At 45.8% G+C, this 72,089-nt stretch overlaps 2 protein-coding genes across 2 annotated transcripts; one reads left to right on the top strand and one right to left on the bottom strand.

Annotated features, from left to right (window-relative positions):
- Window positions 1-32,155: 32,155 nt before the first annotated feature.
- LOC100278319 (uncharacterized) lies at window positions 32,156-36,602 on the top strand. Its single transcript, NM_001361331.1, has 9 exons — window positions 32,156-32,293; window positions 32,423-32,585; window positions 33,332-33,560; window positions 33,956-34,722; window positions 34,852-35,073; window positions 35,159-35,230; window positions 35,319-35,600; window positions 35,685-36,044; window positions 36,137-36,602. Exons 1-9 carry the CDS (start codon window positions 32,259-32,261, stop codon window positions 36,428-36,430), a joined length of 2,424 nt encoding a protein of 807 aa, NP_001348260.1. The 5' UTR covers window positions 32,156-32,258; the 3' UTR covers window positions 36,431-36,602.
- Window positions 36,603-37,798: 1,196 nt separating this feature from the next.
- On the bottom strand, window positions 37,799-43,758 carry LOC100501489 (uncharacterized). Its single transcript, NM_001361332.1, has 12 exons — window positions 43,421-43,758; window positions 43,090-43,305; window positions 41,917-43,005; window positions 41,355-41,477; window positions 40,457-40,638; window positions 40,142-40,373; window positions 39,802-40,014; window positions 39,595-39,723; window positions 38,993-39,061; window positions 38,370-38,492; window positions 38,242-38,292; window positions 37,799-38,151 (listed from the first exon to the last, which is right to left on the bottom strand). Exons 1-12 carry the CDS (start codon window positions 43,658-43,660, stop codon window positions 37,999-38,001), a joined length of 2,820 nt encoding a protein of 939 aa, NP_001348261.1. The 5' UTR covers window positions 43,661-43,758; the 3' UTR covers window positions 37,799-37,998.
- Window positions 43,759-72,089: the final 28,331 nt, after the last annotated feature.

The raw sequence follows: 72,089 nt of genomic DNA, 5'->3' as shown, positions 1-72,089 counted from the left end.
CGTCGGGGAGGAGAGATCCTAGGAGTTGTCTAGGCTCGGGCAGGCCGACCTAGACTCCTCTAATCGACGTAGAGTCGAGGAGAGGCGGAGAATTTGGGGATCGAGAGGCTAAACTAGAACTAGACTAGAACTACTCCTAATTGTACAGGAAATAAATGCGAAATAGAAGTTGTATTGATTCGATTGATGATTACAAATCGACCGTAGACCTCTCTATTTATAGAGGAGGGGGACTGGACCCTTTACACAACTGATTTCGAGCTAATTCCGCGAATATAGCTAACAACCGTAGCACAAAACTCGGAACCCTAAACTGCTCTGCGCATGCGCGGACCGTCCGGCCCACAGGCGCGGACTGTCCGGACCATGGACCGTCCGGCCTCAGGGCCGGACTGTCCGCCAGCTCAAAATGGCGCTCAACAACTGCTATATGTTATTGACAATATGGTGTACTTGTTGCGGGATGCACAGGACTATGCAGAGAAGAACAAAATGTTTTTCATTGAGACGTCAGCCAAGACAGCTGATAATATAAACCAACTGTTTGAGGTATGCTTTGAATACATAAACTGTTTGTTTTACATAACATGTAAGATGAGAAACAAATCTAGCTGCAACCATTAATGCTATTCTTGTTTAAAAAGACCAGGCAGAGCAAACAAAGTGTTTGGCCACGCTCTGGCTCCGGCTCTGCAGCAGCTATGGCAGCGGAGTCGCACCAAACAGGCAATGGAAGGAGGAGCGCTTCTACGCGAGAGAAGCCCTTGATAAAGTCTATGACTATGGGCCTGTTTGGCACAGCTGCTGCTTGTTGAAAAAGCAGCTTATCTGATAAGCTGGTGAAAAGCAGCTTCTGCTTGTTGGCTGCTTTTAGTGTATTCTGAGAAGCAGCTGAACTAATAAGCTGCTGGAGAAACTAGCTGTTTGGCAGAACTTCTGCTTAAATTTGTGAAAAAGCTGAAAATAAGTTGTGCCAAACAGGGCCTATGTCAGCCCAGACCAAGCTGGCCGCAGCAGTCAGACCAGGCGAAGATGCCCTGCTCCTGTCTTGTTCCTCCGGCAGAAGGTGCAGTTCTAGATGAAGTCCCGGATGGGCCTGACTGCATTTGGCGTGTAGAACAAACTACGTGCTGCGCACTGCTGTTTCTTTAATGCCTTCATGAGAGCCATGTCCAAGACATGTGGCCACGACACAGAGATGGCACAAAAATGTGCCCATCATGCACTACCGGAATCAACCTCTTCGCCGAGTGCCGGAAGCACTCGGCGAAGCCTTAAAAACACTCGGCAAAGGCTTTGCCGAGTGTAACACTCGGCAAAGAAGGCTCGGCAAACAGTGCATCGGCAAAGACTTCTTTGCCGAGTACTTTTTCTCGGGCACTCGGCAAAGATCTTTGCCGAGTGTCAGGGTGCACTCGGCAAAGAAAAGTGACCGTTACGGCGCCGGTTGACGGAGACGGCGGCTTTGCCGAGTGTCAACGGTGACACTCGGCAACGAAGATATCTTTGCCGAGTGTCCTCCTGGCAGCACTCGGCAAAGCCGCCTTCTTTGCCGAGTGCCAGTTGGGACACTCGGCAAAGAGCCCGCCAGGGAGGGTCCCTATGTCAGGCTCTTTGCCGAGTGCCAGCGACATAACACTCGGCAAAGAACCTAAGCCGGTGCCCAGGTCTGTGCTCTTTGCCGAGTGTTATGACCCAGACACTCGGCAAAGAGCCTCTTTGCCGAGTGTTACACTCGGCAAAGTGACCAGTATGTACCTTTTTTATTTATTTTTTGTTTTCCATCCACACAAACAGAAGATATCACATATATATCACATATATACATCACAGATATCATCACAGACATAAATAGCCAACACAAACATAAAACCGTGACCACAAACATAAATATCCATCACAAACATAAGTGTTGAACACAAACATAAGTCTCAAACGTCGCAAGCTCTCACATAAGTATCAAACAGAAACATAAGTATTATACATAAGTTCTGAAGTCTAAAACAATGACTCATGGAGGTGGGCGGTTTGGCCGGGGTTGCGTTGGGCTGAACCCTTCTGGAGGGTTGTTGGATGCCGCCCCAGATTGGCCCTGCACAGAGAAGAGATAGCATGTGTTATACCAGATGCATTACAAACATCTAACTACAATTTTGATACTCACTGGAGTGTGGAAGAGAGTAGGGTCAACTGGGGGGAACAATGGAGGTGGCGGAGCGATGCCCTGTGCGGCGCCAAGGCTCTGCATGTACTGGAACATCTCCGCCATCCTCTGATCAGCCGTCGCCCGCTCCGCCATTATCCTCGCCTCCATCTCTTCTAGTTGGGTCTGTAATATTACAAGCCAACGTTATAGTAACTCAAAGACTAGGTATATAACTAAAGGAAGGACGAGTTACAGAAGCACTAACCTCGAGTTGCTGTATGCGATGCTGTGAGCTGTCGTGCCGAGGTCGAATGGCTGGGCTCGAGCCCGTGCTCCTTGCTCTCACCTGAGACAGAGTGGGAGTGGAGGACGAGTCGATTGCCCCGTCGGCAATCCAGTACCGCCCATGTCTCTTGCCTCCTCCGACCCTCATGAGCACCTCGGGGTCGATAGGCTCGGTGCTCGGATCATAGTCTGGGCCATGGACCTCCTGCGCCATGGCGGTGTAGTCATGGAGGCGGCTGTAGACGGCGGGGTTGGTGTAGGCCTCGGGCCCGTCATCCGGGTTGTAGGTGACGTCGGACGTCGCCTTACCCTTATGGGCCATAGCATAGGCCGAGAAGGTGGAACAAGGCCTTCCACCATGTGATGCCGACTGCAACGAAAACCAACGAGATAGTGAGAAATAATATCTAACTTAGTGCTATATATCTAAATAAAAAAGGTGGCGTACCCATGCTTCGGCATATTGGCCCAGGCTCCGGCTGCCTTGGTGGTGCGAGGGGCCTTGCATCTGCAAACGCCGTTCCTGGCTAGTTGTGTGCACCTCGTCCCACTCAGCCGAACACCACCTATCCACCATCTGCTCCCAGCACAGAGGATGTGCGGCGCACCAATGTGGAATCACCTGCAAAGTAAACACATAAAGTGCATATCAGAAGATAAAATAAAATTCATGCATGGAGTACTGGTACCAAACATGCATGACTTTACCTGCAGGTACTGCTCCCTGGTCAACGACATGGTTCGGGCTTGAGGTTTGGTCACCTTCTCCCCAAGGACGGAGCCGTGGTAGGTGATGATGGCCTGGATGCGGGCCTCATAGTGCATGTCCACGACGAGCTTCTTACAGCACGTGGTGGCCACCACATCCGCCCTAGCCTCGTATCCAGCATCGCATCTGAAGAAATCCTGCATACAAAAACGATGTATCCATACATTATTTCAAGAATTTGCAACGAATGCGACATATTTTATATTATACTAAGACTTACCCACAGCTCTTGCTTCACCCGCTCCGCCTTGTTATTGAATTCCCTGCCGTCCCGGTCTACTGCATCGGGGGCGACGGCGTAGTGGTCGAAGGTGAAGGCTGGGCCCGTCACTCCGGCGTACTCCACAAGTCCAGGGAAGTGTTCCCTGCACAGCAGGCCGAGGATGTTGTTGGGGGGGGGGGGCGACGATGACCCCCAGCATAATCCAAAACCGTCCAAGACCTGTCCAAGTGATAAATAAAAAGTATTAGTTTATATTATGATTTTGAACACATAATATGAACAAGAATGAAGAACATAAAGTTACATACCTCTCCCCTTCCGGCCGAATCAACGGCCGTCTGTCCCGAAGTATGGGACGCGGCGGGAGACTCGTGGGGCCTCGCAGGTAGATGCTCCTCGAACTAGAGCCGCCTGAACCTGAGGCGTCCTGCTGCTGGTCGTCGTCGTCCTGCTGCTGGTCGTCGTCGTCCTGAGGCGCCGCCTGCTGCTGCGCTGCCTGCTCTGCCTCGTGCTGCTGCGCTGCCTGCTCTGCATCGTCCGCCGTCCTACTCCTCCTCCCCCTCCTCCTCCTCAGGAAACCGCCCACCATATTTGTTCAACAACCTGCAATTAAGAGTAAACAAATAAGCACATATAAAAAGATGTATTTAAAAACAGGTGCGAAATAAAAAGTCATATAGCATTACATCGATTAAAAATAATCTTCATATGTGTCGGGGTTAGCCGGATCATAACTCTCATCATCACTATCAAGCATTTCAATCTCAACACCATCGGAAGACACAACCTCATCATTGCCTTCAAGGATTACTAAGTCATTATCATTTTGCACCTCATCATCCTCCTCATCAACAACCATTTCAATATCTACGTCCATTCCGATAGCTTCAGTTAAGTCTATCTCAAATCGCCCTTGTAGCCCATCTTCTTGGAAGAACTCTCCATCATATGTGTCCGGGTCTAAGTTGTAATCTTCATCGTTAGGAACAGGTAACCTCCCATGCGGCGATACCTTATACACAACATCCCAACCCTTAAGATGTTCTTTCGTTTGACACGCATATGGGAGATAATACACTTGTGTGGCCTGTTGGGCCACGATATAGACATCGTCTCCTGCTAAGGTGGAATCTTGTCGAATTTCGACTATCCCAAGATTAGAATGTGTCCGTCTCGTCACTTGAGGGTCAAACCAATGACATTTGAATATCACTGGAGTAAGAGGTTTGGAACCATAAAAATTGAGCTCATATATTTCTTCAATTCGTCCAAAATAATCGACATTGTCAAGGCCCGGCGTAAAGACTCCAGAACACGTTGTTTTCCGATTGGGCCGACTTTGGTCATAGTGTGTTGTGCGAAAACGGTATCCATTGACGTCATACCCAGAATATTTCTTGACCCTATAAGCAAAGTCGTTGGCTACTTGTCTCAACTCGGCACTCATAGACGGATCTCTTTGGCCCTGCAAGTATTCGCAAGTTAAAAGACGCTAAATTGAGTTCAAAGACGTATCTCTTTTACAAACTAAGCACGTACCTTACGTTTGAACCAGGAAATGAAATCGGACAACCCATTTCTCGCACCCTTTCTAAGAAGAGCGTCATATTCCTGTGGAGTGGGGTCCCTTGATCGACGCCAGAATTCATGAAGAAATTGTTCCATGTATGGCGTCACCTCTTCAAGGTTGGTCAATACGTATAGCATGATATGTCGCCACTCTTCATGTGTCAGGGTCTTCGTGGTCGAGCCACTTGCGCTTCCGAGTTGGCCTCGAAATATGCTAAGGTTCGATTCATTGTCGCCATCATTGTAACGAGGGGGTGGATTATGCACGCTCGGCAGTTTGTCACCATAATAAGTTGTTGTGAAGTTTGAGACCTCCTCTAGAATGTATGCCTCTGCAATGGAAGCCTCGATTTTGCATTTATTTCTACATTTCTTTCGAATAGTCTTTAGACATCTCTCGATTGGATAGCACCAACGTCCCTGCACGGGGCCCCCCATTCGTGCCTCATAGGGGAGATGAAGAATCAAATGCTGCATTGGATTGAAGAAGCCGGGTGGAAATATCTTCTCAAGCTTACACAGTAACACGGGGGGCCAATCTTTCCAAGTCTGCAACCACGGTCCGAGATAACTCTTTTGCACAAAGCTGACGGAAGAAATAGCTCAACTCTGAAAGCGTTAGCCAGACATGCTCAGGGACATAGCCTCGAACCATCGCAGGAAGAATCCGTTCAATCCATATGTGGAAGTCATGACTCTTCATCCCTAAGACTCGCATAGTAGATAAGTTCACCCCCCCTACTCAGGTTAGCTGCATACCCATCAGGGAACATCAACATCTTGATCCACTGAAGTACTTCCTTCCTCTGGGCCCTGCTTAGGACGAAATCGGCCTTAGGCCTTCTCCATGTCTTTCCGCCACTTGGCGGCTTCATCTCTAGTTTTGGTCTATCACATAACGCTGCCAGATCCACTCTTGCCTTCACATTATCCTTTGACTTATCAGGAATGTCCATAATTGTTGCCCACAGTGCCTCGGCAACATTTTTTTCAGTGTGCATCACGTCAATGTTGTGTGGAAGGAGCAGGTCGTCATAATAGGGGAGCCGAGTCAAGCCAGACTTATGTGTCCACATATGCTGCTCACCATATCCCACAAAACCACCTTCTGTATTGGCCACGAGCCCATCTATCTGTTGACGAATTTCGGCACCAGTCATCGTTGCAGGTGGGCGGTCTGTCACTACGACACCTTTCGTAAAGTTCTTGATGTCTAGGCGGAATGGATGGTCAGCAGGAAGAAATTGTCGATGTTTATCGAAGGACGAATATTTGCCACCCTTTTTCAGCCAAATGAACCTGAGAGCTTCCTTGCAAACTGGGCATGGGAACTTACCGTGAACACACCAGGCACAGAATAGCCCATAGGCCGGTAAGTCATGCATGGAGTACTGGTACCAAACATGCATTCTGAAGTTTGTCTTCGTAGCTCGGTCAAACGTCCATACCCCTTCCTCCCAGGCACGTACCAATTCATCGATCAAAGGCTCCATGTACACGCCCATTTTGTTCCCCGGGTGTCCGGGAATTATCAACGACACGAATATATTCTGCCTTTGAAAGCACACACCAGGGGGGAGATTGATTGGGATAACAAACACGGGCCAACATGTGTACGGGGCAGCGCTCATTCCATAGGGATTGAACCCATCTGTGGCCAACGCAACACGTACATTACGGGCCTCTTCGGCTTTCTCACGGTGAATGTCATCAAAGTGTTTCCATGCTTCACCATCTGATGCGTGCACCATCTTGTCAGGATTGTATCGTTTTCCATTTTTGTGCCAAGTCATCTGTTTCGCGGATTCCTCTGTCATGTACAGACGCTGGATCCTCGGTACGAACGGAAGGTGTCGTAGGATTGTCAAGGGGATGTTGAGCTGCCTCTTTTGTCCATCACCAGAATCTACCTCCATAAACCTAGACGAATTACACTTGGGACAGTACTTTGCCTCCGCGTATTCTTTCCTAAATAGCACGCAGCCCTTCGGACAAGCATGAATCTGCTCATACGTCATCTTGAGTGCACGAAGTAGTTTCTGTGCCTCGTACATGCTCTTTGGCAGAACGTGATCATCCGGAAGCAGACTCCCAATAACCGTCAACAAGCCATCGAATGTGTCTCTACTCATGCTGTACTGCGACTTGAACGCCATTACACGCCCAATGGCATCCAGTTGAGAAACCTTTGTTTGGCCGTGAAGGGGCTTCTGTGCCGCGTCGAACATGTCGTAGAACGCCTTTGCAGTCGGCTCTGGCTCTTCATCCATACATCCTCCCGTGTACTGTGCCTCCTGATAGTCGTTCAACATATCCGCTACCCCCGCATCCGCGTCATAATCCTCGACACGTTGTCTCAGCACCTCCTCTCTCGTACGATGCGCTTCACCATGAAATATCCACCGAGTATAGCCCGACGTAAATCCATTCTTCCAAATATGTTCTACCATGGTCTTCTTTGGTTTTCTTTTCCGGTTATCACATTTGCTGCACGGGCATGGGACTAGACTCGCTCCTTTAGCAGCTTCGCCATATGCCCGTTCCACGAAATCATCGGTCTTTCTAATCCATTCAGTGGTGACATCGTTCCTTCCTCTACGGCCCGTGTACATCCACTCACGGTCCTCCATCCCCTAACAGAAGCCTAGCAACAGAAAATTTCGGCAGCACCTCCCCTGCACGGGGAGGTTTCGAAATCCTGCAAATAAAACTATCAGCACGATGGCTGTCTTCCACGCATAATTCAACGGCACGATGGCCAGCAATCACACATATATATATATTCAATCTATGCATGTTTTAGAGTTTGGCATTCTTTTTTTAATCTACTAGAAAAAAGGTTATCCACACAATGGAAATTCTAAGTACAGAATGGTTAGATATAATATAGCTCTAACTATCCATCACATTATCAATCACATGCTCAACAAAAATAAAGAATGATTTACCAAACGGCGGCGTGGTGCCGGGCGCGACGGCGGTTGAGGGCGAGGTGTGGGGACGACGGTTGAGGCCGGGTCGTGGCGGTAGCGGTGACGGGGCGCAGCGGTGGCGGTGACGGGGCGCAGCGACGGTGTCGGAGGGTGGGCGGGCGAGGGAGAGGGAGAGGGGCGCGGCGGCGTCGGCGGGCGGGCGGCTTTGGCGAGGCGAGGGGCGGCGTCGGCGGCGCACGGCGAGGCGAGGGGCGAGGGGCGGCGCACGGCGGACGAGGGGCGGCGAGGGGCGAGGGGCGGCGCACGGCGCACGGCGAGGGGCGGCGAGGGGCGAGGGGCGGCGAGGGGCGGTGCACGGCGCACGGCGGACGAGGGGCGGCGTCGGCGGCGCACGGCGAGGCGAGGGGCGGCGAGGGGCGGCGCACGGCGGGCGAGGGGCGGCGCACGGCGGACGAGGCGGCGGCGCACGGCGAGCACCGGTGACAGAGACGAGTGAGAGGAGAGGAAGGAGAAAGGAGAAGTCGCGCGGGGCGTTTATTTCTCCTCTTTGCCGAGTGCCCGCGATCTGGCACTCGGCAAAGATTTTTTTTAATTTTAAAATATGTTTTGCCGAGTGCCAGATCGCCGGCACTCAGCAAAGGCGGCTTTGCCGAGTGTCCACTGACAGGCACTCGGCAAAGATTTTTTCTATGTTCTTTGCCGAGTGTCAACCAACTGACACTCGGCAAAGCTATCTTTACCGAGTGTCATAATTTAACACTCGGCAAAGTACATTTAAATTTTTTAAATTTTGGCAACCAAACTTTTTGTGGTATGTTCCTACACTATGTAGACCTACATGTACCATTTTGAGACAATTAGAAAAGTTTTTTCTATAGCTAGTAGATTTAGTTCGTTTATTTGAATTTCTTCGGAAAATTCACAGTTGAACTGCAGGTCACTCGAAACTTGGAAAACCGTGCATGAAAAAATGATATTCATGTTACTTAGCATAAGTTACGACCGATTGCAGAAGCGTACCGGAAACTTCGAGCAACATGCTCACTAAACATGGCCGTGAACTTGGCATCCACATGTTTAAAAATTGTATAAAACACAAACAAAGTCAGAAAATCATGAAACTTGTCCACGTGTCATGATATCATATGTATAGGCTGTGATAAAAATTTTAGAATGTTTGGAGAAAGTTGTGAGACACTATGTGTAGAAACCTAAGAGATCCACATGAAATAACTCTTAGATTTCATGTGGATCTCTTAGGTTTCTACACATAGTGTCTCAAAACTTTCTCCAAACATTCTAAAATTTTTATCACAGCCTGTACATATGATATCATGACACGTGGACAAGTTTCATGATTTTCTGACTTTGTTTGTGTTTTATACAATTTTTAAACATGTGGATGCCAAGTTCACGGCCATGTTTAGTGAGCATGTTGCTCGAAGTTTCCGGTACGCTTCTGCAATCGGTCGTAACTTATGCTAAGTAACATGAATATCATTTTTTCATGCACGGTTTTACAAGTTTCGAGTGACCTGCAGTTCAAATTTGAATTTTCCGAAGAAATTCAAATAAACGAACTAAATCTACTAACTATGGAAACTATGTTATAATTGTCCACAAATGATACATGTAGGTCTACATAGTGTAGGAACATACCACAAAAAGTTTGGGAGACAAAATAAAAAAAATAAAAATACACTTTGCCGAGTGTCTGGCGATGACACTCGGCAAAGTCGGCTTTGCCGAGTGTCTATTACGTGGCACTCGGTAAAGGTGCATCTTTGCCGAGTGCCAGCCGTTGGCTCTCGGCAAAGACTGACGGCCGTCAGCTCTGGGACGGCCGCTGACGGCCCTTTGCCGAGAGCCCCGTTTGCCGAGTGTGTGACACTCGGCAAACTTGTCTTTGCCGAGTGCCTACCTGTGTCGAGTGTTCAGCACTCGGTAAAGGGGCTCTTTGCCGAGAGCCTAACTTTACCGAGGGCGGCACTCGGCAAAGCCTTCTTTGCCGAGTGCCCGACAAAAAGCACTCGGCAAAGAATACAACACTCGGCAAAGCCTCGGATTCCGGTAGTGATGCAGGACTAGGCCATCTGCGTAGCCTGAGAAACTCTACTTCTGTTCGTTTCATCCCTCTCAATCCCTCCAATCCACTTGGACTTTAATCAGCAACAGTTGGAACCATACCCATACCCAAACATCACCCCCCTGCGTAGCCTGAGAAACAACACTTGGACTTTGAAGCAGCCGTGGTCTAGTCTAGGTATGTGCGGTAGTCGGTGCGCTTCTGCTGCAGGTGGAAGTTCTGCACGAACAATACCTCGGCGATCTCGGCATCGCTGAAAAACATGAGGCCGTCGGTGCTGTTACTTGCTGGGTGCCGCGCCGTGTGCTGTCGGCTTCGTCTGGCATGGGGTGACTGCAGTTGACGAGCACCATGGAGGACTAGTTCTTGCGCAGGTACACCATCTGCACAACACCGTCCATCCATCTTGGCAGGGGCAAAGCTACGTAGGCAACAGTGGGTGTGGGTGCATATGCACCCACGAAAATTTATAAAACTAGTGAAATAGACTAAATTTTCAGCATATATATACCACCTACAAGATACTGCATCTTGGTGCCCTTCATGGTCGTGTAGCCGTGGTGCAGGCACGACACCGTGCCAGCTAGAGCAGACCCAGGGTCGGAGGCTCTCATATAAATGAGCTCTAGTGTTGATGCCTTTTCGGAGCGTCAAATACTCAAGAAGAACCGGCGGTGGTGCTCTCTGGTCAGGCGCGGACGGTCCGCGACCTGGCGCAGGGGCTAGGGTTTCCTGCCTGACGGCCGGACGGTCCGCGCCCTGGGGCCGGACGGTCCGCGCGTGCGCAGGGGCGGCGGAAGATCGCCGGCGGCGCCTGGAGCTCGCTCCCGGGAGGGACCCCGTCAGGGAGGAGAGATCCTAGGGATTGTCTAGGCTCGGGCCGGCCAACCTAGACTCCTCTAATCGACGTAGAGTCGAAGAGAGGCGAAGAATTTGGGGATCGAGAGGCTAAACTAGAACTAGACTAGAACTACTCCTACTTGTACTCGAAATAAATGCGAATAGAAGTTGTATTGATTCGATTGTTGATTACAAATCGGCCGTAGACCTCTCTATTTATAGAGGAGGGGGGCTGGACCCTTTACACAACTGATTCCGAGCTAATCCCGCGAATATAGCTAACAATCGTAGCACAAAACTCGGAACCCTAAACTGCTCTGCGCATGCGCGGACCGTCCGGCCCACAGGCGCGGACTGTCCGGACCGCGGACCGTCCGGCCTCAGGGCCGGACCGTCCGGCGGCTCAAAAGTGTGCTCAACATATGCCCCCTGCCTTTTGGTGGAGCTGAGCAAACCAAAAGCAACTAACTCGATGTGATTACATCGGTTCTCTTAGGCATCTTGCCACATACTAGGATGGTACTGTTTGAGGAAACGCCCATTCAAAGCCTTAGGCAAATCCTTGCCTTGTAATGTTTGTAGCAAATAGGCGTTGCCAGACATTACCTGTCTTACTTTATAAGGACCCTCCCAGCTTGGCGACCATTTCCCAAACTTCCGGTCTTTATTCCTTAGAGGCAGAATGGTCTTCCACACCAAGTCCCCTACTTGAAATGATTTTGTTTTGACCTTCTTGTTGTAGGCCCTGGCTACCATGATCTTGTCCTTTTCTATTGCTTCCAAAGCTATCATCCTCTTGTCGGTCACCTCATCAATATTATCCATCATTGAATTATAATAATCAGTAACAGTTAGATCATTTTGTCTGGCAAACCTGACAGCATTCAAACTTATTTCCACAGGCAACACTGCTTCCTGCCCATAGACAAGCTCAAAAGGAGATACTTTAGTAGCCCTATGTCTAGATATTCTATGAGCCCATAAAGCTTCAGATAAAATCTTATGCCAATGTTTAGGATTATCAGATATCTTCTTTTTTATCAAATTAATCAATGTCCTATTACTAGACTCGGCCTGTCCATTGGCTTGAGCATAATATGGAGATGAATTAAGTAGCTTAATCTTGTATGATTCGGCAAATTCACGTACCTCCTTTGACATAAAAGAAGTACCTTGATATGTAGTCAAGGTCTGGGGAATGCCGAATCTATGAATAATATGCTCAGTTATGAACTCAATTACCTCCTTGTGCGTCATGTTCTTCAGAGCAACGGCTTCAGTCCATTTGGTAAAGTAGTCAGTGGCAACTAACACAAACTAATGCCCCTTTGATGATGAAGGATGAATTTCTCCAATAAAGTCTAATCCCCATCCTCTGAACGGCCAAGGCTTGATGATAGGATGTAATTCGGCTGCAGGGACCAACTGTAGGTCGCCGAATTTTTGACACACTTGGCAACCCTTGTAGTACTTGAAACAATCAGTTATCATATTAGGCCAATAAAAACCAGACCTTCGCAACAACCACTTCATCTTTGGAGCTCATTGATGGGTACCACAAATTCCTTCATGTACTTCGGCCATGGCTAATATAGCATCATCTGGGCCCAAGCACTTAAGCAGGACGTCATTGACTGTTCGGCAGTAAAGTTCATCACTCATCAAAACATACTTGAAAGTTGTTCGCCGAATGTTCTTATCTGTCCTGATATTGGGATTTCGTAAATAATTAAGTATAGGTGTCCTCCAATCACTTGCATCGGCTTCATTGGCAGCCGAATCGATTAAGAGAACATTTTTGGTAACCCCGGACGGTCCGGCGTCATCACGCGGACGGTCCGCGACCTGGGAATTTGGCTCTGCACTGGTTATCAGATTTTCAGTTTCGTGAAATTTCCCTCTCTTTATCTGATAACCTGATGCATCTTGTGCCAAATCGTTAGCTCTATGATTCTCAACTCTAGAGATATGCCGAATACTGAATTCGTCAAAAGAACGGATTATGCTCCAACATTTCTCTAGGTAACTATTTAGAGTACCATCAAAACATTGATATTCTTCTAACACTTGTTGGACAACCAGCTGAGAATCACCAAATACCTTCACATGTTTTACTCCTATGCCATTTAAAAGTTCTAAGCCGAATAGGAGGGCCTCATATTCAGCTTGATTATTAGTGCAATAAGTTTTCAATCGGCTAGAGAAGTCAAAGGAGACATTACTTGGTGAAACAAGCACAATGCCAATTCCTTGCCCTTCACTGCAAACCGATCCATCAAAATATAAAGTCCAAGGAGTAATAGTGAGGTATGACATGTCTAGTTCATGTATATCATTAACCCGATGTTCTACAATGAAATCTGCTACGACTTGGCCTTTCATAGATTTCAATGGTTCATAGGCCAAGTCATATTCTATGAGTGCATAAGCCCACTTACCAATCCTACCACTCATAATTGGGTTATGCAACATGTATTTGATCACATCGGCTTGACCAGAAACAGTGCAATGACTAGACAGTAAATAACATCTACATTTGGTACATGCATAAAACAAGCATAAGCATAACTTTTCAATAAAAGTGTACCTTGTTTCAGCATCCACCAACCTTCGGCTTAGATATGTCACCACATGCTCCTTTCCTTTAGCTTCTTGTGTCAGAACAGCCCCAATAACCTTATCTTCAGCTGCAATGTACAATCTGAATGGTGCTCCTACTTATGGTGCTTTTAACACGGGAGCCGAAGACAAGTATTTTTTTAATAAGATCAAATGCTTACTGCTGCTCTGCCCCCCAAGTGAATTCAGCATCATGCTTAAGCCGAAGGATAGGGGTGAAGGCATCAATCCTCGCGGCTAGGTTAGAAATAAACCTTCGTAAATAATTCACCTTGCCGAGAAACCTCTGCACTTCGACCTTACAAGTCGGAGGCCCCACATTCCGAATAGACTTGATTCGGTCAGGGTCTATTTCTATACCATGTTCATGAATGACAAATCCTAAAAACTTACCAGCCGACACTCCAAAAGCACATTTACGTGGGTTCATTTTCAAACCATACCGACGCATTTTATCAAAGGCTTTGCGCAAATCAGCTATATGAGAACTAAACTCAGCCGATTTGACTACAATATCATCAATGTAGACTTCCACAGTGTTTCCTAACAACTCATGGAAGATCAGATTCATAGCCCTCTGATAAGTAACACCAGCATTTTTAAGACCGAATGTCATGATAACCCATTCAAATAAACCAATGAAGCCTGGACATATAAAGGCCGTTTTAGACGCATCCTCTTCAGCCATGAAAATCTGATTATATCCGGCATTACCATCAAGAAAGCTAATAATTCTATTTCCTGATGCATTATTGATTAATGTGTCGGCTATGGGCATGGGATATTCATCTTTAGGAGTTGCTCTATTTAAATTGCGAAAATCAATGCATACCCTAAGCTTACCTGACTCCTTCTTCTCTACCGGCACAATATTGGAGACCCACTCTGTGTATCTGCAAGGTCTAATAAAATTAGCTTCTAGCAGCCGGTGGATTTCGTCCTTGATTCGTGGGAGAAGATCTGGACGAAATGTTCTAGCTTTTTGCTTGAAAGGTCTGAAACCAGACTTAATAGGCAGCCGATGTTCGACAATCTCTCGGCTTAGTCCAGGCATTTCAGTGTAATTCCAAGCAAAACAATCTGAATATTCCTTCAATAGACCGATCATCTCATTTCTAGAATCGGTCTCCAGGGTCTTGTTTACAAAAGTTGGCCTTGGAGTTTTACCATCTCCTATGTCAATCTCCTCCAAAGGATCGGCCGATGTAAACCCCTGTCCTAGTTTATCAAGATCTCTGAATTCCTCTATCATGTCCCTCACAGAGGAATCAGATGATCTTTGTGTGATGGCGGACTTTCCGGTCTCGGGGACCGGATCATCCGTAATACTATCTTTTCGCTGTGATAGATGTTCGGTCTTAAAGTCCGAACTGTTTTGTGAAAGACCGGACCATCCGGCTTTGAGAGCCGAATTGTCCGTGATCAACGACTCATGAACTTTGTGTGTATTCATCATTTAAACTTTATTTAGGATTTAGCCGATTCTCCATCGGCTCTAGCATTACAGGAATGAAACCTTTCTTATCTATACTTATGAACTGATAATCAGAAAAATCTACTCCTGTGAGACATGTAGCAGTCTCATAAGTCCAGAGTACAGGGGCATCGGCCACAGCGATGCAGGCCGATACATCAGCATGTACTTGTTCTATGTCATCGCCTACCCATTGTATTAGCATTTGATGTAATGTAGAAGGTATACATTGATTGGCGTGAATCCAATCTTTGCCTAGAATTAAACTGTAATTTCCTTCTACATCAGCGACGAAGAATGCAGCAGCAAGGGTCTTAGTCCCGATGGTTAATTCAACGGACGTGACTCCCCTGGCTTTGATCGAACTATCAGTTCCAACACCGCTGAGGGTCATGTTGGTCTTGACAAGTTCGTCATCTTGTTTACCTAATTTTCTGTATAATGAATAAGGCATTAGATTTACAGCCGCCCCTCCGTCTACCAACATCTTAGCAATCGGTATCCCATCAATGTGACCGCGCACGAAGAGCGGCTTTAAATGATTTACCGATTCCTTTGGTTTAGTAAAGGCGGCTTCTTTAGGACCAAAATCAAACTGGGCAACAACAGGTTCATCGTCGCCGATGATAGTACAATCGGCAGAAAATGTAATAATATTTACATCCATACCTGGGCATTCTTGAGAAGCCTCGTAGTCGACCAGGTCTTCTCCCAGCAGGTCGTCCTCTTCCATTGATGTTGTCGTGTCGTTGGAGGCCTCCTGGTGAACGGCGGACGGTCCGCACGCGGGGCTGGACGGTCCGCGCCTGGTGCAGGTTGTCCAGAGGCTTCCTGGTGAACGGCGGACGGTCCGTGCGCGGGGGCCGGACGGTCCGCACCTGGTGCAGGTTGACTTTCTATTTCTGTGGCCGTTTGTTTTTTCTCAACGGCCTTCGGTCTCCATTTCTTTTGCGGTGGCGGGTATAGTGGATGTGTGTCATTAAATGTCTTTTCCGCCTCCTTCTCCTGGCTCTCCTTTGCTCTTAGGCGCTGTAATTTTCTCTTTTGGGATCGTGTCAATCCCGCTGGGCACCATCGAGGCATAGAGTATTTTGGATCGGCTGTTTTGATGGTAGCCGTATCCTTTTCGGTTGTGTTGGCCGATTCGCCGAAAATCATCGGCCCTTTATTGTCTCCCCGTATGACAACATCTGCGGTGCCTATTTTGATGATGTCCTTTTTTGTTGTTCTTTGAGTTGCTACAGGCATATGCCCCCCTGCCGGATTGGTCGGCCTAGGAGGCCGAGTAGTCCGGCAATCTTGTTGGGTCTGTGCCTGGTGACCGGATTCAGCAGCGCTCAATCGGTCTTGCACTGGCGGCGCCAACCTATCAAAAACGGATGTTTGGGGTGCCCCCCAGGCGGGGTACTGTGGCATTCCAAATGGATATGGTGGCATGCCCCACATTTGATTTGGGACATATGGTGGAGGTAAGTATGTGTATGGATATGGCATAGATGGATAAGGAGGTGGAGGGGTCCATGTCGGCATGTTAGGTCTCAATTGTACAATAGGACCTTTCATTTCTTCCGATTGGTGAGGTGGTCCAATCGGCCTGACCTGACGTTGCTCATGAATGGGTGAGCGGGGTCGCTTCGGTGGCCGGTCACTGGGGTCGGCCTTCTTTTTCACATATTTAGACAACAATTGATCGAAAGTCGGGCCAGGCTTGATCAGCCGACCAGCTGCTTTAAATGTATTTGTTTTCCACGTACCTATCTCTGGTCGTCGTGGTTTGAAGGTACGTGGTCGCTGCGAGTCCTGAGCATGGCCGGACCGTCCGCCAGAGTCCTCCGGACCGTCCGGAGAAGCGTCGGACCGTCCGCGTCGGGACGACGGACTGTCCGTGATGCGCAGCACGGGTTCCCGCAACTGTCTCCCTGTCTGCGCTTGCCCCCCAGTGCTAGAGGCTGTGATGGTCACCTTTAGGGTCTCCCCTCCATCGGGAGTCTTCTCGGCCACCACTTTCCTGCAAGAAACTTTACAATCCTCATCGGCCTTTTTAGCATTGTCGATGATTGTTTCCTTGCCTTTGCCTTTATCGGCTGTATTTGGCCGAACCAGGACTTTCTTGCCCTCGAAGTCAATCATATTCATCGGAAAGGGCTCTGTATCCACCTGCATTTCCTGAAATTTCAATCGTCCTTCGTTAATGGCCGATTGAATCTGTCGCCGAAATACATTACAATCATTAGTGGCATGAGAAAATGAGTTACGCCACTTGCAGTACGCACGACGTTTTAGCTCGTCGGCGGATGGAACAGTGTGATTTATTTTAATATTGCCATTTTTAAGTAACTCATCAAATATTTTATCATATTTACCAACATTAAATGTAAACTTTACCTCCTCTTGCCGTTTCTTTTGAACCGGCTGTAAGGAAGCACAAGCCGAAGATTTGGCCTGCTTTGGCCAAACCATTTCAACAGCGTACACTTCTGCTGATTCGTCATCTGAGCTACTTTGGTCGCATTCTACTATGTGTACATTGTGACGCATTGTTTTAGCAGTTTCTTTGCTCCGGCTTTCGCAAACCAAAGCTCTCTGGTGTAACTGTGCTAGTGTAAAAAATTGGATGCCTTCTAATCTTTCTTTTAAATAATATCGCAGACCATTAAAGACTAATCCTACTAGTTGTTTCTCTGCTAAATGAATTTGAAAGCATCGGTTTCTTGTATCCCGGAATCTCCGGATGTAATCATTAACCGATTCATCTTTTGTCTGTCGCAACGACACTAAATCTACCAAATCCAACTCATAGTCACCGGAGAAAAAATGATCATGAATTTTTTGTTCTAGATCCCCCATGATGAAATGGAATTAGGAGGTAAAGTGGCATACCATGCAAACGCGGTTCCTATTAGCGATAATGAAAATAAACGTACGCGAAATGCCTCTGTGTCGGCCAATTCTCCCAATTGTGCTAAGAACTGGCCTATATGTCCGCGTGTGTTTTTTCCCTTGATCACCCGAAAATTTTGCGAATTCGGGTATCCTAGTTCCCTGTGGGTATGGGTGGTGATCAAATCGGCTGTCATAAGGTTTCCGATATGATTGCTCCTCAGGGACCATGCTTACTCCGAGCTTATCTCGGAACGCCCCGGCTATTTCTTCCCTTACTATATCAATGGCAGCCGGTGCGAGACCACCGGCTCTCTGGTCAAACATAGGTGGGGTTGGCTGGATATTAGCATGTTGTCTTTCCCCCCATTGGTTTGAGTTACGTGGTGCATTTTCATTTGCCCTATATGGGTCATAGGTTTGATCGTTTCTTTTCGGCCTCCTGGGTGGGGCCGGAAAGCTTTCCTGGGCTCTGGATCTTGAATTAATGGGTTGATGCATTGTATAGTGCGATGGGAAGTGCTGCTGGGACGGGTGAGGATTCCGGTAACAATCCTCCTCAAAAAGGTCATGTGCGGACTGTCCGGACATTGGCCCGGACCGTCCGTGATTATGTGCGGATCGTCCGTTGTTGTACGCGGACGGTCCGACTGGGTAGTTTAGATTCTGTGTCGTGTGTGGTGGTTCGGGCGCATATCTAGGTAACTCATTAAAAATCGGCCCGACTATTGTTGGTCCGGACGGTCCGCGCTCACGTGCGGACGGTCCGGGCATGTGCAGATCGGCTGATTTGCTGTCGATTTGCGGTTGTTCAGGGTATGTGTCCATCGGCATCCCATAAAGGGGTTGTGACTGGTCGTGACAACCTGTAGCCGATGTGTTACGCGTGTTACCTCCTAACTCAACCTCGCGCGAAGGAAAATTTGTGATACTAGATTTATCAAATGCACGTACTAGTCTCTTAAGATCGCTTTGCATACCCCCTATGATGTTCTGCATTTGTTCACGCTGATCTTCTACATAATTTCTAAGAGATTGCAGATCGTTGGTATTACTTACATTGGGGATATCTGGCGTGGGTTGGAGCGAAGCCGGATCCGTCGCCCGATGTCGGACGACCTTGTTGTTCTTGTCCACTTTGAAGTTGGCCAAGAACTTTGTTTTCGCCTCCTGGATCATCCGCTCCTTGTGCTCCTCGAACTGGAGCTGCTCGTCAGCCGGCAAGGTTTCCCAAGTCGGCTCTATGATGTTGCTTGGAGAAATATCAGAGCTATCCCTTGAACCGGCCATTGAGGGCCGATTTGATGAGCTTAGATATGTATTTCCCCAGCGGAGTCGCCAAAAAGTATGTTGACGCCTTTTCGGAGCGTCAAATACTCAAGAAGAACCGGCGGCGGTGCTCTCTGGTCAGGCGCGGACGGTCCGCGGCCTGGGGCCGGACGGTCCGCGACCTGGTGCAGGGGCTAGGGTTTCCTGCCTGACGGCCGGACGGTCCGCGCCCTGGGGCCGGACGGTCCGCGCGTGCGCAGGGGCGGCGGAAGATCGCCGGCGGCGCCTGGATCTCGCTCCTGGGAGGGACCCCGTCGGGGAGGAGAGATCCTAGGGATTGTCTAGGCTCGGGCCGGCCGACCTAGACTCCTCCAATCGGCGTAGAGTCGAAGAGAGGCAAAGAATTTGGGGATCGAGAGGCTAAACTAGAACTAGACTAGAACTACTCCTACTTGTACTGGAAATAAATGCGAATAGAAGTTGTATTGATTCGATTGTTGATTACAAATCGGCCGTAGACCTCTCTATTTATAGAGGAGGGGGGCTGGACCCTTTACACAACTGATTCCGAGCTAATCCCGCGAATATAGCTAACAATCGTAGCACAAAACTCGGAACCCTAAACTGCTCTGCGCATGCGCGGACCGTCCGGCCCACAGGCACGGACTGTCCGGCTCAAAAGTGTGCTCAACATCTAGAAAAACGATAAATCGAGACAAGCTTGATTTAAACCCGCAATCTGGTGACTCAATGAGATAACTCTTATCACTGCACTAGGTGTCCAGGTCTACCCTTGATTCAGTGGTGACATAAGCTAGATCATCATGATATGCAGATTCATTTATGATCCCAAAAATAATACTACATCTGTTTTTTACCAGCCACATCATTATTCTCTTATGTTTTATTTTTCAGTTTCCAATTCAAATCTGAATCTGTAGCTAGTTTATCGTTACCAGTACGCGTCTGTGGTGAACATCCGTTTTAACATGACCATGTTCCTGTAACAGGAAATTGCAAAGAGGTTGCCTAGGCAAACGGCAAACACTAGTGTGTATTGAAGAGTTACACAAATACAAGCTCGTACCATGTAATGCATGCCAACCCATATATACGGGTATATACTGAATGGAAGACCTCTCATGTAAAGATTTCTACATCTGTGTGAATGGAAGACCTTCGGTATTGAATGTCGCAACTCGCAACTATTGGTCATCTGATGACGAGGTGTTTTAGGCAATAGTGTAGCTGCGCAGGTTACAAGCTAAATTTCATGTAAACTCCTGAGTAGATGTGTGCTTGACATCCTTTGTCTTTCACTAGTAGAAAAGAGCTCAAAGTCTGCGGCACGTTCAACTTTTCACTGGCGGTTTCCGTTATCAAACGTCAGTGAAAGAAACAGGTGGACCCGGTTTTAAAAACCGCCAGTGGAAACCAATTTCCACTGGTGGTTGTCTTAACGCAACCGCCAGTGGAAATAGGATGTTTCCACTGGCGGTTGTGTAACACCAACCGCCAGTGAAAATTGATTTCCACTGGCGGTTGTCTTAACTTAACCGCCAGTGGAAACATCCTATTTCCACTGGCGGTTGTGTTAAGACAACCGCCAGTGGAAATCAATTTTCACTGGCGGTTTCTTAAGCCAACCGCCAGTGAACTGTCTGTTATAAATACCCCTCTTCTTCCCCCGACAGTGAACTGTATGCTCGCAGCCAACTTCCATTGAGGCGATTTTGGAGGTCCAGATTTCACAGAATACATGGGGAGAGGTTTTGATCTTCATTTTTTGGAAGAAGATTGCTAAGAAAGGTTGGTTTATGTTGCTAATGTCAATTTTTATTCATTTTTGCTCAATTTTAGCCACATTTTGGATCTAGGGTTTCACCATTTGAGAGAGAAAGTGTATAGCTAGGTTATTTTCTCTATTCCCTTAAATAAAGTTGTTTAATATGGTTAGATTTTGTCTATCCTCTCTCCTTTTTCATGGTTAGTTCTCAAATCCAGTTTATCCATGACATATTAAGTTGTTTAATGAATGGTTCATGTGTTGTGTGGAGAGAGAAGAAGATAGGTTTGGTAATTAAGATTGTTTTTATTAGTTGCTATGAAAGGTTGGTTTAATTATGTTTTAATTGCCAATTATTGTTCATCTTTGCTCAATTTTGGAACTAGGCCTTCACCATGTGTTAGAGAAAAGAGTATGGCTAGGAAAGTTTGGTTTTATGTTCCTCTTGCCAATTTTTGTTCATTTTCCTCAAATTTAGCCACATTTTGGATATAGGGTTTCACCCCTTCATCCTTCCCGACAAGAACTATAGCTCGCAGCCCAACTTCCAGTTGTGTTAGGATAACCGCCAGTGAAAAAAGGTTTCCACTGGCTGTTTCTTAAGCAACCCGCCAGTGAAATTAGTACTATAGCTAGGTTATTTTCTCTATTCCCTCAAATTAGTACATTTTGGATCTAGGGTTTCACCATTTGAGAGAAAGTGTATAGTTAGGTTATTTTCTCTATTTGGTTCTTGTGTGTTTATGTTACTTTTTTACAGGTGGTGATGGAGAGGACATTCTGGATGTATAACTTATCAAGGCTAGATCCATCATACATATCCGAGGTCCATAGGTTTATTGATGTCGCTACAAACCATGCTTGGAGAACAAAGACAAAACACATATATTGTCCATGCATGGACTGCAAAAATGCTACTGTATTTAATGACACAGAACAAATCATATCTCATCTGGTATGCCGAGGATTTATGAAGGATTACACAATTTGGACAAAGCATGGAGAGGGTAGCTCTTCGCCTTATACGACTGGAAACCCTGAGAACATCGACGACAGATTTCAGTTCGTTCACGAGACACACCAACCTCTTCCACAGAGCGAACATGTAGTGCAAAATGTTACTAATCATGGTTACGCTGGAGGAAATGAACATGATAGACCTCATGTTCTGCCAAGTGTTACGGATGAGGAAGATGCAGAGTTGCTAGAGGCAATGTTGCGTCGTCATACAGATCAATCGATGTTCTTAATGAAAGGTATGGAGTCCCTGAAGAAGGCAGCAGAAGAGCCTTTGTACGACGAGTCTAAGGGCTGTACCAAAGAGTTCACGACGCTCCGGTCTGTGCTAAAGCTGTTGATGTTAAAAGCTAGATATGGTGTGTCTGATGCTGGCTTCGATGCGTTCTTGAGTATTATCGCAGACATGCTTCCAAAGGAGAACAAAGTGCCTGCTAACACGTACTATGCAAAGAAACTAATCAGTCCGCTCACTATGGGTGTGGAGAAGATCCACGCGTGTAGAAATCATTGTATCCTTTATCGAGGTGATGATTATAAAGACTTGGAGAGCTGCACAAAGTGCGGTGCAAGTAGGTACAAGACGAATAAAGACTATCGAGAGGAAGAGTGTGTTGCATCCGTGTCTAAAGGGAAGAAGCGAAAGAAAGCCCAAAAAAGACTTCAGAATCCACGAGCAAAGAAAAAGAAGTAGACTATTATGCGCTCAAAAAGATTCCTGCTTTGGTGATGTGGTACCTCCCCGTCGTCGATCGATTGAGGTGTTTGTTCGCTAATCCTGAGGATGCCAGACTTATGAGCTGGCATGCTTCTGATGAGCACAAAAACGATGGGAAGCTTCGACATCCAGCCGATGGGAAGCAGTGGCAAGATTTCAATGACAACCACCGAGACTTTGCCGATGAACCAAGAAATGTTAGGTTCGCACTGAGTACTGATGGAATGAACCCATTTGCTGAGAGGAGCAGCAAGCATAGCACATGGCCGGTGATCCTCACCATATACAACCTTCCTCCATGGTTGATGCAGAAACGGAAGTACATTTTGCTAACCATCCTTATTTCTGGACCTACACAACCTGGAGTTGACATGGATGTATTTTTGGAGCCCTTAATGGAGGATATGAAAATATTGTGGGAAACGGGTGTTCAAATGTTGGATGAGTATCGTAAAGGTTCATTCACGCTGAGAGCAATTCTTTTTGTTACGATCAACGATTACCCTGCTCTCTTCACATTATCAGGCCAGTTTAAGGGAAAGGTTGGTTGCACAGTATGCATTGATGGAACTGCTTACGTATCCCTTGCTGCATCTAAGAAGATAGTTTACATGAGGCACAAACACTTTTTATTGGAAGGACACAGGTACCGCATGCGAAAGATGGATAAGTACTTCGACAATAATGGTGAACTACATTCTACTGCTCCATCGGGTAACAATAGAGGTCATAGAGTTTTTGAAATAGTCAGGAATATCAAGTTTGTTTTCGGGAAGAAGACAAAAGACGGAAAAACAAGGAAGGATGCCAAACCAGCTCCGGGGGCTATATTCAAGAAGAAGTCTATATTCTTCGAGTACTTGCCTTACTGGAAAGAGTTAGATGTGCGGCATGCGATCGATGGTATGCACGTTCAGAAGAACGTGTTTGAAAGCATAATGGGCACCTTGCTAGACATAAAGGGCAAAACAAAAGAATGGCTCAATTCACGCATGGACTTGGTAGATTTAGGCATAAAAAAGGAACTACATCTCGTTCTTCAAGAAAATGGGAAGTACCATCTCCCAGCAGCAAGCTACAATCTCAATGTAGATGAGAAACATGCGATGTGTGTTTGGCTCAAGAATTTGAAAGTCCCATCCGAATTCTGCTCTAGCATACGGAGTATTGTGTCAATGAAAGACCTGACAATCACCAACTACAACTCACATGATTGCCATGTCATGCTGACTACATTCCTACCTATTGCCATCAGGGCTATAAATCCTTTGTTTTTAAAGATGGCAATCACACGGTTGTGCTACTTTTTCAACAGGATTTCACAAAAGGTAATTGGCCGTGATGAGTTGGCATCTCTTCAGGAATTCGCAGTGGAGACAATATCACAGTTTGAGATGTGTTTCTCTCCATCGTTCTTTGATATTATGGTGCACCTTGTGGTGCACTTGGTGCCACAAATAGAGGCATTGGGTCCTATGTACTTGCATGAAATGTGGACGTATGAGCGTTTCATGTCAATACTGAATGGCTATGTATCAACCCGTGCTCGTCCCGAGGCATCCATGATAGAGGGGTACTGTACCGAAGAGGCCATTGAGTCCGGAGGTCCATTCTGCAATAGTGTCCTAAAAGACCAGGTTGCAATAGGTCTGCCTCCGTCACGACACGAGGGTAGACTGTATGGAAGCGGGAGGATGGGACGGAAATCTTTCATCCCACCGGATTACGATATAGTACTTGAGGCACATCAGAGCATCCTACAACAGCTAACGATAATGGAGCCATTTATCCAACAACACATCAACGAGCTTCACGAGCAAAATCCTGGGCATACGGATGATTGGGTAATGAAGCAACATAAGCAGCGGTTCAACACATGGCTAATGGTGAAGGACATTCCACGTGGAGAAACAATAGAAGAACAAACCATCAAGGGCTTGGCATCTGGACCATCACGCTAGGTCACAACATGGCAAACCTATGACATTAGTGGATTCACATTTTGTACCAAGTCCAAGGACAAAAAGAGCATGTCACAAAACAGTGGTGTTCGATGCGAGGCCATAGATGATGAAACTGGTGAGATTATTACATATTTTGGCTTTATTGAGGACATATGGGAACTAGACTATGGTACATTTCAGATCTCGGTTTTCCGATGTCAATGGGTTGAAGACAAACATGTCACGGTAGACAACTATGGGGTCAGAGTTCTTGATCTAAGTAAGGTAGGTTACAAAGATGACCCATGGATCCTTGCTAATCGTGCTGCACAGGTCTTCTATACTGAACAGATCATTTCTAACAATGAGAAGAAAAGCACCGACAAACCGAAGCATGTAGTTTTTCCTGGAAAACAACAAGCTATAGGAGTTGATGGTGTATCTGATTTAGAGGATTTTAACAAGTTCAACGACATGTCTCTTTTCATAGACCATCCAACCAAGATAAGGAACGTTGAGCGAAGCATCCCACGCAATTCGTTGCCCTGGGTACGCCACGATGGACAAGGCAGAACAATAGCTTCCTAGATTATATACTTGTCATGTAATTGATTATTGTTAGGACTTGTCATGTAATTGATTATTGTTAGGACTTTGCACATCCAGAATGCCCGTTCTTGCACTGATTTTACACAGAGCAGAACATCATGCTGGAGCCTACCGATCAATATATATCAGGCAGAACACTACCTTGGCCTTCTTTAGAGTGCGGCCGGCAGAGGAAGTCGTGGTCTTTTTCCCAGTCATGGTTTATCACCTAGAAAGGTAAATAAAAGCAGAGAAGATTATTCGACTAATATATATCAGGCAGTAAGAAACAACCATCTCCAACGGTGACGAGAGACGCAAAGCCAAGAGACAACATAGGATTTAATTTATACAGTGGGAGTGAAGACGAAGATACGCGAAGCAAGGAGACTACATAGGATTTAAACACTGCAATTGAATGCTCTCACTGAGTGGAGGAGCCGAGGAGGCCGCGCAGGCCTGCCCGTCAGCCGTTTCCGACTACATAGGATTTAAACACTGCAATTGAATGCTCTCACTGAATGCAATTGAATGCAATTGAATGCAATTGAATGCTCTCACTGAGATAGAGGAGAGAGAGAGAGATAGAGGAGAGAGAGGAGAGAGTATACTTAATATATAAAAGCTATACTAATTAAATATATAAAAAGTATACTAAACAATATATAAAAAAACTATGTTAAATAATAATAAAAAACAATTTCTACTGGCGGTTGTCATAGAGAACCGCCAGTAGAAATGGCTTCTACAGTCTGTGGAAGCCATTTCTACTGGCGGTTGACAACGAGGACCGCCAGTAGAAATTATTTCTACTGGCGGTTGTCATAGAGAACCGCCAGTAGAAATAATTTCTACTGGCGGTCCTCGTTGTCAACCGCCAGTAGAAATGGCGCCTATATAAAGGGTGGCGCGCGGGAGCCGAAAAATTTACAAGTCCCCTGGCGCCAGTTCACTTCAAAGACGCCGTCAGGCTGCTGGATTTCGACCCCGAGGGTTTCGCCGGCGATCGTCGTCCCCGCGCCCGTCCCCACGCCGCCATCCCCGCCCCGCGCCCCCGCACCGCCGTCAGGTATTTTCTTTCTCTCTCTATTTCTCCTCTGCCATATACCGCCGTCTACGTACCGCGCCGGCAGCCGCCGCCGCCGCGTTTAGTAAACCCTAGGGCACGCGCCGTCGCCGAGAGGGAGGAAGAGAGAGGAAGGAGAGGGAGAGGGAAGAGAGAGGAGGGAGAGGGAGAGGGAAGAGAGAGGCCAGAGGGCACGCGCCGCCGCCGCCGAGAGGGAGGAAGAGAGAGGAAGAGGGAGAGGGAAGAGAGAGGAAGGAGAGGGAGAGGGAAGAGAGAGGAGGGAGAGGGAGAGGGAAGAGAGAGGAAGGAGAGGGAGAGGGAGATTGGAAGCTATCGTGGTTTTCGAGTTTCGTTAGTGAGAATTTTTAGATTGTGGGTCATGATTAGTGTCATGGTGTCTGATGAATTGAACTTGATATGTCATGGTGATATGAACTCATGTATCATAGTTGTTTGATGAACTACGGTTATGCGTTGTGATTTTGCTTGTGTACTTGAACATCGATGGTGATGAACTATGGTTATGAGCTATGGTTGTTCATATGTGTTCATATGTGTTCAAATGTATGTGTTTAATATATGTGTGTTCAATATATATATATATATATGTGTTCATATGTGTTCAAACGTATCCGATTCGATCCGAATTCGATCTGAACTCGATAATTTCCGTACGACTCTCCCTCTCTCCCTCTCTATACGTCCTATGTGACTCTCCCTCTCTCCCTCTCCTCGTCCTATACGACTCTCCCTCTCTCCCTCTCTATACGTAACTCGATAATATCCATACGATTCTCCCCCTCTCCCTCTCTATACGTCCTATGCGACTCTCCCTCTCTCCCTCTCTCCCCGTCCTATACGACTCTCCCTCTCTCCCTCTCTATACGTAACTCGATAATATACGTAACTCGATAATATCCGTAACACAATACTATACGACTATACGATACTATATGGTTAGGGTTAGGGTTATGGTTAAGGGTTAGGGTTAGGGTTAAGGGTTATAGTTAGGGTTAGGGTTAGGGTTTAGGGTTAGGGTTAGGGTTATGGTTAAGGGTTAGGGTTAGGGTTAAGGGTTATAGTTAGGGTTAGGGTTAGGGTTTAGGGTTAGGGTATTTGTTAATATGAATTTAATTATTGCTTACGTTAATATGTGTTAATATGTATTTAATTATTGCTTATGTATTTGTATATATATAGCTCAATGAGTTCTCCGATCAAGGACCAAGGATTAGTGCCCGACCACATGGACAAGAGTGTTGCTCAAGAACAATCCAGCAGTGAAGGATATGAAACGCCTAGCGACCCTTTTCCTACCATTAGCATAGATAGGGCCGCTCTCCGTGAGTTGGAACGTGACCCTACTTATGATCCACGAGAAGCTGAGGTAAAAGTACGCATCTTTAGCTTCGTATGTGTACCCTACTGATTTCACATGCATGATCTCTTGTGCATTTTATTACATGAATAGGAGGTCCTTTCTGAATTTCGTGCGATACTCGAAGAAGCCGTGGCACGACACGAAGACGTACCGGAGGCGACCCAAGACGCACCGGAACAGACCAAGACAACAACCGAGACGTCAAGGAAAAGGAAGCAGAGCGATCGAAAAAGAGGTGACAGGGGGCTGAACAAGTTTCCCGACAAAACATACAAAATCTCAGACGTGAGCCCGAAAGGTCAGCCCCTAGCTCCAGAAGAGGCATTACCTAAGTTCCGGAATGCACTTGGGTTTTTAGTTAGAGATAATCTTGACATAACAATACGACAATGGAGAGATGTGTCAGATGATGTCAAGAATCAAATATGGAATAAGCTATTAATGAGGTTCGTTCTGCCTCGCGGTTCAGAAGAACTCGTGAAGGAATACACGATGAAGCAGCTTGCAATCAATTTCCGGAACTGGAGGTCTGAAATGAACACAAAGTTTGCAAAGAAAGGTCTGGACCCGACCAAAAATATAAAATCTCAGCAGGTCAGTGGGCAGTATTTCTAGAGCAGAGGAGCAGCCCTGATTTCATATCTCTAAGTGAGGCAAATTCAGAACTATCAAAGAAGAACAAGTACCGCCACCACCTAGGCACAGGTGGTTACAAGCGTCAGGTTCCTAAATGGACACAAGAAGACGCCGAGAAGAAGGCCGCAGGGTTGCCGACGCTGTCCGAGCAACTAGGTGAAAGGGCGGTAAATTGGCTCCGTGCTAGAAAACCAAGGGAAACCGAGACCGGTGTATCTTTTGATGATCCCATTGTCGAAGAAGCGGCAAAAAACATATATACAATGGCAGCTAAGCAGAGGGAAGGAACTTTTAAGCCACAAAGGGAAAGAGACATCCTAACGGCTGGTCTCGGTAACCCTGAGCATCCTGGTCGTGTACGAGGAATCTCGTCTAAGGAAGGATGGAAGGAAGGATTCGGACCACAGTGGGAAGGTCTGTACAAGAAACGTGATCGATACAAGGAAGAGATGGCGGATTATTTTAAGCAGGAGGCCAAGAAAGAGTTCAAAGCCATGATGTCTGAAATGCTATCGAATCCTCCTCCAGAATTGATGCAACAGTTGGCGAGTGCGATGTCTGTTCAACAGATGACCACTCCACAGATACAAACAATTCCAGCAGCTCAACCGCCGGCTTCCACCGATTGTACGACATTACCAAGCTCTGTTGCTTCAACGGGAAATAAGGTCCGTTATCCAGTTGATGACATCACAAGGCCTGCGGCGTGCACACTGGTTATAAGATATGGTATTAACAATAAACGTACAAAGAAAGTAGCCACAGGCCTTGCGATCCCAGGACGCAAGTTCCATGGAAACGATATTCCAGAGGATTATTGCAAAGTAGAAGTGACGACGGTTGCCCAAGGATCCGAGGACGACATGTTAGACATCCCTGGGCCTGAAGGTATCGAGAAACTTGGACAAGCTATCAAGAATTTTATCCTTTGGCCTCGAAGGGATGTCGAATTGATTGATTGGTCGAATTCGTCGCAGGCCCAACCGTCTCCTCCTTCTCAAATTGCTGTTCCTATTGTACATCCTTCACCTCCTCAAACTTCACATGCTGCTCCTCATCCTTTTTCTGACCCACCGTCTCCGCCACAAGCATCACCATTCAGGGCTCCACCACCTTCTCCTCCCCATCCTCTTGGTGACCCACTGTCTACGCCATCAAAGAAATCTAAACTTCCTATATCAAAATTGGTGTCCCCGTATCAGAAAAAGAAGAGTAAAGCTACTACTGCTGGCACAGTTCGGTTTTTGAAAGGGATTGGACGGAGCCTCACGTCACAAACTGTTGATTTGGCCGAGCACGAGGAGTCTGCAAAAAAGGCTGAGGCATTGGCCGCAAAGATAAAGAAGCCAACTAAGGCAGATTAAAAAAACGTGCCTAAAAAATATGTGTCGGGCAGACCTCTGCTACCTCTTGAGAAACTAAGAAAGGTCCCGGCTGGTGTTAAAAGGTTGCATGACTGGTACATGCGGGCATCATCGGTTGGCATCGACACCATTAGTGTGCATATACCAGACCATGCTTTTATTGGTTCGGACCAAAAGGTCGTTGTTACATTCGAGGGCATGTGGTTAATGATGAACCTTCAGAGACTCGACGTGCAACTTGTAACGATGTTTGCATTGTAAGTGTCGCTCATACTTCCACATATGTGTGTTATTATTAGTGAGCTGTATAAAATTTCAATATCTGACATGCACGTGTGACTTGCAGAATGCAACATGATCAACAGGAGATCCTTTACGGTACCAAGCCCAATGCTAGTGCCAGTAAAAGGGTTGGGTATCTCAACCCAATACTTATATCCGAGGAAAGCCACACTTTTAGAATAGGGAAAGACAACGATGAATTACGGGGAAAGACGGACGAAGAAGTTGAGAAGCGTATAAAGGATATGAAGAAGGATTTTGAAGCTCGATACGCCACCTACATAGGACATGCAATGCTTCAATTTCAAGACAGGGAAGCCATAATGGCCCCGTACAACTTTAAGTAAGTGTGATTTTGCATAAATAAAATTAATAATTTCAATACACATGCATCACAAATTTGATTCGTACAGGGACCACTGGATATGCTTCCTCATTTATCCTAAGGTTGGAAAGATGTTGGTGCTCGACTCCTTGAACTTCGACCCTTCGACATATGCAGAATTCCTCAGCACCTTAGAGCTGTAAGCCTTTTCTATGCATGCATACTTTTATCGATTAAAATTTGAGAATAACATGGTGATTATATTTGAGATCACAGGGCTTATAGATTCTATAAGATGAGAGGTGGAAAGTACGACCTGTCGAAAAAAGGCGTGCCACTAGACATCCATCATCACTGGCCGGTAAGTATGTGATTTTATGAATACATATCATACACAATGTTGAAACTAAATAACCAATCTCCCGTTATGTAGTGCCACAAGCAACCACAAGGATCGGTCCTATGTGGATTCTATGCGTGCGAGTTCATGAGAGTGAACGGACGATACATCATGAACCCTGACAAGGTATTATTAGTAATAGTCAAGTATGTATTTATGTCATTAAAGATGCAAATGTGTTATTATTGAGTATAAATAGATGATGTTTATAAAATTCCTTTACAGCAATTTCAACGAGGAAACCCGGAGAACTTGACCGAAGCTGCATTGCATGGCATAGTCGAGGACCTCTGCACATTCATATTGAAAGAGGTCATTCCCGCAGAAGGAAAATATCACGATGCTTCCGGGACATTAGCTTTGCCAGAGTTCAGAATACTAACAGAAATTAGTAGATTATCTCTTAGCCGAGATAGTTATTAGAACTTAGGTGAAAACTTTTGATGTATAGAATGCATGAAGCATATATGGTTGTAAACAGAATACTTTGATGTATATAAATGTATGATAGAATTTAATTCCATGTTGCTTTCAATATCAATATATATATATATATATATATATATGTTTGTGTGTGTGTAAATAAATATATCTATAATTCAGTATTGTTTGAAATTTTGAAAAAAGGCGGGAAAACATTTTCACTGACGGTTCCTTAAGAAAACCGCCAGTGAAAATGCCCTTTTCACTTGCGGTTCCAAAATAACCGCCAGTGGAAATGCTGATTTCCACTGGCCCCTAGCACTGACGGAACTGAGCACAGTCACTGGGTTTCTTTCAGTGGTAGGTAGGATCACCAAGATACACCAAACTTAGAGTCTGTTTGGTTGGGCTGTAGCTGTGAAAAAAGTTGCTGTGGGCTGTGAGCTGTGGAAAAAGCTGCTGTAGGCTGTAAGCTGTTAAAAAGCTAAAAACCGTTTAGTGGAAAACACTAAAAGTCATTAAAAGTTCTTCGATATATGTTTTCACAGTTCTATCCGAAAAGCCACTAAAAGCAGATCCAGGGGTGCTTTCAGATTTGCACTGCAAGAAAGTCAGCTTTTAGAAAAAGCTGCTTCTTGTATTCAGTCCTTTGGTTGGCTTTTAGCTTTTAGGAGGCAAAAGCCAAAGCCAAAAGTCAAACCAAACACACCCTTAGCAACGAAGGGTACCTGCAACAAGTTGCAAAACCCACCATCAACAAACAACAACACAATAATAACACATGCTCCCGGAACTGCAATGTGGGCCCGTCCGCCCCGTAACCATGGGCCGCAGTCTTCAAGTCGGCCACGGGCCACGGCCCGACTGTCATGCGGGACCACGGACGCTCTGACCCCGCACGTCATTGAGAAAAGAGGAGCCCCTCAATCGGTACGGATAAAGATTTCGATAGAAAATAAATGGTTATTTAAATATAGTTATTTTCATTTTCATTTGTTTAGATAAAGATGCAAAACAATGCATATCGAAAAGTTATCGAAGAGGGAAAAGATTGAGAATTTTTCAAGATAACAATTTTGAGAAACACTATAAATTTAGAAAGACTGCTATGACCCCTCGACCCTCGTCTTCATCTTCCCACTTCAGCCCCCAAACCCGAACACTCGCAATCGCAAGTCGCAAATATCTGTCGCCGTCTCGCCAACAGCACCAACCGCCTCCTAGAACTCGACCGCCATGGCGAGCCAAGGCGAGCCGTCTTCCTCCGATCCGTGAGTACCCGTTCCGATCCGTTCGCGCGCACCTAAGGCTCAGATCTGTTGGCGGTGGTGCGAGAAGAGGGTTTTGGGGGGATTTTATTGGTGATATTTTTTTTTTACACTGGTGGTGTTTGGGGGCAGGAAGGGGAAGAAGGATTACTCGACGGCGATCCTGGAGAGGAAGAAGTCGCCGAACCGGCTGGTGGTCGACGAGGCCACCAATGATGACAACTCCGTCGTCGCTCTGCACCCGGACACCATGGAGAGGCTCCAGCTCTTTCGCGGTGACACGGTCCTGCTCAAGGTATGCGTGACCTCTTTACCTCGCCAGCTAACTCTTATGTATAGATTGGATTACGGGGGTCTCGGTTGTGGTGATTGTTTTCTGTGCAGATTACAAATCCGTTGTATGATGGTCTGGCCTTTGCCGCTGTTAATTTGTAGTCTAGTGTTAGCTTTGAGGAATCTATAAATGCTTGGTTGTTGAGATATTTATAAATATTGGTCAGTTATGTTTTGAAATTTTGACCTTGCTGTGGTTGTCTAGCATTGATTGAAGGGTAGATTTGTGCTGACTGATGAGAATCACATCACATGGCTTTGGTAATAGTTTGTTTGTCGTTGGTTTTAGTCATGTGTTCGTAGCTACTCTGAGAATTTAACAGGGTAGGGTTTCCGACCCTGTAGGGCTGTATTTGTGTGATAGTGCATAAATCTGCACTTATGCAGCTAAGCTAGGTATGCCACTGTACTTTTGGACATGTTATATTGTTGGTAGTTTTCATTGTTCGGAAATCTGAAGTTCTGAACATGTAACATAAATTATTTTGGTTCTGCTGCCATGCTGCTGTACACGTACTGCATAATGAGGCGGGCTTCTATGATGCTGCGAGGTTAATTGAATTGCTTGTTATTTACTTGCACATTATGATTGGTATTCTTTAATTTCTCCTGTACAATTGTACATTGAACTTGGGACTGTTATGAGATAATATGTTGTCACTACTTTTTTTGTCTGCTGACGCTCTAGATAACTTCATTTCGTTGCAGGGTAAGAAGAGAAAGGACACTATCTGCATTGTGCTCGCAGACGAGACGTGTGAGGAGCCAAAGGTCCGGATGAACAAGGTCGTCAGGAAGAACTTGAGGGTTCGGCTTAGTGATGTGGTATCTGTCCATCAATGCCCAGATGTCAAATACGGGAAGCGTGTGCACATACTTCCAATTGATGACACCATTGAAGGCATCACTGGCAACTTATTTGATGCCTTTCTGAAACGTGAGATTTCTCTATCACGTCCTTGTTCTTTTAAACAGTTTTTTTGTGACAGATAACTGTATTTTGGCATTGTAGATCATCTTTTGACAAACAAAATTTACTTTAGTAGTGCATCTATTGTATAATTATTTATTTGTAGCTTTATGTGTGCTGAAAGATCGTATCTGTGGTACTGAACAAGCTCAGTTCTGCATTGTCCAGGTGTTAGTTTCCATAATTTGGTTGCATCTCTGAACTATCATCATTTATTGTGTTACTAGGCTATATTATTGCATTGTTGCTAAATGGAATATGGGCCTTGATAGACATCTGACCATATGAAATGATAGACTACTCAGCATCCTACACTTTGTGCTTAAATTGCCAGTCTAAATACTTTATCTTCAACTTTTCAGCATACTTTCTTGAAGCCTATCGTCCTTTGAGGAAAGGAGACCTTTTCCTAGTCAGGGGTGGCATGAGAAGTGTAGAATTCAAAGTCATAGAGACTGATCCTGCAGAGTATTGTATTGTTGCACCAGATACAGAAATATTCTGTGAGGGTGAGCCTATTAAGAGGGAGGATGAGGAAAGACTCGATGAAGTTGGCTATGATGATGTTGGTGGAGTTAGAAAGCAGATGGCCCAAATCAGAGAACTGGTTGAACTTCCCCTGCGTCACCCCCAGCTTTTCAAGTCTATTGGTGTGAAGCCACCAAAGGGCATATTGCTGTATGGGCCTCCTGGCTCTGGCAAGACCCTTATTGCTAGAGCTGTAGCTAATGAGACAGGTGCTTTCTTCTTTTTGATCAATGGACCAGAAATCATGTCAAAGCTAGCAGGAGAAAGTGAAAGCAACCTCAGAAAGGCATTTGAAGAAGCTGAGAAAAATGCACCTTCAATCATTTTTATTGATGAGATAGATTCCATAGCACCCAAGAGAGAAAAGACCCATGGAGAAGTTGAAAGGCGTATTGTTTCACAGCTCTTGACTCTTATGGATGGCCTCAAGTCTCGTGCACATGTTATTGTTATGGGTGCCACAAACCGTCCAAACAGTATCGATCCTGCTCTTAGAAGGTTTGGTCGGTTTGATCGTGAGATTGATATCGGTGTTCCAGATGAAGTTGGGCGCCTTGAGGTTCTTCGGATTCACACGAAAAACATGAAGCTTGCTGAAGATGTGAGTGACCTTCACTGATACCTGTGTTGATTTGGAGATTTGTTTCCTATGTTATTTATTTATTTATTTATTCTGTTTTATATTTAAAACTGATCTCAAATTCTCAATTACAATATAATCCTGTTGCAGGTTGACTTGGAGATCATTGCGAAGGATACTCATGGTTATGTTGGTGCTGATCTTGCTGCCCTTTGTACTGAAGCTGCTCTTCAATGCATTCGTGAGAAGATGGATATTATAGATCTTGAGGATGAGACAATAGATGCGGAGATACTGAACTCTATGGCTGTCTCAAATGATCATTTCAAGACTGCACTTGGGACAAGCAACCCATCTGCTCTGCGTGAAACTGTGAGTATCTCTAGTAGTAGCCTCTTCTTTATGTTCTGATAAATTTCTACTTATTCCAAAAGCAACCTTGAACTTCTTTTTTCAGGTTGTTGAAGTGCCAAATGTCTCTTGGGAAGATATTGGTGGCCTGGAAAATGTTAAGAGGGAGCTACAGGAGGTATTTTGGTTTTGTATATAATTTGGTTCTGCTGTTAAATTGCTGTTTCTTACTTCTCATTTTGCTAACGAACTTCAAATTCTTGCAGACTGTTCAATATCCAGTGGAGCATCCAGAGAAATTTGAAAAGTTTGGCATGTCTCCTTCAAAGGGTGTTTTGTTTTATGGCCCTCCTGGCTGTGGCAAGACTTTGTTGGCCAAGGCAATTGCCAATGAATGCCAAGCTAACTTCATTAGTGTGAAGGGTCCTGAACTGCTTACCATGTGGTTTGGTGAGAGTGAGGCCAATGTCCGTGAGATTTTTGACAAGGCTAGGCAGTCTGCTCCATGTGTCCTCTTTTTTGATGAGCTCGACTCCATTGCTACTCAGGTATGGTCTCTCGATTATGCAATGTGCTCACGCACTGACACAACCTGCAAATGAGTTGTAACTGACAGCTATTGCGAATTTCAGAGAGGAAGCAGTGTTGGTGACGCCGGTGGTGCTGCTGATAGGGTGTTGAACCAGCTGCTTACTGAGATGGATGGCATGAATGCCAAGAAGACGGTTTTTATTATCGGTGCAACTAACAGACCGGACATCATTGACCCAGCCTTGCTGAGGCCTGGGCGTCTTGATCAGCTTATCTATATTCCTCTGCCCGATGAGCAGTCCAGGCTTCAGATCTTCAAAGCCTGTCTCAGGAAGTCTCCTGTGGCCAAGGATGTTGACTTGAATGCTCTCGCCAAATACACCCAGGGTTTCAGCGGTGCAGATATCACAGAGATCTGCCAGCGCGCGTGCAAGTATGCCATCAGGGAGAACATCGAGAAGGTGTAGTAATCTCTTGGCCCATAATCGGTTTTTTGCAGCATTTGGTTTCGTAGAGTAGTATACCTGTTTGCTAACGGGACATTTGATTTCAGGATATCGAGAGGGAGAGGCGCAGCAAAGACAACCCCGAGGCTATGGAGGAAGACGAGGTAGACGACATCGCTGAGATCAAGGCTGCTCACTTCGAGGAGTCCATGAAGTACGCCCGTCGCAGCGTGAGTGACGCCGACATCCGCAAGTACCAGGCCTTCGCCCAGACACTCCAGCAGTCCCGCGGGTTTGGCAGCGAGTTCCGGTTCCCCGACCAACCGACGGCAGCTGCTGCTGCGGCCGATCCCTTCGCATCCGCTGCAGCAGCAGCTGACGATGATGACTTATACAGTTAAATTAGCAGTCCTGTGTTGTGACGCATATTGAGTACTTTGCTTCGTTATATGCTTATTATAGTAGACTACGTGCAAGACGCGGAGTCGCTGTACCTATATAATACTTAAGTTAATATTTTGGTACGATCCTCTGAATCGTGCCATGAGCCATGGTTTGTGTTCATTTGAGATTATCAAAGATGGCCAGCTCTACCATTGTGAATGATAAATTTTCGTTCAATGAGAAGTTTAGGTTGCATTCACATTGGATCATCGTATCGCCGTGCAGGGCTTCACCACGATGAAGTCTCCTTTGTTTGGTTGCAATGTGCAATGGCGGATGGTTACAATGACGGGATGGAATAATCACTTAGATAGTGTTGTTGATATTTGTGCAATGGCGGATGGTTACAATGACGGGATGGAACAATCACTAGTGTTGTTGATATTTGTTTAGTTCGGGGTCAGAATTGGACTGTCGTCCTGCAATCAAACATACCCAACGGATTTTCTATCCGTTATTTTAAACTTCACTCTATAAATAGTGTCATTTATAATTCCGTGTCCTCTATTTTACACTGTTCGCTGAAAACAATCTTATAAAGACGAAAGATAAAGACTAATGCACTACAAAAATATATATATTTTATGATGTATTTTAGTGATTGTCTCTATAAAATAATTTAGAATTAGCCTAGTAGTGTGGCAATAGACGATCGATCAGCCCGCATTAAGGATGGAATACCGAGACGACGTGAAATGGCACATGGCACCAAACTCGGATTAAATACGAGAGGAAGTTTTCGCACCTCCATATCGAGCTCGTTTGGCATCGCTTTAACTTTTCAATGACAAAAAACTAGAGCCCTGCTAAGGGTTAGTTTAGGAAACTCATTTTTCTAAAGAATTTTTATTTTCTTAAGAACTAGTTTGAAAACTCAAACCCTATTCATAATTGAAAAAGATTGAAGAAAAAATTAGTTCAGGAAATTACTTCATTTCTACCTCAATCCCCTTCAATTCCGAGAGGATTTGAGGTTACCAAAATAGCCCTAAGAGAAATTAATTCATTTTCTTTTATAAAAATAAAAATCAGATTTCTAAACTAGTCCTAAATACTATTTTTTAAAACAGCTTAAACATCTAAAAGTAAGAGCCATTTTTGTACTACATAAAACATTTTTGTACTACATAAAAGAAGAATAATTCCATCCTTAATGCGGGCTAACACTTTAATATAGAAAAACAATTCTAGCACTAGGATAAACCGTTTCTTTACGAAATGGCTTCAGCAAGCTGCTTTTAGAAAAAAAAAACTAGAGCTAAAACCGTGTTTGGGCAAGCTAAAGTCCTACCAGACGGGACCTTAGTTACACGACTACACCAATGTATATGTTCCACCTGATATATTCCCTTTCATCAGATACGCAAGACGAACCTCTAGAAATCTTTATGTCCACGCACTTTCCGATTACACCCATCTAACAAAAATTCTGCGTGCTCGTGAACCAAGGAAACGAGCACGTCCATGTAGTAGTTGCAGAAGGTAAGAACAACAATACAACATTCTTTTGTTTTTGTTTGTTGGCTCAGCTTTCAGCGGACGCTTTCTTTCTCTTCTTTTTCCTTTTTTCATCTCCGTCAAGCCTACTACTTGACCGCTTCGACTGCTCCTTCTTGATTTCCATGAGTTTCGCCTTGGCATCACGGAAAGGTGCATCTGATCTCAACGCCAACAATTCCTAAAACATGGGCACATAACATACATCAGCTGAACTTGTAACTAAAATATCTAGTAGCTCAAATTTTAGGGAGAAAAAGGGACCCCGTACTTTTATATGATCCATTGCGGCGAGGTTGAAGCCTATAGTATCCTTGCATTCCTGGGGCCAAAGGTAAAGACGATGATCAGAATGCTGCGAAGCTGCTCGTAAGATTTTATTAAGAGAAGCAAAATTACCTTTACTCTACAGTAAAGAATATCCTTCAGTTCTGTCAACAAGGATCTTGCAGCTGGCGTGGCAGTTAATTGATTGTGATGTGTCTGAAGGAGCACTAAGCAAACCCTACAAACAAGCTCAACCTGCAAGGTTATACCAGAAATCAGGATGTCGCAGGAAAATGAAGGGAATCAAAGTTGTTGAGTTGTGATTGTGACACAGTGAAGCATATGGAATACAATTGATCCACATGGTTTATCCAGAGCAAATAAAACTACAAAATACATGTGCTACGAGGCACAATTAGATAAACAATTATGTCTGTATCTCAGAGAGACCTGTGTAAACATAACCATTGCACACCACAAAAACTCACACAATAGGGTCTGTGTTCAGTATTCAAAGACTAGAAACCACCAATAAGACAGCAGAAACATGCAATATAATGTGGAACAAACTGGGAAAGTTGCACTTCAAAGAACAAGATATATTTTTTGCAGACACCGATTTTTAACATAAGGCAACATCACGCAATGACAAAAATAACCAGAAGTATTCGATGTGAGAAGAAAATGAGCAGGTGGTGCTATCGCAATTATTGGCATAATAGCAAACACAATTATATATCACGGTATCATTTTACCTTTGAAGGAACCAAAGACCACTCCTTCAAGTAAGACATGAGCTTTAGTGCATCCGAGAACGGCAATGCCTGGTCCAAAGGTATCATTTTAAAAAAATGTATGTATGAATTATAATTGCCAGAAATAAATTTATGATTAATCATAGGTAATAAGAAGCACTATTCTTGCAATCTCAACTTTGAAACCAATGGAAGATAGGAACGGAACATAGGATAAGGAAATAAGGCTATCCCCAACAGCTACCCTATCTCATCCTCTATTTCAAACTTCACTCTACAAACAATGTAATCTACAGTGCAAATCCCATATCTTACATGATCTACTGCGGACAGCCTAAGGAATTGGTATTTTTAATTAAAGAAGGAATTGAATTGAGAAGGGGGCTTACAAACTTTCTATTAGTAAAACTAACCCTATGAAGTTAATTTCAAATATACAAACATACAGAAAGAGAAGAGCTGGTAACAAGTTTGCACACAGTTTAGCTTGCCATGAACCAGTATCTGACAGACAGTCAAACACAGTTTTTAACATAAACTCATAAGTTGGCAAATGGAATTACACTGTTAAGCAGTCATCACCAAGAACAGAAAATACATACCAAGAGGGCCTGCTCCAGATCATTTGGACGGATGCTTGAAACTACATTCAGAACATAATCTGAAGGTGAATGCCCTTGCATTATAACATTAGGTTGAAATTTAGCTGCCTTCGCAGTAATTTGCTCTTCCTGAAAATTGTGAAACGAGAAGATCAAGAAAATGATCCATTATTTATGGGTGGAACAAGGTATAATATATGAGTGTACCATTTTATGTTGATTAATGCGTTTTAGTTCCTCCTCAGCAGTGTCAAGTGCATCCATGATTGCATCAGCAGAAGTTACTGTCTCTTTTGTTTTCCTACCAGGAACACCCACAGAACCTTCATCAGGGGCATCATCTTTCTGCCCATATCTATAGTCATTATCGTTTTCTAAATCAGCCTCAAAGGTTTCTTCCAATCTTTTCTCCTTCTCTTCCTGGGGTATATTGCAGATTTAGGGGTGAAAAAGAGCAATCTCTAATAAAGTTGAAGAAACTGCTAGAATATGTTCCAAGACTACTCAAAAAGAAATTTCATCTCAACCCTATATAATCACAAAATACCTCAATGAACAGTTGTTCTTCAGTACGATCCCAACGCCGAATGGAACGATCATGTGAACCTGTTACAACAAAATCACCGCGACTGCTGAGTGTGAGGCACCAAACTTCAGCATGATGTCCTTCAAGTGTTAACAATAACTCAAATTTATCAGCATCCCAGTACTTCATAGTGCGATCTTTCCCCACACTGAACATATAATGAGTTCTATACACAAACTTAACATCCATCACACTGCAAAGTGAAGACATCCAAAAAATATAAGGTTCTGCCTATAATCAAAACGAAAAACAATGATTAAAAAGGCAATATCATACCTGTCTGAGTGAGCAAATATAGACCTGTGGCAGTCCCCAAAATCCATACCCCATATCTTCAAATTTTTGTCCGCAGAGCCAGTAACTAGCAAAGCTCCATCTGATGATATGTCCATACAGAGAACTGGAAGTTTGTGCCCATAAAGGTTTAAAGATGGTTTCAGTGTGTCCATGTGGAAGACCTGTATAAACATATGAATATTTGAGGGAAGGAAAGTAACAAAAGGTAACTAACTAACTATAGATTGAAGCAACTTTTTATTCCTAATTGTTTCCACTTTCTGAAATGTAGTTTGTACCTCAGATTTCTATGTGAAATGATGCAGTTGTCCTTAAGATTCATGGCTTTGATCAGAACAATGTTATTACTAAATAATAACAGAAGTAATTACCTAAGTAGCAACCAAACTTAGCGTAGAAAGTGAAAGCACCATTGACATCTCTTGGATTTTACATTTTCAGAAGAATTAGAGAAGGGTAAATGATGACTGTCATGCGTCAATAATCACTTAATTCACTGACTCGACACACTAAGAACCTATTAATTTAACAAGTGTGCAGACTATAAATATTGACACTTCCTTTCTTCTGGAAGCAAATAAGCACCTAGTGTAAACATACAGATGGCACTTCAGAAATATTATAATGGTAGACAGAGAATCACAGGCATATATCAATGAGATATCTTGCTATAATAACAATACCTAATCTAGATTACATAAACAATCCAATCATATGGACCAGGGTTCAGGTTCAACGATCCTGTACCATCTCCCCAAATAATATAAATACATGTAAATATTCTAAACACATAAATGATAGTGTTCCAAATTTCCTGTTGCATAAAACCGCATATAAAAGTAAATGTTATGTGAGTAGAAATGATTTAGAGAGCAACCTTGACATGGCAATCCAAGAGAGCAACAGCAATGTGCTTTCCTTCGGGACTGATCGAGACAGCAAGAACATCTTCTGTCATTTTCAAGGTCCTCACATTAGTTACAGTCAGCTGCTTAGAGTCCTGTAACAAAGTTAAGAAATCAATAAGCTGCTTAGCAGAGTTATTGGGATTCTTTATTTCTTTCAGAGAAAATAGACCAAGAACTCCAGCAATAAATAATAGCCACACGATTGAATCTTTGGAATTGATACAGAGATGAACGAGCCATTTTATCATAAAAAAGGTAGTAAGGTACTACATCAACAGTACAGTGACACAAAAAATTCTTTTGACCTGGAACTGTTATTCAATAACATCCAATCGAGTTGATGGATGGAGCAACAATTTTTGAGGTGAAAAACAATACAGAAGGCAGTCATATAAGAAAATCATCACCACTCAATATAAAAATTTAAAATGGTGTTTTTCTTGGAACTGATCTGTGGAGAAGTAACTAGGAAAACAGGAACTGATGCACAACATTACTTGGCGCATTTTAAGTGGAATACAAGAGGCTCACGTTATCAGACTTCTGCACCAATTGGTATTCCCAGAACTTGACATCATGATCAGCACTTCCAGTGACAAAGCCTCGTGCACCAACAGTTCCATCTTCATCTGGAATAGGTACAATTGACCGTATGGAGCCAGCATGAGCTTCTATGGCCTCAGTTAAGCTCCCACTAGCAATATCCATAATCTCCAACGTACCACTTTTTGTACCAACAAGAGCATACCGATTTCCAACGAAAGCACTTGACAACCCATATCCAGAGTCAATGGTCCGAAGGCATTCCCCTGTACTAGGGTTCCATATCTTGACAGCGTTATGACTAGTCGACATAAGGAGGTTGTCCTCCGAATTAAGGGAGACACTCCTGATGTCAGAACGGTGTCCATGCATCTCAACTGAGTACATCTTTGATACCTTCTCCTTATCCACTGAATATGTCTCAAGCATGTTATTGTTGAGTGATAGAGACAAAGTGGCAAGGCATCCTCTTGGAGGATTACTTGGAGAGAATGTAATCGAACATATTTTTTTGCTTGCACGTAAAACTTGAAATAGCTTAAATACATCGGTGACAATAACAGTAGGATTTTGTAAGTTTTGAACTGGTAAAGGATCAATGATAGTGCCATTCTCTTCAGCAATCATGGATTTCGCAGATGCTTTCTCCTTCTTTCTGCTCACCCGCCTTTTGGCCTTACGTGCAGCCTCTGTTTCATCAAGAACCCTATAAATATCTGCTGTCTTCCCAGCCACCTGGCATACCACAAGACTGCCGTCCCTATTAAACCTAACATTTGCCACTCGTTCCTTGCTCTGCCGTGGAATCTCACCAAATAGCTTGAGCACATCCCACTTGCTCCAATCCTCGCCTTCCTCCACTGATTGCCGGATTCTAAACACTTGCAGCTCTGGATCAGCAGACCCAGACACTAAAAATCTCTCGCTAGGATCAACATCCATTGACCAAATCTCACTGCGGTGACCACCAACGATTTGAAGACAGTGCTGTGTTTCAAGGTCCCAAACCCTAATAAACTTGTCCTTGGAGCAGCTCATCAGCTTCTTACCAGAATCCAGAAACACCAAATCGGTGACCTGCACATTGTAATCCCCTCAATTAGCGCTACTAACCTTTGCTAACCAATCAAACAGACTCAGACATCTGAAGCCGCAATGTACCTGGTCACGGTGGCCACGCAGACGGAAGAGCCCAGCCTGCGCAACGACGTCCCAGAGGATGACATCGCAGTCCTTGCTGCCAGAAGCGAGGACGGCGCCAGAGGGGCCGAAGCGGAGGGCGGAGGCAGCGGAGCGGTGGCCGTGGAGGGTTGCCTCGCAAGCACCTGTTTCCGCGTCCCACAGCCTGATGCTCCCATCTGCGTGCCCGCTCGCAATCTATACCAAACAAAGCACCAACGCACGAAATTGAGTCAAATTCAAACGCGGGAACCAGCCTGCCAAATTCGAAGAGAGCTGAAGACAGGGAGAGCCGGAGAGGGATCAGGGGTACCGAAGAGGAGACGGCGGCGGAGTGGGAGGAAGCGATGCAGGAGACGGCGAGCGAAGGGGAGGAGGAGGAAGGTGCGAAGGAGACAGAGGGAAGACCACGCTTGATGTCCCAGGCGGCGAGGCGGTCGAGGGCGGCGGCGAGGAGGCGGCGGCCCGAGGGGTCGTAGACGACGTTGGACTCCGGCGACGCAATCACACCGAAGGTGAGGGCCGGCTCGTAGCGGAGGTAAGCCTTCACCATGGCGGGCGGCCGCCGGCGCGTGGGCTGGGTGGTTCAGGCAGCGCGCTTGTGTCTTAGGGTTTATGGCGGCGGACAGAAGGGGACCGGGGTTTTTATTTAACACTACTCTTCCTCAACGATAAACCGCTTTCCTCCATTCTTTGCAAGATCATTTGAGGTAAGCGACCCATTTGATACAGTGTCTCCTGAGGGGAGAATTTGATATATACCGCCTTTAAAACGATGATATAAATAATATCACTGGTAAAATAAGGATTCAAGACATTGGATCTTAATACTACTCATTTTTCGTATATATATCATATAAATAGGTATTAGAATAGTTATTTAAATATAATTATTATTTATTTCTAAACACTAAGGTATGTGTGTTCTGGTGGTTATCCTTAAATATTTTGAGCTGGGTGGAGTTCGAATGCTCGCGCTACACTTTTTTTCGTTGTGTGGGTGGGGTCGGGTGTTGAGCAGGTGCCACATGGCAATAGCATAGTGTCAGTGTGGCACTGTGGCAGGTGTACACATTATGTTTTTAATAAAGTAGTATAAATAAATAGATATTGAGATATTTATTAAATATAATTATTGTTTATTTATAAACACTAAGGTATATGTAGTCTGGTGGTTATCCAAAATGTTTGGAGCAAGAGGTTGTGGGTTTGAATACTCACTTTACATTTTCTTTTGCACGGTGTGGTAGCGCGGAGGGTGAAGCCATGGTATCACCAGGTATTTACATTAGGTTCTTAATAAATTAATATAGATATAGATAAACACTAAGGTATGTCTAGTTTGGTGATTATCCATAAATGTTTGGAGAAGGGGATGTAGGTTTAAGCCCCCACTTTGCACTATTTTTTATACCGTGTGTGATATCGCGAAGGGTGAATATAGATTATGATAGCTACAAATTTCTATCTTTCTCCACTCTAATTAAGTTTTAACACCAAAGTTTACGTGCTTTGACCAATTTACCTCTCACGATACAAACACGGCTGCATGCCCATATGAAGGAACACATAAAAAATGTTCTAAGCATCTGATCAATATAATATAACATAATTAGTTTACAAAACAAAATATCAAAAGTAGTAAAATGCACAATAACCATCATAATTCATTAAACGTCATCAAATAATCCGATTAAAGGTCACCACGATATTTCATATACATCTAATTTAAATATTTCTAGAAAATATTTAAATTAGATACAGGTCTAGAAAAATTTTAAATTTGACGTTTGCTATGTGATAGAAATTCATGAATTATAATTGATATTGTGCATTTTACTATATTGTACTCCTTTTGTCCCAAATGTAATTCGTTTTTAGACTAATTACATATTTATTAAGTAACATGTGAATGTAGTTTGCAAGTATATTTATATTTATTATCATTAAAATGATGGTGGACATAAAGGTGGGCTAGAAAGAACTATATTTTGGAACGAGGAGGGTAATATTTTACTAGGGAAAGGATATTAGGAGCTCAGGGATTTCTAGTAGTTACAGGAAGCCCTGGCCGTGTCCTTACCAGATGTGCATGCAGTTTCTATTTTGATGGAGGTGTGATTTCATATCCAAAAATTATGGCAACTCTAAAAATTATGGCAGATCCGAAAATTATTGTGCACACGAAAAACATGCATGCGAGACATTGTGTGGGTGCAACCCAGGTTTCATAGAATACCCCATATCCATATATCCAAATGTGCTTACTTATGGGATGTCCTCATCATTGCTTAATGTTGATCCTTTATAATGTTATATTATGAGCAATCCATGTATATGAGACTTTTTCATATCAAACCATGTCTCTTGACTATTTTGAATCATGATTTCTTTTTCAACTTTCCTGTTCAACACTTAGCAAACTGATTAGTCCTTTAAGTGTGTTGTAATCCAAATCATCAAAACCCACAAAAGAGATGGATGCACTTTCACCAGGCGCCTTGCCACTAGACGTTAGTCGTGGCTCGCCAACGCTAGTCGCTCGGCCGCTGCGCCCGAGGCTCTGGAAGCATGTGGCCTCGCCTAGCTACATCCTCGTGGCCCTGCCTAGGTGTCAACTGGCACCCGACACCTCCTTTCTATCTAAGCAGTGTAGAGGCAGAGCCCCCCTCTAGCTCTCCACCCTATAATGAACAATGATTTGGCCTCTATATCAACAGTTGTCATTTTTAAGCACCAATTTCTAAGGTTTGCATTGTAATTTATAAACCCTAGATGTTATATTTGATTGTAAATGTGCTTAATTATTGAATGTGAAATTTTATATCTATTTATCGAATTTACTATAAAATTATATATACATTAGATGGATTTGTATATGAAAATTTTATTATGGCACACTCTATATGAAAATGCTAGATCCGCCACTGTGGGGAGGACAACAACCAGAGCCTAGTACGCGTGAAAATGATCGATGGAGGGCGCAAACGAAATGCATGGCATGGGAAGAGTAAAATGGGAGAGGGATTGAGAGCTTCAGAGGCGGTGTACTTTGGCGCAATGGGAGGGTTTTTTCGCTCGTATGAAGATAGGGATGATGGATATGGATACTATTGGATGGTTGTTTTCTTCCTTTTCCCCTAAAGTCTAGATAAGGATATTGGGATTTATTGAAGATGCTCTTGGTAGTATACATGTCCTAACATATGTGTTGGCCTGGCCCGTCCTAGGCACGACAGGACCCGGACTCAGACCAACACGATTTAAGTGTCATACCGTGTCGACCCATGGGCTACCTAAGGTGGCCCAGGCCCAACACGGTTGTTCTTACATGGGTCGGGTCATAGGCTCGATGGGCCAATCAATAGTGTCATGCTCGGGCCCATGAACATAAAACACTCAGATTCAACACATGCATTTCAAATACACATATTTGATACAAATTCAACATAGATTCAATAGACTGAACAAATTCGACACATTCAATAGATTCAATAGAAATTCATCATAATCAACAAATATTCAACATACATTCTGAAAGGGAATTAGGCTTACATCTAGTTCCTAAATAATTTTGGTGGTTGAATTGTCCAACACAAATAATTGGACTAACTAGTTTGCTCTAGTGTACAAGCTATACAGGTGTCAAAGGTCCACACTTAGTCAATAAAAGGACCAAGGGTTCAACAAAAGAGCAAAGGACAACCGAAGGCACCTCTGGTCTGGCGCACCGGACTGTCCGGTGTGCCACCGGACAGTGTCCGGTGCACCACCGGACATGTCTGGTGCACTAGAGGACTCCAACTCAAACTCGTCACCTTCGGGAATTTCCAGAGGCAACTCCACTATAATTCACCGGACTGTCCGGTGTACACCGGACAATGTCCGGTGCTCCAAGAAAGAGCGGTCTCAGGAACTCGCCAGTCTCGGGAATTCACTTCGACTGCTCCGCTATAATTCACCGGACATGTCCGGTGTACACCGGACTGTCCGGTGTAACTGCGGGGCAACGGCTACTCGGCACCAACGGTCACCTGCAGGCGCATTAAATGCGCGCGTTGCGCGCGCAGAGGTCAGGCACGCCCATGCTGGCGCACCGGACACTCAACAGTACATGTCCGGTGCGCCACCGGACATCAAGGCGGGCCCAGAAGACAGAACTCCAACGGTCGAACCCAACGGCTTTTGGTGACGTGGCCGTCGCACCGGACATGTCCGGTGTGCACCGGACTGTCCGGTGCGCCATCGACAGACAGCCTTCACCAACGGTCAAGTTTGGTGGTTGGGGCTATAAATACCCCAACCACCCCCACATTCAAGTCATCCAAGTTTTCTAGCTTCCAACCACTATACAAGAGCTAGCATTCATTACAAAGCACACCAAAAGAGATCAAATCCTCTCCCAACTCCACACAAAGCATTAGTAACTAGAGAGAGTGATTTGTTGTGTTCATTTGAGCTCTTGCGCTTGGATCGCTTCTTTTCTTTGGCATTCTTTCTTGTGATCAAATACTCACTTGTAATTGAGGCAAGAGACACCAATTGTGTGGTGGTCCTTGCGGGAAGTTTGATTCCCAAGTGAATTGAGAAGAGAAGCTCACTCGGTCCGTGGGACCGTTTGAGAGAGGGAAGGGTTGAAAGAGACCCGGCCTTTGTGGCCTCCTCAACGGGGAGTAGGTTTGAAAGAACCAAACCTCGGTAAAACAAATCCGCGTGTCTCACTTCATTATTCGCTTGCGATTTGTTTTGCACCCTCTCTCGTGGACTCTATTATATTTCTAACGCTAACCCGACTTGTAGTTGTGATTATTTTTGAGAATTTCAGTTTCGCCCTATTCACCCTCCCTCTAGGCGACTTTCAATTGGTATCAAAGCCCGGTGCTTCATTAGAGCCTAACCGCTCGAAGTGATGTCGGGAGATCACACCAAGAGGGAGATGGAGATCGGCGACAAGCCCACTACAAGCCAAGGGAGCACTTCATCGGAAGAGTCCCGCACCAAGAGGAAGGAGAAGAAGAAGGACTCCTCCAAACGGAAGGAGAAAAGATCTTCTTCTTCTCACCACAAAGAGAAGAAGGAAAAATCTTCTTCTCACAAGTCGCATCGTAAAGGCGACAAACACAAGAGGATGAGGAAGGTGGTCTACTACGAGACCGACACGTCTTCAACATCGACCTCCGACTCCGATGCGCCGTCCGTAACTTCTAAGCGCCAAGAGCGCAAGAAGTTTAGTAAGATCCCCTTACACTATCCTCGTACATCTAAACATACTCCATTACTTTCCGTTCCATTAGGCAAACCGCCAACCTTTAATGGCGAAGATTATGCTATGTGGAGTGATTTAATGAAATTTCATCTAACCTCACTCCACAAAAGTATATGGAATGTTGTTGAGTTTGGAGCACAGGTACCATCTATAGGGGATGAAGATTATGACACGGACGAAGTAGCCCAAATCGAGCACTTCAACTCCCAAGCTACAACCATACTCCTCGCCTCTCTAAGCAAGGAGGAATACAACAAGGTGCAAGGGTTGAAGAATGCAAAGGAAATTTGGGACCTACTCAAGACCGCGCACGAAGGTGATGAACTCACCAAGATCACAAAGCGGGAAACGATCGAGGGGGAGCTCAGTCGTTTTCGTCTTCGCCAAGGGGAGGAGCCACAAGATATGTACAACCGGCTCAAAACCTTGGTGAACCAAGTGCGCAACCTCGGGAGCAAGAAATGGGACGACCACGAGGTGGTTAAGGTTATTCTAAGATCTCTTATTTTCCTTAACCCCACTCAAGTTCAATTAATTCGTGGTAATCCTAGATACACACTAATGACTCCCGAGGAAGTAATCGGGAATTTTGTGAGCTTTGAATGTATGATCAAGGGCTCAAAGAAGATCAACGAGCTTGATGAACCCTCCACGTCCGAAGCACAACCGGTGGCATTTAAGGCGACGGAGGAGAAGAAGGAGGAGTCTACACCGAGTAGACAACCAATTGACACCTCCAAGCTCGACAATGAGGAGATGGCTTTAATCATCAAAAGCTTTCGCCAAATCCTCAAGCAACGGAAGGGGAAGGACTACAAACCCCGTTCCAAGAAGGTTTGCTACAAGTGTGGTAAGCCCGGTCACTTTATTGCCAAATGTCCATTATCAAGTGACAGTGACAGGGACAACGACAAGAAGGGAAAGAGGAGAGAAAAGAAGAAGTACTACAAGAAGAAGGGCGGCGATGCCCATGTTTGCCGGGAGTGGGACTCCGACGAGAGCTCCACCGAGTCCTCCTCCGACGAGGACGCCGCCAACATCGCCGTCACCAAGGGACTCCTCTTCCCCAACGTCGGCCACAAGTGCCTCATGGCAAAGGATGGCAAAAGGAAAAAGGTTAAATCTAAATCCTCCACTAAATATGAATCCTCTAGTGACGATAATGCTAGTGATGAGGAGAATAATTTGCGTACCCTTTTTGCCGATCTTAACATACAACAAAAGGAAAAATTAAATGAATTGATTAGTGCTATTCATGAGAAGGATGATCTCTTGGACTCTCAAGAGGACTTCCTTATTAAGGAAAACAAAAAACATGTTAAGGTTAAAAATGCTTATGCTCTAGAGGTAGAAAAATGTGACAAATTATCTAGTGAGCTAAGCACATGCCATGACACTGTTGCCAACCTTAGAAATGAAAATGCTAGATTAATTGCTAAGGTTGATTCCCATGTTTGTAATGCTTCAATTCCCAATCTTAATAATGATAATGATGAATTGCTTGCTAAGATTAAGGAATTGAATGATTCTCTTGCTAGCCTTAGAATAGAAAATGAAAACTTGATTGCTAAGGCTAAGGATTTTGATGTTTGCAATGTTACTATTTCCAACCTTAGAAGTGAGAATGATATATTACATGCTAAGGTTGTTGAATTAAAATCATGCAAACCCTCTACATCTAATGTTGAGCATGTTTCTATTTGTATTAGATGTAGAGATATTGATGTTAATGCTATTCATGATCACATGGTCTTAATTAAACAACAAAATGATCATATAGCATTATTAGATGCTAAAATTGCCGAGCATAACTTAGAAAATGAAAAATTTAAATTTGCTAGAAGTATGCTCTATAATGGGAGACGCCCTGGCATCAAGGATGGCATTGGCTTCCAAAGGGGAGACAATGTCAAACTTAATGCCCCTCCTAAGAACTTGTCTAACTTTGTTAAGGGCAAGGCTCCCATGCCTCAGGATAACGAGGGTTACATTTTGTACCCTGCCGGTTATCCCGAGAGCAAAATTAGGAGAACTCATTCTAGGAAGTCTCACTCTGGCCCTAACCATGCTTTTATGTATAAGGGTGAGACATCTAGCTCTAGGCATCCAACCCGTGCCATATTGCCTAGAAAGAAAACTCCTATTGCATCAAATGATCATAGCATTTCATTTAAAACTTTTGATGCATCTTATGTTTTGACTAACAAATCCGGCAAAGTAGTTGCCAAGTTTGTTTGGGGCAAACACAAGGGCTCCAAGACTTGTGTTTGGGTACCCAAAGTTCTTGTTTCTAATGCCAAAGGACCCAAAACCATTTGGGTACCTAAAGTCAAGAACTAAAATTGTTTTGTAGGTTTATGCATCCGGGGGCTCAAGTTGGATACTCGACAGCGGGTGCACAAACCACATGACAGGGGAGAAGAAGATGTTCTCCTCATATGAGAAAAACCAAGATCCCCAACGAGCTATCACATTCGGGGATGGAAACCAAGGTTTGGTCAAAGGTTTGGGTAAAATAGTTATATCTCCTGACCATTCCATTTTCAATGTTTTTCTTGTAGATTCTTTAGATTACAATTTGCTTTCCGTATCCCAATTATGTCAAATGGGCTACAACTGTCTTTTCACTGATGTAGGTGTCACTGTCTTTAGAAGAAGTGATGATTCAATAGCATTTAAGGGAGTGTTAGAGGGTCAGCTATACTTGGTAGATTTTGATAGAGCTGAACTCGACACTTGCTTAATTGCTAAGACTAACATGGGCTGGCTATGGCATCGCCGACTAGCACATGTTGGGATGAAGAATCTTCACAAGCTTCTAAAGGGAGAACACATTTTAGGATTAACAAATGTTCATTTTGAGAAAGGCAGGGTTTGTAGCGCATGCCAAGCAGGAAAGCAAGTTGGTACCCATCATCCACACAAGAACACCATGACGACCGACGGGCCGCTTGAGCTACTCCACATGGATCTATTCGGCCCGATTGCTTACATAAGCATCAGCGGGAGTAAGTATTGTCTTGTAATAGTGGATGATTATTCTCGCTTCACTTGGGTGTTCTTTTTGCAGGAAAAATCCCATACCCAAGAGACCTTAAAGGGATTCTTAAGACGGGCTCAAAATGAGTTCGGCTTAAGGATCAAGAAAATTAGAAGCGACAACGGGACGGAGTTCAAGAACTCTCAAATTGAAGGCTTCCTTGAGGAGGAGGGCATCAAGCATGAGTTCTCTTCTCCCTACACTCCACAACAAAATGGTGTAGTGGAGAGGAAGAATCGAACTCTATTGGACATGGCAAGAACCATGCTTGATGAGTACAAGACATCGGATCGGTTTTGGGCTGAGGCGGTCAACACCGCTTGCTACGCCATCAACCGGTTATATCTACATCGAATCCTCAAGAAGACATCTTATGAACTCCTAATCGGTAAAAAGCCCAATATTTCATATTTTAGAGTTTTTGGTAGCAAATGCTTTATTCTTGTTAAAAGAGGTAGAAAATCTAAATTTGCTCCTAAAACTGTAGAAGGCTTTTTACTAGGATATGACTCAAACACAAGGGCTTATAGAGTCTTTAACAAATCCTCAGGACTTGTTGAAGTTTCTTGTGATGTTGTGTTTGATGAGACTAACGGCTCTCAAGTAGAGCAAGTTGATCTTGATGAGATAGGTGAAGAACAGGCTCCATGCATAGCGCTAAGGAACATGTCCATTGGGGATGTATGTCCTAAGGAATCCGAAGAGCCTCCAAATGCACAAGATCAACCATCCTCCTCCACGCAAGCATCTCCACCAACCCAAAAGGAGGGCGAGGCTCAAGTTGATGAAGGAGAAGATCAAATAGATGAGCCCCCTCAAGATGACGGCAATAATCAAGGGGGAGATGCAAATGATGAAGACAAGGAGGATGAACAACCAAGGCTGCCACACCCAAGAGTCCACCAAGCAATACAACGAGATCACCCCGTCGACACCATCCTCGGCGACATTCATAAGGGGGTAACCACTCGATCTCGTGTTGCACATTTTTGTGAGCATTACTCTTTTGTTTCCTCTATTGAGCCACACAGGGTGGAGGAAGCACTACAAGATTCGGATTGGGTGATGGCGATGCAAGAGGAGCTCAACAATTTCACGAGGAACGAGGTATGACATTTAGTTCCACGTCCTAATCAAAATGTTGTAGGAACCAAGTGGGTCTTCCGCAACAAGCAAGACGAGCATGGTGTGGTGACAAGGAACACAGCTCGACTCGTGGCCAAGGGGTATTCACAAGTCGAAGGTTTGGATTTTGGTGAAACCTATGCACCCGTAGCTAGGCTTGAGTCAATTCGTATATTATTGGCCTATGCTACTTACCATGGCTTCAAGCTTTACCAAATGGACGTGAAGAGTGCATTCCTCAATGGACCAATCAAGGAAGAGGTCTATGTTGAGCAACCTCCCGGCTTTGAAGATAGTGAGTACCCTAACCATGTCTATAGGCTCTCTAAGGCGCTTTATGGGCTCAAGCAAGCCCCAAGAGCATGGTATGAATGCCTTAGAGATTTCCTTATTGCTAATGGCTTCAAAGTCGGCAAGGCCGATCCTACTTTGTTCACTAAAACTCTTGACAATGATTTGTTCGTATGCCAAATTTATGTTGATGATATCATATTTGGGTCTACTAACGAATCTACTTGTGAAGAATTTAGTAGGATCATGACACAAAAATTCAAGATGTCTATGATGGGGGAGTTGAAGTATTTTCTAGGATTTCAAGTCAAGCAACTCCAAGAGGGTACCTTCATTTGCCAAACGAAGTACACTCAAGACATTCTAACCAAGTTTGGAATGAAGGATGCCAAGCCCATCAAGACACCCATGGGAACAAATGGGCATCTCGACCTCGACACGGGAGGTAAATCCGTTGATCAAAAGGTATACCGGTCGATGATTGGTTCACTGCTTTACTTATGTGCATCTCAACCGGACATTATGCTTTCCGTTTGCATGTGTGCAAGATTCCAAGCCGACCCTAAGGAATCACACCTTACGGCCGTAAAACGAATCTTGAGATATTTGGCTTACACACCTAAGTTTGGGCTTTGGTACCCTCGGGGATCCACATTTGATTTGATTGGTTATTCGGATGCCGATTGGGCGGGATGCAAAATCAATAGAAAGAGTACATCGGGGACTTGCCAGTTCTTGGGAAGATCCTTGGTGTCTTGGGCTTCAAATAAGCAAAATTCGGTTGCTCTTTCTACCGCCGAAGCCGAGTATATTGCCGCAGGCCATTGTTGCGCGCAATTGCTTTGGATGAGGCAAACCCTTCGGGACTACGGTTACAAACTAACCAAAGTTCCTCTTCTATGTGATAATGAGAGTGCAATCCGCATGGCGGATAATCCTGTTGAGCATAGCCGCACTAAACACATAGCCATTCGGTATCATTTTCTTCGGGATCACCAACAAAAGGAGGATATCGAGATTTCATACGCTAACGCTAAAGATCAATTAGCCGATATCTTTACCAAGCCTCTTGATGAACAAACTTTTACCAAACTTAGGCATGAGCTCAATATTCTTGATTCTAGGAACTTCTTTTGCTAAACTTGCACACATAGCTCATAAGTATACCTTTGATCATGTCTTTTTTATATATGCTATGATTAATGTGTTTTCAAGTGTATTTCAAACCAAGTCATAGGTATATTGAAAGGAAATTGGAGTCTTCGGTGAAGACAAAGGCTTCCACTCCACACTACTACTCATCCTTCGCCGTCGCTCCGCCTCACTCTCCATCTTTGGTATAATCTTCACTCATATGTTTTATTTGCCAAAGGGGAGAAAATAGTTAGCAAAGGGCTCTAATGGTTTCGTTTTTGGCAATTCATGCCAAAGGGGGAGAAAATATGAGCCCAAAGCAAAAGGACCGCACCACCACCTAATTTTTAAATTGGAGATTTTCAATTGATCAATTTCAAATTGGTATCTTATTATGTTCAAAAGGGGGAGGAAGTAGTATTTCAAAAATGATATATCAAAGCCATCTTGAACACTAAGAGGAGGATCTCATTTAGGGGGAGTTTTGTTTAGTCAAAGGAAAAGCATTTGGAACAGGGGGAGAAAATTTCAAATCTTGAAAAATGCTTCGCAAAATCTTATTCATTTACCTTTGACTATTTGCAAAAGATCTTTGAAAAGGATTTACAAAAACACTTTGCAAAAACAAAACATGTGGTGCAAGCGTGGTCCAATATGTTAAAAACAAAGAAACAATCCAGGCACATCATGTAAGTATTTTTATTGGCTCAACTCCAAGCAGTCTTTGCACTTACATTATGCAAACTAGTTCAATTATGCACTCCTATATTTGCTTTGGTTTGTGTTGGCATCAATCACCAAAAAGGGGGAGATTGAAAGGGAATTAGGCTTACACCTAGTTCCTAAATAATTTTGGTGGTTGAATTGTCCAACACAAATAATTGAACTAACTAGTTTGCTCTAGTGTACAAGCTATACAGGTGTCAAAGGTCCACACTTAGTCAATAAAAGGACCAAGGGTTCAACAAAAGAGCAAAGTGCAACCGAAGGCACCTCTGGTCTGGCGCACCGGACTGTCCGGTGTGCCACCGGACAGTGTCCGGTGCACCACCGGACATGTCCGGTGCACCAGAGGACTCCAACTCAAACTCGTCACCTTCGGGAATTTCCAGAGGCAACTCCACTATAATTCACCGGATTGTCCAGTGTACACCGGACAATGTCCGGTGCTCCAAGAAAGAGCGGCCTCAGGAACTCGCCTGTCTCGGGAATTCACTTCGACTGCTCCGCTATAATTCACCGGACATGTCCGGTGTAACTGCGGGGCAACGGCTACTCGGCGCCAACGGTCACCTGCAGGCGCATTAAATGCGCGCGCTGCGCGCGCAGAGGTCAGGCACGCCCATGCTGGCGCACCGGACACTCAACAGTACATGTTCGGTGCGCCACCGGACATCAAGGCGGGCCCAGAAGACAGAACTCCAACGGTCGAACCCAACGGCTTTTGGTGACGTGGCCGTCGCACCGGACATGTCCGGTGTGCACCGGACTGTCCGGTGCGCCATCGACAAACAACCTTCACCAACGGTCAAGTTTGGTGGTTGGGGCTATAAATACCCCAACCACCCCCACATTCAAGTCATCCAAGTTTTCCAGCTTCCAACCACTATACAAGAGCTAGCATTCATTACAAAGCACACCAAAAGAGATCAAATCCTCTCCCAACTCCACACAAAGCATTAGTGACTAGAGAGAGTGATTTGTTGTGTTCATTTGAGCTCTTGCGCTTGGATCGCTTCTTTTCTTTGGCATTCTTTCTTGTGATCAAACACTCACTTGTAATTGAGGCAAGAGACACCAATTGTGTGGTGGTCCTTGCGGGAAGTTTGATTCCCAAGTGAATTGAGAAGAGAAGCTCACTCGGTCTGTGGGACCGTTTGAGAGAGGGAAGGGTTGAAAGAGACCCGGCCTTTGTGGCCTCCTCAACGGGGAGTAGGTTTGAAAGAACCGAACCTCGGTAAAACAAATCCGCGTGTCTCACTTCATTATTCGCTTGCGATTTGTTTTGCACCCTCTCTCGTGGACTATTATATTTCTAACGCTAACCCGACTTGTAGTTGTGATTATTTTTGAGAATTTCAGTTTCGCCCTATTCACCCCCTGTCGGTGTTTTGGGTCCGACCGCACACCCGGGGTTGCCCCTCAAGGTGTTTTTAGGAGTAGGACGGTGTCGACAACTGTAGCAAAATGGTTCGTGCCGATTGCACGAGGAACAATGGACAAGGTTTACAGGTTCGGGCCGCTTAGAGATGCGTAACACCCTACGTCCTGGTGAGTATGCCGGTGAATGTGGTTACAAGAGAGCTCTCTGGATTGAGAATACAGAGAGTTGATGTGGGTGGCTAAGTAATAGGGTCGATCGTTCTGAAGGGGTGCCCCCTAGGCCTTATATACTCGACCGTGGGGCAATACATGTGGATATGATAACAACGAATAGCTAAAAGATAGTGAACTGCTTGAGTTTATCTTCATGTAGCTCTGCCGACTTATCCTCGCATGGCTCCGTTGCATGGGGGCTCCAGCGCGGGAAAGTCGGATCTCTGTTGCGGTCACTCGCTCGACGTTGTGGGCCGTCCGGGTTTGCACCAATCCGGCCTCGTGTCGATCTGCTTTGCTGGTTATTTCTTCCCAGGCCCACGAAAGAATGACCTTACGATTTACTGGGCCCTTGGGCCTTTCGTGAGGTCTTTTACTCTTTTAGTGGACCCGGGGGATATCTATCTCCCACAAGCCCCCGATCTTTGGGTTTATTTAGAGGTAATCAGCCCAAAGATCCCAGGTCCAGCTTGCAGGTGATTTGAAGAAAATGACTTTCTGTTGTCTTCTCCTGCTTTGATCACTCGTAGACCGAAGCCTAGTTTCGTGCTTGTGCCTTAGAGGTCGGCATTTCAATTTGTAGGATTCTGAACTTCATTGGGTGCACCGGAGGTGCACCCAATGGGTGTAGCCCCCGAGCTTCGAGTAGATTTTAGAAAATAATCTACTCGAAGGTCTTCCCCATAAATTATTTCTATTTGTGCTCCTGCGTTTTAGTTGAGGGCTGGCGTTTTAATCTTGTCCCACGCCTTAGAAGTCGGCACTGTCTTGGCTTGGAATGATAATCCATGGGGTGCACCGGAGGTGCACCCAATGGGTGTAGCCCCCGACCTTCAAATGGATTTTAGAGGGTAATCCATTCGAAGGTCTTTCTTTTGTATCTGTTTGCTAAAAATTATCCTTTCTGTTTGTAGAAATTGGCACGAAGCTATTCGCATTATGCTTTGGAGGTCAGCATTATGTCATCAATATTTTGCTTCAGAGGTCAGCATATATTTTGTCTTTAGCAGCTGAGTTCGTAATCCCTCCATATCTTGCTAGGTAGTGCAATTTATTTGCTCTGCGATTGATTGGACGTTTGATGGACGTTCTCTGTCTAGTCTTCACGTCGCTTCTGTCGGCCATATTTTGTACTTCACTGGCTATATTTGGCTTTCCTCTAATCCTTACTGATATCTCATTTTTGTCTTGAGGTATTCATTGCGTGCCCTGCACAGATGTGACCATTTTGAAAAATATACTGATAATTCCTGGGCGTCCCCCCAATGGGTGTGGGCAAGGGACGGCTTGGTACGCTGAGTGTTTTAGCCGGCTGCTTCTGAGTAGTAATGTGATGTGACGGCGGGTGTAATCATATCCTCCGCGCTGTTGACTGGAGTCCCAATGGGTGTTGTGTTGCGTGAAACGGCGTCAGTCGCCTGACGTGTCTTCAGATGGGTTGAAGTGCTTATTGAATGCTTTGCGACTGTTCAGTGACCGTGGTTGGAGGTGAGCGGTTGCCTTCTCCTTCTATAAATAACGCTGTTGTCTCTCTGGCTTTTTCACATCTCTCGCTGTTCTCTGTTGCTTCCCTTTCTTCTCTCCCTTCTGCTTCCACCATGGGCAAGAACAACAAGCGCAAGCGTGAGCCGACTCCTCCATCGGAGGAGTTTGGTGACTCGGAATACTCAGAGGAGGAATTCTCCTCTGAGTCTGAGGGGTCTCCGGCTCCCATCCCCCTGCGTGAGTCGTCTGACGACTCAGACGACTCCCAGGGGCTCGCGGCGGAGGTCTGGACGTACATCCGGACCGTCGAGCATTCCGGGCTCGAGGGCTCGGATGAGTCGGAGTACTCCTCGGATGAGGAGGACTCGGACGACGGCGACGAGGATGAGGACGACGACGACGACGACGACGACGGTGGCGACGGTGACGGTGACGGCAGCGGCAGGGGCGGCGGCGGCGGCAGCAAGGACGGTGACGGCGGCAGCAGCAGGGGCAGCAACCGGGGCGGCAGCAGCAGGGGCAGCACCAGGGGCGGCAGCGGCGGTGGCAGCAACAGGGCCAGTGGCTAGATGCCACTGGTCTTTTAGATATTAGTATAGTATGGTTAGAATAAGGTAGTAATATTTAGTAGTGTAGAGTAGTATAGTGTAGTGTAGTAGTAGTAGCAGTAATGTAATGTAGTAGTAGTAGTAGTAGTAGTAGTAGTAGTAGTAGTAGTAGTAGTAGTAGTAGTAGTAGGGAAGTATCAACTCATAAAGAGTTGATTTGTAAGTATGTTATCTTCCCTTCTAATGAAAGAATGATGTTAGCTTCTCCTTGAAGACTGTCCTGCTTATTTGTGAGGCTAATTCCTTTGAGAGAGTAAGTGAATAACTCGGGCATCAAACTGATGCTTTCAGAAATAGTTGCCGAGTAACTTTGTAGATGGCGTCGGCGCTTGTAGAGTAACTGCCGAGTGATTGAACACAATATCAGCGTTTTAGAGGTAACGCCGAGTGATTGGAGGGTGACGTCGGCGTTTCAGAGGCAACGCCGGGCAACTGAACACTATATCAGCGTTTTGGAGGCAACGTCGAGTGATTGAATATGATATCAGCGTTTTAGAGGTAACGCCGAGTGACTGGAGGGCGACGTCGACATTTTAGAGGTAATGCCGAGCGACTGAACACAAAATCGGCGTTTTGGAAGCAACACCGAGTGATAGCAGGCCACGCGAGCCACTTTGAGGATGATGACCGAGTGATGAGGTGGCGCACCGGTGTTCTGGAGATAACTGCCGGGTTTCCACGTGGCATGCTGGGGTTTTGGAAATAACCGCCGAGTGATGACTGGGCACTTTTTGAAACGGTATCTGCCTCGAGAATATCCCATAAGAGCTGCGCTTTTAGCCGCCTTTGCTTTCCGTGCCCTAATTCTTGCTTTCCCGCTTCCGAATCCTTTCTGCCATTCGCCTCCCACTCTGCTCGCTGGTAGAATCGAGATGGCGCCCAAGAGGAAGACCGCGGGCTCGTCTGCTGTGGTGATTCCTCCAATCGATCCCAACAGCCAGTTGCCTTTCGTAGGTAACCACATGTCCATCATTTCTGAAACTGAACTTCTCCACCTCGTATCTATCGGGGTTCTTCCTCCGCGAGAACTCTGTTCTTGGCGGATTTGCCATGGGTTTACTGTTCCGACAGAGGATACCCATGAGTCCGTTGTTTACGCCCCTTTCCTTCTCCGCGGCCTTGGCCTTCCCATCTCTCCCTTTTTCCGCGGCCTCCTTGATTTCTACCATATTAACTTGACCCATTTGAATCCCAATTCAATTCTGCAAATCTCCATTTTCGTTCATTTATGCGAGGCCTTTCTTGGCGTGCTGCCACATTTCGGTTTATGGAAATACTTGTATCATTGTCGCCCTGGGATGGCCGGGGGACAACATCAGTTGGTCGGGGGTGCCAGCTTGGAAATGCGCCGCGGGAGGAAAACTGAATATCTCGAGATCCCCCTCAAGGACAGTATTAAGGGATGGCGCCTGGAGTGGTTCATAGTTGAGAATTATGGGAATTCTCTCCCCTCCCGGTCGGGAAGACAGCCGGACGTTCGCACCCCAAGCTGGACCGAGTCTCCCACAGATCAGGAGGTAGCTGAGGCAGGTGTGTTGCTAGCTGAAGTTGGACTGCTGAAAGAGAGGGGTCTGACTGCTGAAGCTGTGGTTACTGACTTTGTTTTCAAGAATATTCAGCCACTGAAAGACAGGGCCTATCCAGCTTATCTGTATCGAGGGCTAGCCGACTCAACTCGGGTTACCAACAGGAGAATTCCTTCTGCAGACTTGGTGAGCCGACTTGAAATGATACTCAGGGGCAAGGTGTCAAATGTTGGTGCTCCAGTGGCGTACTCGGCCTGGAACTTGCCTCCTCCCAAAGCCTTCACCCTTTTCGTGTCGAATCCACCCATTACTGATGGCAGTTTGGGCCTTAGAGTGCGACCCTCTGCTGAAGAAGTCAGTGCTTTGGTTGCCTCGCTTGGGGAGATTCCTGATGACGAACGACAGGTTCATTTTGAGGTGCCCCTGAACCCTAGTGATGCAGAGATAAGCGTTATGCTTGATTTGCTAGCTGAGGATTCATCCGATGCTGCTCCTGCTGGGACGTTGGTAGTGGCGCCTCTCCCAGAGGCTGATACGACTTTGGATGTTCAGAAGCCTGTCAGTGCTCGCCCGAGGCGCCCTTGCCGAACCAATCAGCCTGATCCTTCTGTTGATGAGCAGAAGAAGAAAAGAAGACGCCTCCAGCGAGTATCCAGTTTTGATCAGGACGCTGGTACCTCAGTTCCTGCTATTGAAGAAGTGCCTGCGACTGGATTTACTGACGCTGACCCCAATGGGTGTACCCAATCCGCTGTTGATCCCATAGTGGGTGCCCCATCTGTTGTTGATCCCAATGGGGGTGCTGCTTGTGTTGCCAATGTGGATGATGAGGAAGAGGAAAATGAGATTCCTTTGACTCGGAAAAACAGTCGGCAGTTCATCGCCAGTGGTGAAAGTAGTGGAGTTCCCTCTCCTGCTTTGTCTGCCCTCATTGGTCTGCAAGAACTGTCCCTGGCCAAGTTTGATCAGACTCTGGAGGATATGGTCCCAGAGGGCTTGTTATCGGAGCCAGTGGATGATGGTGCAATGGAGGCTTGTGCTGACGCGCCCGATGCTGGGTTGAGGTCATCCCGTGCCTCGTCGACCTTAGAACGCGATCTCGAGGGCCGGGAGACTGACTTGGATCGTCCTGGTCCTATGGAAGTAGCTGAGGGCCCGTCAACCTTAGAGGTGGTTACTGCAGAGAGCTTGGACCTCAAGAATGGTGCTGACACATGCCCAGCCCCTAAGGGTGTCGCCGGGGATGACTTAGCTCAGGTGAAGAGTGTAAGCCACTGCCCAGCCCCCGAGGGTGCTGCCGGGGATGATCCGGCTCAAGCGGGCAGTGCAAACTATGACCCAGCCCCCGAGGGTGCCCGAGCAGGGTCTCCTTCCTGTACTTCCATGGATGTTCATGCGGGATCTCCTCCACACTCTGGCTGTATGGTGGTAGTTCATACCTTGGACCAGGGAGTCGCTTTAGAGGGCAGCGTCCCCGCTGATCAGGTGTTTGGCTCTGTTGAAGGCGCCGAGCTGATTCCTACTGGTTCGTTGCAAGCTGCTTCGGGTGGTGGTCTTACGCCTGGTTATCAACCGATCTCTCCTGATTTGGGGATCCCTTCGTTCTTTTCCAACCTCCAGGTACCGTGATGTACTTTAGCTTGATTTTTACATTGCCTGAACTGCTGTTATTACACTCATTTGTTCTCCTCATCAGGCTTTGGTGGATGGGATGGCCAGCCAGCTGAGATTGCAGGGTGCTTCCGTCCCAGAAGTGGCTTCGTCTCTTGCGTGCTGGAATCCAGTGTCACTTCGGCTAGGGATGTAATATGGTTCGGAAAATATCCGTCCGGATCCGGATTCGAAGATGGTGAACACTGGTTCGGATGGAATTTTCGGATATCCGGATTTTTTTTCGGATAACGGATACGAATACGGATATTTTGTTCGGATATCGAATTCGAATACAATATGTCTGATATCCGTCGGATATCGAATATTCGGATACTTTCTCGGATAAATCTTCTCGGATATCCGGATATCTTATCCGGATAGCTGTGTGCATTTTGTTGATTTTTATAGAAAGAAATTAATAATACACAAATAGCCTCAAAAATTCATGAAAATTTATGGAGGCATACGGTATGTCCACATATAATCCTCCAAAATATTTGGACCATAAAATCCACAATATGATAGTGTTTCTTTCATTTCACTTTCACTTGTTGTGTGAATTACACGTGAAATCACTCTATTTATCCAAGTTCACTTTATCATTTTCATGTGGAGACTTGAGGTTATATTCTTATAGAATGTTTATTAGTTTTGGTAAGTTATTTGCATTTTGATGATTTTATACAAAATAAATTAATAACACGCACATAGGCTAAAAAATCATGATTTTTACAAAAAATGTGACATATGTACACATATAATACTAAAAATGTTTGGACTCAAGGAGTGGATACATGATTACAACCATGATATGTGTGGAATGATGTCTTACACGATATCCGACAAAAAATTCGTTACCGACTATATCCGTGTCCGACTAGTTCCGTATTCGACACACACCTATCCGTATTTGTATTCGAGAACATCCGTATTCGTATTCGTATCCGAAGCTATTCGTATTCGAATTCGAATCCGAGTAAAAATATGAAAACAAATATGATTTCAGTGATATCCGTCCGTATTCGATCCGATTACATCCCTAACTTCGGCATCACGTCTCTGAATTGGAGGCAACCAACGCTGGTTAGTGCTTTTTTGCTTCTCTCTGCCTTCTCTGTGGACTGCTTTACCTTCTGACCTCGTTTTGTTTGATTATCCCTTGTTAGGAATGACCCGGCAGATTTCAATTCTTGAGGAAAAACATTCCCGAGATCAGGCTGAATTGGTTCAGCGGTGTGCTGACTTTGAGGAGAAGTACTCTCAGAGCCAAACTGAGCTGGGCCAAGTCTCTGCTGCCTTGGATGACGCCAATGCACTGAGTTCTTCTCTTCATGCTCAGCTCGATTCTGAAAAGGTAATTTACAAAACTGTGCTTTGCCTTGCTGTGTTCTTATTACTTGCTTGGTTTTTTGAAGGAGTTGATTTTTTGCTCGCAGGAAGAAAAGCGTATCCTTGCTGCTTCTCGTGACAATCTTGACAGATTGTATCGTGATTCTAGCAACTCGCTGACCATCTTGGAGAGGAGTCACCGCTTTACAATGGAGGAATTGGACAATCAACGTTGTGAGCTGCAGGAATCCGCGAACGAAGTGACCCGCCTCAAGCAGCTGATATCAGCAAAGGATGCCACCATCAAGGAACTCCGAGCTTCCAAGAAATCCATTGTCCAGGAGTTAGAGACTGCTCAACTGGCTGCTAAAGTTGCCGAGGAAACTTCTGTTACTCTCAAAGCCCAGCGCGACAGAGCCATGGACAAGGCTATTCGGGCGGGACGAATCTTGATGAGGAGACCCGGCGTGGTTGTCCCTGAAGACATAAGGGCTGATGTGAATGCTGCCCCTGATTCCTCGAGTCACCCTTCTTCGTCGGTCGCTCCTGAGAAAGACATTGCGAAATAGAGAAACATTTTGCGTGCTTTGAGCGCGCGGTTAGCATGATCGAGTATTTAGAGGACATCAGTTCAGCATTCGAATGATAAAATTACTCTATTATTGTATCAGAATTTATCAGTTCGTAAATCTGCAGTAATGAAATGACGCACGATGATTATGAAATTTGTTTGCGGGGTATAGAAGTCATCCCCTGAATTGCATAGATATGAGCATGTTGCACCGGCTTAAGTCGCCGCTGACTTTAGCCGATTGCTCCATTAATTGGGCATAGTGGTCACCCCGAGTTAAGTAAGCGTGAGCATGTTGCACCGTTTTAAGTCGTTGCTGACTTAAGTCGATTGCTCCGTTAGTAGGGCATAGTGGTCACCCCGAGTTAAGTAAGCGTGAGCATGTTGCACCGCTTTAAGTCGTTGCTGACTTAAGTCGATTGCTCCGTTAGTAGGGCATAGTGGTCACCCCGAGTTAAGTAAGAATGCAAGTCAATCGCAAATGAACTGAGTATCTTTGAAACCTCTTTTTTTTATTGATGATATATTTCCACTTTACAGAGTACATCGTCGTCCCAGCAGTTTTGAAATACAACTAGGGATAAAACTTTCTGAGGTGTTCTATGTTCCAGGAGTTCCCAACTTCTGTGCCATCCATCTGAGTGAGACGATACGATCCGGGCCGAGTGACTTCTGCTACCATAAAGGGTCCTTCCCATAAGGGTGATAACTTGTGCCGTCCCTCCCCCGTTAGAATTCGGCGGAGGACGAGATCTCCTACTGAGAAGAATTGTTGTCGCACAGCCTTGTCGTGATAGCGCCTTAGAGTCTGTTGGTACCGTGCTGATTGGATTACTGCGTTAAGCCGTTCTTCTTCAAGTACATCAATGTCCTCCAGCCTGGTGGCCTCAGCTTCTGCTATGCTTTCGAAGATCAACCTTGGCGCCCCAAACTTGAGATCGGCGGGTAGCACTGCTTCCGACCCATAGACCATGAAGAAAGGAGTGTTTCCATGCAGGGCTCGACTAGGTTGGGTTCTTAGGCTCCAAACGACATAAGGCAATTCCCTTATCCACTTTCCTGCGAATTTTTCATTCTTATCAAAGACCTTTTTCCTGAGTGCCTCCAATATCATCCCGTTGGCTCGCTCAACATGCCCGTTGGCTCTTGGATGTGCTACAGAAGCATACTTGATCTGAATGCTCTTTTGCTCGCAGAAGTCGAAGAATTCTGAACTTGTGAAGTTGGATCCCAAGTCAGTTATGATGCTGTTTGGTATCCCGAATCTGAATATTATGTCTTCTATGAACTCCACGGCCTTAGCAGAGGTTAAAGAAGCAATGGGCTTGAATTCTATCCATTTAGTGAATTTGTCGATCGCCACCAATACATGAGTGTATCCTCCTTGAGCTTTCTTGAAAGGTCCAATCATATCCAGTCCCCAGCATGCGAAAGGCCAAGTCACTGGTATGGTCTGCAGTTGTTGTGCTGGCAGGTGCTGTTGCTTTGACAAGTATTGGCAAGCTTCGCACCTCTGAACTAACTCGGCTGCATCGTTCTTCGCTGTTGGCCAATAGAATCCTGACCTGAAGACCTTCCCGACTAGCGTTCTGGAGGCTGCATGTATTCCACATTGCCCAGCATGGACCTCCTCCAGAAGTTGCTTTCTAGTGGACGGGAGAATGCACTTCATGAGGACGCCTGATGCACCTCTTCTGTATAATGTCTCCCCAATGAGTGTATAGTGAGCCGACTGTCTGGCAATGCGCTCCGCCGAGTTCTTGTCATCTGATTCTTCTTCATTCTTTATGTATATAATGATTGGCCTTCTCCAGTCATTAGAGTCTGACTCGGGTTGATCTATGATGTTGCACTCTTCTGTTTGATCCATTGAGATACTCGGCTGTAGAATTTCTTGCACAAAGACTCCGGGTGGGACCTGAGTTCGACTGGACCCTAGCTTGGACAGTACATCGGCAGCTGTGTTCCGATCTCTTTCTACATGATGAAATTCCAGACCCTCGAATTTATCTTCCAGCTTTCGGACGGCAGCGCAGTATTTTCCCATTGAATCGCTTGAACAATCCCACTCTTTGTTTATCTGGCTGATGACTACCAGAGAGTCTCCGTATACCATCAATCTCTTGTCACCCAATGATACGGCGATGTTCAATCCATGGATCAGAGCTTCATACTCGGCTGCATTGTTGGAGGCCGGAAATAGCAACTGGAGGGTGTACTTGAGGTGTTCGCCTCCAGGTGCGGTGAAGAGGATCCCTGCTCCTGCTCCCTGCAGCTTCAGCGAGCCATCAAAATACATTCGCCATACTTCTGCAGTCTCTGGGTTATCTGGTACTTGCTGTTCAGTCCACTCTGATACGAAATCAACCAGTGCTTGAGTTTTGATGGCAGTGCGAGGTCGGAACTCGATGTCATGAGATCCCAGCTCGCAAGCCCATTTGGCTATTCGGCCAATGGCTTCCTTGTTGTGAAGAATATCCCCTATTGGAAAACCAGTTACTACTATGATTTTGTGGTCATCAAAGTAGTGACGCAGCTTGCGGGCAGTTAGAAGTACTGCGTATAATAGCTTTTGAACTTGAGGATACTTTTTCTTTGAGGGGCCTAGAACTTCACTGATGAAGTAAACAGGATGTTGTACTGAATAAGCACGTCCTTCTTCTACTCGCTCGACTACCAACGTGGTGCTCACCACGTGAGTCGTGCAAGAGATATACAATAGCAAATCTTCAGCTGGTTGAGTTGACGTAGCTCGCCGGGGTGGTTTCAGTACTGGTGGTGTTGTCAAGAATTTTTTCAGTGCGTCTAGAGCTTCTTGTGCTTCTGAAGTCCATTGAAACTTATCCACCTTCTTGAGTAGCTTATAAAATGGCAAACCTTTTTCTCCCAGCCTGGATATAAATCTGCTCAGAGCTGCCATACATCCAGTAAGTCGCTGAACCTTCTTTTGTGACCGAGGAGCTTCCATCTTCATGATAGCTTCAATCTTTTCTGGATTAGCCTCAATTCCTCGGTGCCTGACGATAAACCCGAGCAACTTTCCTACTGGTACCCCGAAAACACATTTTTCGGGATTAAGCTTCCATTTGTATCGTCTCAGGCTGTTGAAAACCACCTGTAAGTCTTCGATGAAGTTTTCCGAATTCTCCGTTTTGATTACCACATCATCTACGCAGGCCTCCACACGCTTGCCCCAGTGATCGGCTAAGCATGTTTGAATGGCTCTCTGATAAGTCGCTCCAGCGTTTTTGAGGCCAAACGACATGGAGGTATAACAGAAAGCACCAAACGGAGTGATGAACGCCGTTTTTTCCTCGTCTTCCTTCGCCAGACTAATCTGATGATACCCGGAATAGCAATCTAAGAAAGACAGCACAGAACATCCAGCGGTGGAGTCCACCACCTGATCTATCCTTGGGAGCCCGAAGGGATCCTTCGGACAGTGTTTGTTGAGATTAGTATAGTCGACGCACATGCACCAATCCACTTTATTCTTTTTGAGTACAAGAACAGGGTTGGCTAACCACTCGGGGTGTAATACTTCTCTAATAAATCCAGCCGCGACCAAGCGAGCTAACTCGGCGCGAATGGTCTCTCTCTTGTCGGGCGTGAAACGACGTAGCTTTTGCCGAATCGGCCTCGCCTGGGGATAGACCTTCAGTTTGTGCTCGGCCAGTTCTCTTGGGACTCCCGGCATATCCACAGGTTGCCATGCGAATACATCTCGGTTATCTTGCAGAAACTGGACGAGCGCGCTTTCCTATTTGTCGTCCAAGCTAGAGCTCATGATGGCAGTCTTGCGTTCATCAGCGAACCCCAGGTTGATCCTCTTGGTTTCTTCAGTCGGCCGCATAGAGGTCACAGCCTGAGCTTCGTTTGCCGGTACTGCGAGGTCCTCCTCAGGCTTAGAGTTCGCCAATGTAGAAGGAACCGTCGACGGCTTGGTGGTGAGGGCTGCCTGGATGGCCACCCGGAAACACTCTGCGGCGCCTTGGAAGTCGGCGCGCACAGTTATGATTCCTTGCGGTCCTGGCATCTTCAGTATCATGTATGTGTAATGCGGAATGGCCATGAATTTGGCCAATCCCGGTCTTCCGATGATGGCGTTGTACCCGCAGTCGAAGTTCGCCACTTCAAACCTCAGGAACTCGGTTCTGTAGTTCTCCGGAGTTCCGAAGGTGACAGGCACGTAGATGTGGCCCAGCGGGTATTCCCCTTCAGTCGGCACGATGCCGAAGAAGGGAGTGTCTGACTCGTGGAGCTCTTTGAGGTGAACTCCCAAGCCTTTGAGTGTCCGGGGGAAGGTGACGTTGATGCTGCTCCCCCCGTCCACCAGCACCTTCTTCACCCGGCTCTCTCGGATCACCGGATCGACGAGGAGCGGGTATTTGCCTGGATGGTCGAAGTTGAGCCATTGATCCTCCCGAGCGAAAGTGATCGGGTGCTCCGACCACCGGTATGGGGCGGGAGACCAGTGGTCGCCACCAGTATCTGGCGGTCGTTGAGCTTTTGTTGTCGTTTGTTCTCCTGCGTTCCGTGTCCGCCGAAGATGACATTGACCTCTCTGTCCACGCGCGGGAAAGCTCCTCCTCCTCCTCCCCCCTCCTGCTGAAGGGGTTGTCGTGGTTCATCTGGTCCTCCTCTCGGCGGAGGGGGAGGTAGAGGTTGGAAGGGTCGACCGTGCCCGATGGAGTGCTTGAAGTCCCGACAGTTACGAAGAGTGTGGCACATGTCTTTGTGGTACGGGCACTGGGTGTCGAGGATGTCGTCCAGCGTGCGTTCGCCTCCGCGAGGTCCTCCTCGGGCGCGAGAGGCAGGTGGTCCGGCGGCGTGTACTTCTTCGCGAGGCCTCTTCTCCCATCTTTTGTTGGGTGGCTGGTTCGCGTCGCGTCGTGGTGCTGCCGGTGCGGGCTTCGTTCCTCCGATGAGGTCCTGGGCCCGCTCGTCGGCGATGATGTAGAGGTCGGCTTCCCGGAACAGCTCCTCGGAGGTAGTCGGCGCCTTCTGTAGTATGGCTCGGATGAAAGCCGAGTCGTTGGATCCTCTGTAGAAGTCCTCGATCACGGCCGCCTCCGTGACCTCGGGGATACGATTTCTCATGGTCTGGAACCTTTTGAGGTACGACCGGAGAGTCTCATCCCCCCGGCGCTTGATGGATTTGAGGTCCCATGGTTGCGCCAGCTTGTCGGAGAGGGACTGGAAGTTGGCGGTGAAGCGTCGACTGAAGTCCCCCCAGTCGTCGATGCAGTGTCGGGGTAGATGTCGCAGCCACTGCAGCGCGTCTTGCCCAAGGACGATGGGCAAATACGCGGTCATCACATCCTCGGATGCCCCGGCAGCTCGAGCAGCGGTGGTGTAGACGGCTAGCCAACCCCCTGGATCCTGCTTAGGTTCATATTTGTCGACATTTGATACCTTGAAGTTGGGAGGCCATTGGATGGCCCTAAGGCGCGGAGTAAGAGCGGACACTCCGCACGTGTCCTCCTGTCGTCGGGGACGATGTCTGTCCCGGGGAGGGGAGTTGTGGTTGTGGTTCCTCGACCGTCCCCGGGTGGTACCGCCAGTTGAGGCCGTTGCCGACTCAGTTCTGGTGGCCTGGCTCTGAGCCGGGGTGCCATGATCCCTGTCGTACTCCTCCCGGCGGCGAATCTCGTTCTCATGCCGCCGTTCGTGCGAAGCATTGATGGAGCTTCGTGCGTCTCGGCGACTGTTGATGGCGTGTCGTAGATCGTTCGGCGGGTGAGCAAGCGGTAGAAGATGGTTGGCCGCCTGAGTGAACAGTCGTTGGTAGCCCTCAGCGTCAGGAGTCCGAGGAAGTCCATCAGCTATCCGAGCTAGTACCCCTCCGACTTCACTCGGCGTGTTCATAGCTCGGGCGAAGTCGGGATTCAGGTTGCGCCCGAAGAAGGGATTCTCCCGGCGCTGCCTTGCATCCTGCTCGGCTTGTTCCTGAGCCCGTCGGCGATCTCGTCGTCGGGAGTTCCTTCGTTCTCTGAAGACGCGTTCTTCCGGAGTTTCTCCTATCTCCGAGACCTCGTCTCGCGAGACAGGCTGCTCCGGATCCTGTTCCCCGGCCCCGTGATGTCGTCGAACGTTCCTGCGCCGATTCCTCCGTCGGCGGGATTCTCGCTGAGGCGGTTCTTCTCCGGGTACGGTCGGCTCGTCGTCGGAGACGGTAGGCGACTCCACTCTCCCGATGAAGAGGACATCGGGGTAGAATGGTGCCGCTGTCGTGGCGACCTTCTTTCCGTTCTCCTTTGGGGCCGGAGGAACGGAAAGAACAACTTGCTTCTCCCTGGTTTCCTTCTTCCTCGCGATCTGTGTCCATTTTTTTGTCGGAGAAGCAGATAGTGGAGTTCTCCGGGTCAGCGAGCCCTCGGCCCCCGACTTTCCGGAAACGATCTTTTTCCGGAGAGCGGGAGGTTGCGCTTCTCCGACATTTTCGGAGTTCGTTGGGGGAGACTTCTTTTCCGGCGGATCCGCGATACGGTGTAGAATTCCCTCTTCATCCGCTACAGATGAGATTGTTCCGAAGCAGAATATGGATCCGAGACGCAGGGTGATCTGGCTGTAGAAGGTGACGGCCATTGAGCTAGCTTGGATCGTCGACACACCCCCTACCTGGCGCGCCAGCTATCGGTGTTTTGGGTCCGACCGCACACCCGGGGTTGCCCCTCAAGGTGTTTTTAGGAGTAGGACGGTGTCGACAACTGTAGCAAAATGGTTCGTGCCGATTGCACGAGGAACAGTGGACAAGGTTTACAGGTTTGGGCCGCTTAGAGATGCGTAACACCCTACGTCCTGGTGAGTATGCCTGGTGAATGTGGTTACAAGAGAGCTCTCTGGATTGAGAATACAGAGAGTTGATGTGGGTGGCTAAGTAATAGGGTCGATCATTCTGAAGGGGTGCCCCCTAGCCTTATATACTCGACCGTGGGGCAATACATGTGGATATGATAACAACGAATAGCTAAAAGATAGTGAACTGCTTGAGTTTATCTTCATGTAGCTCTGCCGACTTATCCTCGCATGGCTCCGTTGCATGGGGGCTCCAGCGCGGGAAAGTCGGATCTCTGTTGCGGTCACTCGCTCGACGTTGTGGGCCGTCCGGGTTTGCACCAATCCGGCCTCGTGTCGATCTGCTTTGCTGGTTGTTTCTTCCCAGGCCCACGAAAGAATGACCTTACGATTTACTGGGCCCTTGGGCCTTTCGTGAGGTCTTTTACTCTTTTAGTGGACCCGGGGGATATCTATCTCCCACACCCCCCCTCTAGGTGACTTTCACATTCAACATATTCGACACAAATTCAATAGATTCAACACATATTGAACATGGAATTGATTAAAACTAGATCCTAGTACAATGTTTTACAATGTTGTCTCGTTAAAAATCTTCCTAGGTAAAAACTCACACCTCGTGAGAAAATCCTAGAAAGAAAAAGAGTACAACCAACTCCTTTTATAGTTCATGTTCAAATGTCTATTACACTACTACAAAATCACAAAATTTATGAATCCAAGTACTAATCCTCTTGCTTCTTGTTACTTCAGCTCTTTCTTACTCCTTTCTCTTGATCCCAACTATTGTCTCTTGGTCACCATCTAGGTATAAAGATTCAAAAGCCACCTCTAGTTTCTTGGTGTCCTTCTCCACCTCATGATGCTTGTGCAAGTATGCTAGCTCCTAGTACTTGATGCATGAGAGGACCTCCACCATGTCAGCTTTTAGCCGCTACCACTGCTCCTCGAGGATCCTGTCACTTAGACCCAAAGTGGACTCCGAAGATATTGTAGAAGTAGGGACAATTAGTACATCTTTAGCAAGTATAGAAAGGATAGGATAAGTTTGATTATGTCTTTTCCACTAGGTAAGAATATTGAAATTAGAGCCAAACCGAGTTTTATTGTCGCTGTCAAGGTATGAAGAGAGTTTAGAGAGAGAGCAGACTGAGAAGCTAGTACAGAGCCTAAGGGACCTACACCCTTCAAATAAAAGCAAAAAATATCCATCATCACCATAGATGTCATCCGAAGCCTCTATTGCCTTACCAGAATCACCACATGCAGGCTGTGGATTTGCACTCAAACACACTTCACCAATTTTGGTCTCATAAATTTGGTACATCTTACTTAACTTGGTACGAATAGAAGATAAAAGGGTACATTAATCAGTACCAATTAGAGAAGAGTGAAACCCCCTCATCTTAGCTCTAGGATCAAGAATGAAAGAAAAAGCATAGAGAATTGGTATATCACTCCAATATTTTAGAAACTTTGACTTCATAGGAATAACAACTTCTCTAAGAAGTCGATCATTTTCAAATGCATTTAGTTGTTTAGCAATTTTCAAGATATGATGCAACATTAAATGTGATGTTGGGTAATAAACACCTGAGAGTGCAACAGTTGAATCATAGAAGACTTGAAGAAAATATAACATCTTCTCAGCAATATACCAGTGATCATCATTAATTAAGAAAGACACATCCTCTTTGCAAGGATGGTTTGTTTGAACCCACACTGAGAAAGTGCCTCTATAAGGAACTAAATGCTTAAGCATCAGAAAAGTTGAGTTCCATCTAACATCCATACCCACTCCAAACTTGCGGGCTCTAACACCAACACTCAAATTGTATTG

The sequence above is a fragment of the Zea mays genome, chromosome 1 (genome assembly GCF_902167145.1).
Source record: "Zea mays cultivar B73 chromosome 1, Zm-B73-REFERENCE-NAM-5.0, whole genome shotgun sequence".
NCBI lineage: Eukaryota > Viridiplantae > Streptophyta > Magnoliopsida > Poales > Poaceae > Zea > Zea mays.
Note: the sequence above shows the minus strand (reverse complement) of the source record. Positions and strands in the feature narration are given on the sequence as shown.

Bases quoted from the DNA above. Each gene is read 5' to 3' on its own strand.
- LOC100278319 (NM_001361331.1), top strand. From the start codon at position 32,259: ATGGCGAGCCAAGGCGAGCCGTCTTCCTCCGATCC. The intron at 34,723-34,851 runs GTGAGTGACCTT...ATCCTGTTGCAG, and splicing joins ACATGAAGCTTGCTGAAGAT to GTTGACTTGGAGATCATTGC. The intron at 35,601-35,684 runs GTATGGTCTCTC...TGCGAATTTCAG, and splicing joins TCGACTCCATTGCTACTCAG to AGAGGAAGCAGTGTTGGTGA.
- LOC100501489 (NM_001361332.1), bottom strand. From the start codon at position 43,660: ATGGTGAAGGCTTACCTCCGCTACGAGCCGGCCCTCACCTTCGGTGTG. The intron at 40,015-40,141 runs GTATTTTGTGAT...AATATACCCCAG, and splicing joins AAGAACAACTGTTCATTGAG to GAAGAGAAGGAGAAAAGATT. The intron at 38,493-38,992 runs GTAAAATGATAC...ATAACCTTGCAG, and splicing joins GGTCTTTGGTTCCTTCAAAG to GTTGAGCTTGTTTGTAGGGT.